Source organism: Piliocolobus tephrosceles, chromosome 1 (genome assembly GCF_002776525.5).
Source record: "Piliocolobus tephrosceles isolate RC106 chromosome 1, ASM277652v3, whole genome shotgun sequence".
Classification (NCBI taxonomy): domain Eukaryota; kingdom Metazoa; phylum Chordata; class Mammalia; order Primates; family Cercopithecidae; genus Piliocolobus; species Piliocolobus tephrosceles.
Window position 1 is genome coordinate 135,786,342 of NC_045434.1, and position 53,853 is coordinate 135,840,194.

General features: G+C 35.2%; 1 protein-coding gene across 4 annotated transcripts; it reads left to right on the plus strand.

Moving 5' to 3' along the window:
* The first annotated feature begins 8,597 nt into the window (after positions 1-8,597).
* On the plus strand, positions 8,598-50,374 carry ODF2L (outer dense fiber of sperm tails 2 like). Of its 4 annotated transcripts, none has more exons than XM_023208349.2 (17): positions 8,600-8,636; positions 10,121-10,292; positions 11,622-11,754; positions 12,392-12,517; positions 13,995-14,057; positions 14,189-14,260; positions 14,860-14,976; positions 20,861-21,046; positions 24,752-24,861; positions 26,142-26,277; positions 38,374-38,484; positions 40,365-40,469; positions 42,366-42,524; positions 44,100-44,185; positions 44,267-44,429; positions 45,964-46,089; positions 47,320-47,378. In XM_023208349.2, exons 2-17 carry the CDS (start codon positions 10,180-10,182, stop codon positions 47,323-47,325), a joined length of 1,812 nt encoding a protein of 603 aa, XP_023064117.2. In that variant the 5' UTR covers positions 8,600-8,636; positions 10,121-10,179; the 3' UTR covers positions 47,326-47,378. The 4 variants fall into 4 exon arrangements, with proteins under 4 accessions (XP_023064124.2, XP_023064117.2, XP_023064108.2 ...); XM_023208340.2 differs by lacking the exon at positions 47,320-47,378 and adding an exon at positions 50,062-50,374 and having other exon boundaries at positions 8,601-8,636; XM_023208356.2 differs by lacking the exons at positions 42,366-42,524; positions 47,320-47,378 and adding an exon at positions 50,062-50,374 and having other exon boundaries at positions 8,598-8,636.
* The last annotated feature ends 3,479 nt before the right edge of the window (positions 50,375-53,853 follow it).

A 53,853-nucleotide genomic window follows, 5' to 3' on the forward strand; every position in this document is an offset into this window, starting at 1 on the left:
TCTTTAGTTTAATTAGATCCCATTTGTCAATTTTGGCTTTTGCTGCCGTTGCTTTTGGTGTTTTAGACATGAAGTCCTTCCCATGCCTATGTCCTGAATGGTACTACTTAGATTTTCTTCTAGGGTTTTTATGGTATTAGGTCTAACATTTAAGTCTCTAATCCATCTTGAATTAATCTTCGTATAAGGAGTAAGGAGAGGATCCAGTTTCAGCTTTCTACTTATGGCTAGCCAATTTTCCCAGCACCATTTATTAAATAGGTAATCCTTTCCCCATTTCTTGTTTTTCTCAGGTTTGTCAAAGATCAGATGGCTGTAGATGTGTGGTATTATTTCTGAGGACTCTGTTCTGTTCCATTGGTCTGTATCTCTGTTTTGGTACCAGTACCATGCTGTTTTGGTTACTGTAGCCTTGTAGTATAGTTTGAAGTCAGGTAGCGTGACGCCTCCAGCTTTGTCCTTTTGACTTAGGATTGTCTTGGCAATGCGGGCTCTTTTTTGGTTCCATATGAACTTTAAAGCCGTTTTTTCCAATTCGGTGAAGAAACTCATTGGTAGCTTGATGGGGATGGCATTGAATCTATAAATAACCTTGGGCAGTATGGCCATTTTCACGATAGTGATTCTTCCTATCCATGAGCATAGTATGTTCTTCCATTTGTTTGTGTCCTCTTTGATTTCACTGAGCAGTGGTTTGTAGTTCTCCTTGAAGAGGTCCTTTACATCCCTTGTAAGTTGGATTCCTAGGTATTTTATTCTCTTTAAAGCAATTGTGAATGGAAGTTCATTCCTGATTTGGCTCTCTGCTTGTCTGTTACTGGTGTATAAGAATGCTTGTGATTTTTGCACATTAATTTTGTATCCTGAGACTTTGCTGAAGTTGCTTATCAGCTTAAGGAGATTTTGGGCTGAGACGATGGGGTTTTCTAAATATACAATCATGTCATCTGCAAACAGGGACAATTTGACTTCTTCTTTTCCTAACTGAATACCCTTGATTTCTTTCTCTTGCCTGATTGCCCCAGCCAGAACTTCCAACACTGTGTTGAATAGGAGTGGTGAGAGAGGGCATCCCTGTCTTGTGCCAGTTTTCAAAGGGAATTTTTCCAGTTTTTGCTCATTCGGTATGATATTGGCTGTGGGTTTGTCATAAATAGCTCTTATTATTTTGAGGTACGTTCCATCAATACCGAATTTATTGAGCGTTTTTAGCATGAAGGGCTGTTGAATTTTGTCAAAAGCCTTTTCTGCATCTATTGAGATAATCATGTGGTTCTTGTCTTTGGTTCTGTTGATATGCTGGATTACGTTTATTGATTTGCGAATGTTGAACCAGCCTTGCCTCCCAGGGATGAAGCCCACTTGATCATGGTGGATAAGCTTTTTGATGTGCTGCTGAATCCGGTTTGCCAGTATTTTTTTGAGGATTTTTGCATCGATGTTCATCAGGGATATTGGTCTAAAATTCTCTTTTTTTGTTGTGTCTCTGCCAGGCTTTGGTATCAGGATGATGTTGGCCTCATAAAATGAGTTAGGGAGGATTCCCTCTTTTTCTATTGATTGGAATAGTTTCAGAAGGAATGGTACCAGCTCCTCCTTGTACCTCTGGTAGAATTCAGCTGTGAATCCATCTGGTCCTGGGCTTTTTTTGGTGGGTAGGCTATTAATTGTTGCCTCAATTTCAGAGCCTGCTATTGGTCTATTCCGGGATTCAACTTCTTCCTGGTTTAGTCTTGGGAGAGTGTAAGTGTCCAGGAAATTATCCATTTCTTCTAGATTTTCTAGTTGATTTGCGTAGAGGTGTTTATAGTATTCTCTGATGGTAGTTTGTATTTCTGTGGGGTCGGTGGTGATATCCCCTTTATCATTTTTTATTGCGTCTATTTGATTCCTCTCTCTTTTCTTCTTTATTAGTCTTGCTAGTGGTCTGTCAATTTTGTTGATCTTTTCAAAAAACCAACTCCTGGATTCATTGATTTTTTGGAGGGTTTTTTGTGTCTCTATCTCCTTCAGTTCTTCTCTGATCTTAGTTATTTCTTGCCTTCTGCTAGCTTTTGAATGTGTTTGCTCTTGCCTCTCTAGTTCTTTTAATTGTGATGTTAGAGTGTCAATTTTAGATCTTTCCTGCTTTCTCTTGTGGGCACTTAGTGCTATAAATTTCCCTCTACACACTGCTTTAAATGTGTCCCAGAGATTCTGGTATGTTGTATCTTTGTTCTCATTGGTTTCAAAGAATATCTTTATTTCTGCTTTCGTTTCGTTATGTACCCAGTAGTCATTCAGGAGCAGGTTGTTCAGTTTCCATGTAGTTGAGTGGTTTTGATTGAGTTTCTTAGTCCTGAGTTCTAGTTTGATTGCACTGTGGTCAGAGAGACAGTTTGTTATAATTTCTGTTCTTTACATTTGCTGAGGAGTGCTTTACTTCCAATTATGTGGTCAGTTTTGGAATAAGTGTGATGTGGTGCTGAGAAGAATGTATATTCTGTTGACTTGGGGTGGAGAGTTCTATAGATGTCTATTAGGTCCGCTTGGTGCAGAGATGAGTTCAATTCCTGGATATCCTTGTTAACTTTCTGTCTCGTTGATCTGTCTAATGTTGACAGTGGAGTGTTGAAGTCTCCCATTATTATTGTATGGGAGTCTAAGTCTCTTTGTAAGTCTCTAAGGACTTGCTTTATGAATCTGGGTGCTCCTGTATTGGGTGCATATATATTTAGGATAGTTAGCTCTTCCTGTTGAATTGATCCCTTTACCATTATGTAATGGCCTTCTTTGTCTCTTTTGATCTTTGATGGTTTAAAGTCTGTTTTATCAGAGACTAGGATTGCAACCCCTGCTTTTTTTTGTTCTCCATTTGCTTGGTAGATCTTCCTCCATCCCTTTATTTTGAGCCTATGTATGTCTCTGCATGTGAGATGGGTCTCCTGAATACAGCAGACTGATGGGTCTTGACTCTTTATCCAGTTTGCCAGTCTGTGTCTTTTAATTGGAGCATTTAGTCCATTAACATTTAAGGTTAATATTGTTATGTATGAACTTGATCCTGCCATTATGATATTAACTGGTTATTTTGCTCATTAGTTGATGCAGTTTCTTCCTAGGCTCGATGGTCTTTACATTTTGGCATGTTTTTGCAATGGCTGGTACCGGTTGTTCCTTTCCATGTTTAGGGCTTCCTTCAGGGTCTCTTGTAAGGCAGGCCTGGTGGTGACAAAATCTCTAAGCCTTTGCTTATCTGTAAAGGATTTTATTTCTCCTTCACTTATGAAACTTAGTTTGGCTGGATATGAAATTCTGGGTTTAAAATTCTTTTCTTTAAGAACGTTGAATATTGGCCCCCACTCTCTTCTGGCTTGTAGAGTTTCTGCCGAGAGATCTGCTGTCAGTCTGATGGGCTTCCCTTTGTGGGTAACCCGACCTTTCTCTCTGGCTGCCCTTAAGATTTTTTCCTTCATTTCAACTTTGGTGAATCTGGCAATTATGTGTCTTGGAGTTGCTCTTCTGGAGGAGTATCTTTGTGGCGTTCTCTGTATTTCCTGAATTTGAATGTTGGCCTGCCCTGCTAGGTTGGGGAAGTTCTCCTGGATGATTTCCTGAAGAGTGTTTTCCAATTTGGTTCCATTTTCCCCCTCACTTTCAGGCACCCCAATCAGATGTAAATTTGGTCTTTTTACATAATCCCATACTTCTTGCAGGCTTTGTTCATTTCTTTTTCTTCTTTTTTCTTTTGGTTTCTCTTCTCGCTTCATTTCATTCATTTGATCCTCAATCGCTGATACTCTTTCTTCCAGTTGATCGAGTCGGTTACTGAAGCTTGTGCATTTGTCACGTATTTCTCGTGTCATGGTTTTCATCTCTGTCATTTCGTTTATGATCTTCTCTGCATTAATTAGTCTAGCTGTCAATTCTTCCATTCTTTTTTCAAGATTTTTAGTTTCTTTGCACTGGGTACGTAATTCCTCCTTTAGCTCCGAGAGGTTTGATGGACTGAAGCCTTCTTCTCTCATCTCGTCAAAGTCATTCTCTGACCAGCTTTGATCCGTTGCTGGCGATGGGCTGTGCTCCTTTGCAGGGGGAGATGCGCTCTTATTTTTTGAATTTCCAGCTTTTCTGCCCTGCTTTTTCCCCATCTTTGTGGTTTTATCTGTCTCCGGTCTTTGATGATGGTGACGTACTGCTGGGGTTTTGGTATAGGTGTCCTTCCTGTTTGATAGTTTTCCTTCTGACAGTCAGGACCCTCAGCTATAGGTCTGTTGGAGATTGCTTGAGGTCCACTCCAGACCCTGTTTGCCTGGGTATCAGCAGCAGAGGTTGCAGAAGATAGAATATTGCTGAACAGCGAGTGCACCTGTCTGATTCTTGCTTTGGAAGCTTCCTCTCAGGGGTGTACTCCACCCTGTGAGGTGTGGGGTGTCAGACTGCCCCTAGTGGGGGATGTCTCCCAGTTAGGCTACTCTGGGGTGAGGGACCCACTTGAGCAGGCAGTCTGCCCCTTCTCAGATCTCAACCTCCGTGTTGGGAGATCCACTGCTCTCTTCAAAGCTGTCAGACAGAGTCGTTTGCGTCTGCACAGGCCTCTGCTGCTTCCCCTGTTATTTTTTAGCTGTGTCCTGTCCCCAGAGGCAGAGTATACAGAGACAGGCAGGTTTCCTTGAGCTGCTGTGAGCTCCACCCAGTTCGAGCTTCCCAGCGGCTTTGTTTACCTACTTAAGCCTCAGCAATGGCGGGCGCCCCTCCCCCAGCCCCGCTGCTGCCTTGCGGTTAGATTGCTGCAGACTGCTGTGTTAGCAAGGAGGGAGGCTCCGTGGGCGTGGGACCCTCCCGGCCAGGTGTGGGATACATTCTTATGGTGTGCCGGTGTGCTTACAGTGCAGTATTGGGGTGGGAGTTACCCGATTTTCCAGGTGTTGTGTGTCTCAGTTTCCCTGGCTAGGAAAAGGGACTCCCTTCCCCCTTGCGCTTCCCAGGTGAGGCGATGCCTCGCCCTGCTTCAGCTCTCGCTGGTCAGGCTGCAGCAGCTGACCAGCACCGATTGTCCGGCACTCCCGAGTGAGATGACCCCAGTACCTCAGTTGAAAATGCAGAAATCACCGGTCTTCTGTGTCGCTGGCGCTGGGAGATGGAGACTGGAGCTGTTCCTATTCGGCCATCTTGCTCCGCCCCTGGGCTATATTCTTTTAAGAATTGTCTATTCATGTCCTTAGCCCACTTTTTGATGGGAGTGTTTTTTTTCTTGCTAATTTGAGTTCATTGTAGGTTTTGGATATTAGTCTTTTGTCAGATGTATAGATTGTGAAGATTTTCTCCCAGTCTGTGGGTTGTCTGTTTACTCTGCTGACTATTCCTTTTGGCATGTAAGAGCTCTTTAGTTTAATTAAGTCTCTGTTATTTATCTTTATTTTTATTTAATTTATTTTTGGGTTCTTGGTCATGAAATTTTTGCCTAAGCCAATACCTAGAAGGGTTTTTCTGATGTTATCTTCCAGAATTTTATAGTTTCAAGTCTTAGATATATATATAGTTTCAGGCCTAGATTTAAGTCTGATCCATCTTGAGTTGATTTTTGTATAAGGTGAGAGATGAGGATCCAATTTCATTCTCCTACATGTGGCTTGCCAGTTATCCCAGCACCATTTGTTGAATAGGGTGTCTTTTCCCCACTTTATGTTTTCGCTTGCTTTGTCAAGTATCAGTTGGCTGTAAGTATTTGGGTTTATATCTGGGTTCTCTATTCTGTTCCATTGGTCTATGGGCCTATTTTTATACCAGTACCATGCTGTTTTGGTGACTGTGGCCTTGTAGTATAGTTTGAAATTGGGTAATGTGATGTCTTTTCGCCTAGTCTTGCTTTGGCTATGTGGGCTCTTTTTTGGTCCCATGTGAATTTCAGGATTGTTTTTTCCAGTTCTGTTAAGAATGATGATGGTATTTTGATGCAAATTACATTTAAATTATAGATTGTTTTTGGCAGTATGGCCCTTTTCACAATGTTGTTTTGACCATGAGCATGGGATGTGTTTCCATTTGTTTTTGTCATCTATGATTTCTTTCAGCAGTGTTTTATAGTTTTCCTTGTACAGATCTTTCACCTCCTTGGTTAGGTATATTCCTAAGTATTTTATTTTATTTTGTTTTGTTTTTGCAGCTATTATAAAAGTGGTTGAGTTCTTGATTTGATTATCAGCTTGGTCACTGTTGGTGTATAGCAGTGCTACTGATTTGTGTACATTAATTTTGTATCCTGAAACTGCTGAATTTATCAGTTCTAGGAGCTTTTTGGAGGAGTCTTTAGGGTTCTCTAGATATACAATCATACCATCAGCAAACAGCAACAGTTTGACTTCCTCTTTACCAATTTGGATGCCCTTTCTTTCTTTCTCTTCTCTGATTGCTCTGGCTAGGACTTCCAGTACTATGTTGAATACAAGTGGTGAGAGTGGGCATCTTTGTCTTGTTTCAGTTCTCAGAGGGAATGCTTTCAACTTTTCCCCATTTAGTATTATGTTGGCTGTGGGTTTGTCATAGATGACTTTTGAGGTATGTCCCTTGTATGCTGATTTTGCTGGGGGGTTTTAATCATAAAGGGATGCTGGATTTTGTCAAATGCTTTTTCTGCATCTATTGAGATGATCATGTGATTTTTGTTTTAATTCTGTTTATGTGGTGTATCACATTTATTGACTTGTGGGTGTTAAACCATCCCTGCATCCCTGGTATGAGATCCACTTGATCATGGTGGATTATCTTTTTGATATGTTGTTGGATTCGGTTAGCTAGTCTTTTGTTAAGGTTTTTTTTTTTTTTTTTTTTTTTGAGATGGAATCTTGCTCTGTTGCCAGCCTGGAGTGCAGTGGCACGATCTTGACCCACTGCAACCTCTGCCTCCCGGGTTCAAGCACTTCTCTGCCTCAGCCTCCCGAATAGCTGGGATTACAGGATGCCCGGCTAATTTTTGTATTTTTAGTAGAGACAGGGTTTCACCATCTTTACCAGACTGGTCTTGAACTCCTGACCTCGTGATCCACCCACCTTGGCCTCCCAAAGTGCTGGAATTACAGGTGTGAGCTACCACGCCCGACCTTTTAAGAATTCTTGCATCTATGTTCATCAGGGATGTTGGTCTGTAGTTTTCTTTTTTGGTTATGTCCTTTCCTGGTGTTGGTATTAGGGTGACACTGGTTTCATAGAATGATTTAGGGAGGATTCTCTCTTTCTGTATCTTGTGGAATAGTGTCAATAGGATTGGTACCAATTCTTCTTTGAATGTCTGGTAGAATTCAGCTGTGAATCTGTCTGGTTCTGGACTTTTTTTTGTTGTTGGTAATTTAAAAAATACTGTTTCAGTCTCACTGCTTGTTATTGGTCTGTTCAGGGTTTCTAATTCTTCCTGATCTAAGCTAGGAGGGTTGTATCCAGGAATTTATCCATCTCCTCTGGGGTTTCTAGTTTATGTGTGTAAAGGTGTTCATAGTAGCCCGAGTGATCTTTTGTATTTCTGTGGTGTCAGTTGTAATATCTCCTGTTTCATTTCTAATTGAGCTTATTTGAATCTTTTCTCTTCTTGATTAATCTTGCTAATGGTCTATCAATTTGATTTATCTTTTCAAAGGACCAGCTTTTTGTTTCATTTATCTTTTGTTTTTTTGTTTCCAGTTTCATTTTGTTCTGCTCTGATCTTGGTTATTTCCTGTCTTCTGTTGGGTTTGAGTTTGTTTTGTTCTTGTTTCTCTAGTTTCTTGAGATATGACCTTACATTTTCTGTTTGTGTTCTTTCAGACTTTTTGATGTAGGCATTTAAGGCTATGAACCTTTCTCTTAGCACCACCTTTGCTGTATCCCAGAGGTTTTGATAGATTGTGTCACTCTTATCGTTCAGTTTGAAGAATTCTTAAGTTATCTTTAAAAGGATTTGATCATTAAACATGTATACAGAATATGTGTCTTTGTTTCACCCACCACTGACAAGTTGTACAAAAGTACAATACATTTGTCAGTTAACAGTATATTCCACATTACTAAAAACATCTTATTGTGAAATATCTGCTTTTCTATACAAGAATACATTTGATCCAATAAAACGATAGCCTTTCTTATAAAGTAGGACTTTTTATGCTAAAGAAAATTACTACATTTTTGTTCAACATATTTTTTGTTATACAGTTATCGCAACACAAAAGCAGTGGAGTGCCTTGGAATCTGAACAATATTTATCCTGGAGAAGATGATTGTTGACAATTTTCATGGAAATACCTGAGACAAATAGTTCTCTTTCTTGTGTGTTGAGAAATCAGTAATGTAGATTCCATTTTAGAATGTTAGGTAGAAAGTCATTTTGAATTCCTATTTTTACAGTGTTGATTTTATTATTTATTTGTTTACCCTTTAAGATAAGTGGCAGTTACCAATTATAGGTGATGAAGCAGAAAAATTTTACGACTTTATTTTATGATAAAAGTTTTAGAAAAGTTGTGTATAAAATACCGATACCAAACTAGTCTTACCTTGTAAAATATTTTTTACAAATTGAAAATTTCTGTCTTCTTAGATTGTTTTTTAAACCTTATTGCAAATACAGGAACCGTTTTTCTTTTAATGATCCCTGAAAAGACAAATCAAGGGGTGAATTTGAAAAAAAGGTAAACAGTCTTTAGTCATTATATTCTTTAAGAGCTCTAAGTCTTATGTGTTTTCCTTCAATTTTTGCTTAGCTTTTACAAGGCTTGTAGGTGCTGAGGATTGAAATATAAAAAAGACATTCTTTCTTGAGATTCCAGTCCACAGAGAGACAAATATGACAAATACTTAAACAAGTGAAGGGTTGGTACCAGTTGCTTTCTGTATGGGATAGCTATTGCAACTGAACGAATTAGTAGATGATGGTTCTCTTGATTGCAGTGACTTATCCCGAGCATATTCTTAACTTTTAGGTTTGGTTTTTTATTTGATTTTGTATACTTGTAATTCTTCTAGTCTATAGATAGCTCAAAATATTGTTATACCCTTGTAATAGATGTTGCATATTTGCAGCATTCAAGGGAATCATCCTAGACTAAGTTGGTTACTTAGCAGTTCCTTTTGGACTTCACTTTCTGGTATTTAAAAAATATGACCTTACTTCATTGGCCTGTTTCCTAAATATTTGTCTCTACAGTATATAGGACATTCAGATAAAATATGTACATTTTATGGACACTTTGGAAGGTTTCTGAATGGCTAATGTAAATAATCTTCAACCTGTAATTTCACTTCTTCTCTGAAGTGTTAAAAATTCTTGAATATAATGTGTTTTGTAATACAGACATACAAAACTAAATTACAAGAGGTAAATATCTGAAAAAAATGTAGAAAACCTTGAATATTACCTTTGATTTTGTGTAAACATAAAATGAAGTCAGGGAACACATTACCATGTATGGTTAGAGTTGGGAAAACAGAGCCTTAATGGTTGCCAAAGCTCTAACTCATTACTTCAATTGGAGTAGTTTTGAGGAAATTCGTAAATACTCACATTTTTAAAGTGACATCTACAGGTGTGAGTAAAAACAATTACATTAGTAAAATTTGGAAGTAATGTCTGTCTGTTCTTTTCATTATCACCAATATTCTAGATTGAGTTGGGAATAGGAGTAAGTGAATTTACTTTTGAAAAGTCTGCTTGCAATTGAATATCCTATCCTTTGTAGCTATTGTTGCCAAGTCTTTGAAAAGTTAAATTTCTACAGATTTAGGCATAAATAACATACATTTCTTATGGCATGGGCCTAATAAGACAGACTATAGGTAACCCATGGTTTTTATATTTGTTTTATAGTCCTGCTGGGTTCAAATATTGTAATACTTCAAGAAATAGACTAGTAAAGATTTTGACACTGTTGTGATTATTTAGGAATTATCAGGCCTTTTGGAAACAGTGTATGGAAATTGGCTATTGTTGAGTGGTTGTGCTATGCAGTTTTGATACAATTTTGAATTAGTATCACAATGAGTAGCAGTTATACTTTTTATTTTGTCTTTGGAATGTTATTCTTTTACACATTCTTATAACCTTTATTTTTTATGAGAGAGTAATGACAAAAAAAATCTCTATTGAGATAAATTTAATAACTAAAATATTTCCTAGGTTTCAGCTTATGTGGAGAAGTTGCTGTGAAGCCACCTGTAAATCCATTTACTGAATTTATGGAGACGGCTATAAATGATGGAAGTCATTCAGAAGAACTCTTTTCCCATCTTAAAACTATATCAGAGAAAGAAGATTTACCACGGTGTACCAGTGAAAGTCATCTCAGCTGGTATTCTCATCAGTATCAGGCGAAATCTACATTTCCGATTTCAGGATTTCCTGTTTTGTTCATAATATAAATTATTTGAATCAAATACAACATTCTTTTAAGAGTATCTTTTTCAAATCTAGTATTTATTTATTAAAATATATTTAATCTGATTACAAAGGTACACATCTAGCAGAATTCAGCTAGTTTTTTTGAATCTTAATGAAAGCAATTAAAAATGAAAACCTGGCTGGGCGCAATGGCTCATACCTATAATCTCAGCACTTTGGGAGGATGAGGCAGGTGGATCACTTGAGGTCAGGAGTTCAAGATCAGCCTGGCCAACATGCTGAAACCCCATCTCTAGTGCAAAAATGCAAAAATTAGCCAGATGTGGTAGCGTGTGCCTGTTGTCCCAGCTACTTGGAAGGCTGCAGTAGAAGAATCACTTGAACCCAGGAGGTGGAGGTTGTGGTTACGGTGAGCTGAGATAGCACCACTACACTCCTGGGTGACAGAGCCTGGGTGACAGAGAGAGACTCCATCTCAAAAAAGAAAAAGAAAAAAAATGAAAACCTCATCTGTTAAGAATTTGTAAAATAAAGCTATTTAAGATAAATGAAAATGTAATAATATGTGATATCAGAAATGTAGTTAATGCTTGTGAAATCACTGTCATTTGTTATATTACTATATAGCAAATACTTGTCATACTTCTTTAGAGTGGGGAATACACTTGTTATTTACATGAAATATTGCCCCCTGCCAAGTGGCAATCTTAGTATACCATTACTGTCAGTATGGATAGCTTAGTCCAGCTTCTGGTTTAACTTGTTATAAATGAAACTAATATTTTATCATCTATAATCATACTTGACTTTCTGCCTGTGGTTTTTAATAAAGGACAGGTGTCGTTTATAGATAGAATGTTCTTAGGCTTCCTACTTTAAGCCAGTTGTACTTAACACATATTTTTGACATAGCCTCTAGGATGCCATCAGTTGTTAATGAGCCGTTATGTTTTACAAAGAAAGAGAAAAGCTGCCAATTAAAGAGTTTCCATATCACTTGGAATTTTATTTATAAATATTGAAAATGCTCCTTCAAACTTAACTATACATGTATCTTTAACCCAAATAACTTTTGTGATTACGTACAAGTAAAATATAAGTAAAATAAGGTATTCTTAAAATTTGCTTACACTCAAAGTCCAAGTTTTGAGCTACTTTTGGACTAAAAGTTGTCCTTGCTAATAAGAGTACTGTATACGTGATATGGCATTCATTTCTAAGGAGCATCTTTAAATGAAGTTGGATTTAACTTAAATTTTGTATGTGCATTTGTAATTAGCCTGAAGCAGGACATCCTAAATGAAAAGACTGAATTGGAAGCGACACTTAAGGAAGCAGAGTTGGTAACTCGTTCTATAGAATTACTTTTGCCACTATTTAAGGACACCATTGAAAAGATTAATTTTGAAAATGTGAGTGACTTATGAATATATAATAAAATGAAAAGCTAGTATATTACTCAGAATGTATTAACTGAGGTCTCATATCTTATGTAGGTATGCTCACATATGAGTATTTAATACCAAAAATGAGGGTTTATCAGAATTCTTTATTCCCGTGTCATTAACTACAATTCTTTTCCTGAAAGATAATCTCAGGCATACTTAAGAGGCTAAGCTAGAAACAATATATTTTGGGTGCTTGAATTAATCGGAGTTGAACTAGAAAATCAGCTTTTCTGAAGAGCGAATTTAAAACTAAAATCTTCTGAGAGGTGAAATGTATCTGTTTTCAATAGTATTATTTGGAATAGAGAACTATTTTTAAGTTCCAGCATATTAAAGTTTAAATTAGGGACAAACAATAGATTATCTTCTATAACTTTTATTTAAAAGCCTAAAATGCTTTTTAGAATATAAGCTCTTATTTTGATTTCATTTTATTTTAATGTACTGTATAACAGATCCAATTTACAAATTTTGTAACATTATTACTATGCACAAAAGAATGATTTTGTTAGGAAAAAATATGTTTGATAGTATCATATTTTAGAGGGTTTTACTTAATGCTGTGTCTTAAAATGTGTATGTGGTTCTTGTAATTTGTCAGGCGAATCTTTCTGCATCGAATTTGAAGATTTCCGAACAGAAGGAAATATTAACAAAAGAATTAGACACTTTCAGAAGTGTAAAACTAACTTTAGAACATCTTCTTAGAGAGCGAGACTACAAACAAGTAAGGGATTAACACTAAGCACTCATTTTAATAGTGATATTTCTCACTTGAAGGATACATTATTTTTAAACTGTAGAAATTATTGGTATATTTAAAATGGAAATAATTCTTTGAATTTTGTCAGTCATGAATCACTACCTTTAATGTTTCATAAGTAGTTCTATATGAAAACTACATTTTTATAGAAAATGTGTTTTTATTTTTCATCTCAAAAACTTTGTTATACTTAATTTAACTGATTCTAATAAAATATACACTTTTTGAGTTTAAACTCTTTGTACATTATATTTATATGTATGTAACGTATCTATATATTCTTCATCTGGTAAAAGCTTTATTGAAATGGAATTCACATACCATACAGTTCTCCCATTTAAATTATAAAATTCAATGGTTTTCATTGTATTCACAGAGTTGTGCAGCCATCACCACAGTCGATTTTAAAGCATTTTTATCACTCCAAAAAGAAAGCTTGTACCCTTTAAATCACCTAAATTATTCTTCTGACTCCCTGTTGACTTTTTCCTATGATAATTTTTTTCAGAATTGTAAAAACTAATATTAGGTAATAGTTTTTGTAATTAAAAAGTTAACATGCTTATAGAAAATTTTGATAAGCAGAGAAATATTCTCTTGATCTCAGCACTTAGTGAAACATCACGATTAAGGACTGTTAATTTTATGTTGTGTATGTTTTGCAGTCTTTTGTTTCTTTACTGTGTATATGTTATGTGTGCATATATATGTGGTGTTTTAGAAAAATGGAGTAAAACTACTCTCTTTGTTTTGTAACTTGACTTTTATACTTAACACTTTATTGTCAGTATTTTCTCATGTATTGAATATTTTTTGAATAGAAAGGAATCTTAACTCGAGTTCTTTGGACCCTTATGGATCCAAGGATGGCCTTTATGAAATCCATAAGCCCTCTGAAATTCCGTGTATAATTTTGTATTATATGTACATATATATGTGGTTTTGGGTGAAAAGAATTGATAACTTTTTCACATTCTAAAGCAGAAGTATGACTTTCAAAAATGAATAAATAGTCTTCTGTGGTCTCATTTAAAATGGCTACATAGAATTCTGTTACTGATTTGCTGTAGTTCTTCAAGAGATTTCTTATTGCTAGAATTTAGATTGTTGATAATTTTTGCTTCTTTGTAAACAGCACTGTGTTGCATTCTATACTCTATAAAACTTCTTTTGTATAGAGAATTTTTGTGATTTTAGTGTCACTAACCTATACTTTCTGAAGCATTCTTTTGAGATCAATTTAGTAAATTAACTAATTTCATAAATTGCAGACCAAAAATAATTTGGAATACTTGAGCAAAAATCTTTTCAATGGTTAACTCTTTTAAAAATCTGAATTAAAAGTCATATTAATTTATTGAGTAATGCTTATTCCACTTCCTACTTTTTTATATAGAGAAATATAATTTGTGATCACTGATTTATAATGTTCTTTTCTCAGACAGGAGACAATTTACCCAGCATGTTGCTAGAAAATTTAACTGATAATGAAAGTGAAAATACTGTAAGTCTTTCCACACTTACTTTTTGTCCATTCTTTCTGTCATTGTTATTTGCATGCTGCTTGGTTTTATAAAATTAGCCAATATTATCCAAGTTGTGAAATTTCTAATTCTTATTTTATATTTGCTTAAGAATCTTAAGAAGAAGGTATTTGAAAAGGAGGCCCATATCCAAGAACTTTCTTGTTTGTTTCAGACTGAAAAGGTAAGCAAAATTTGAGTTTTTGAGCTTAATTCATTATATTAATATTGACTTCTTTTTTTTTTTTTTTTTTTTTTCCCATCCTGGCCCCAACTCCTCAGAAATAAACGCAGAAAAGTGTTTTGAAATTCTAGATTATTTGGATATTTTACAGCTTTTACGTATCAAATATGACATCTTAATTTTATTAAGCTTTTTTTAGAGTTTTATGTTGTTTTGTCAGGATATTTGGCATAAATCACTTCATATAGGAACTGTTTTAAATTTGTATTGTATTTCAGTTGGGTGACAAATTAAGGAATGTTAGTCTTTGTAGGAGCATTTTAGGTATACCCATACTTTTATTTAGAAAGATAGATGGGAATTTTAAAAAAGAGATGATTATCAGGAGCCATTAAATAAAAAAGGTTGGGGGAAAGAACTTAGCCTTGGTTGGGCATGAAAATACTTTTGTAATAGGGGCGGCAGTTTATGTAAAGTAATGCTTTGCTTTTTATCAGCTGTGTAGATTGTTTTTTAAATCAGGGTAAAATTAGAGGTGCTGGGCTGGGGATACAGCAAATAATATGGATTTTTTGGTTTTCTTTTTCTCTTTGTTACAGGCAAATACTTTGAAAGCAAATCGTTTTTCTCAATCAGTAAAAGTAGTACATGAACGACTACAGATCCAAATTCATAAAAAGGAAGCCGAGAATGATAAGTTGAAAGAATACGTAAAGGTATATATATATATAAAAATATATATCCATTTTAATAGCTTAAGTGATAAAATTAATGAAACACTATAAAGCCATTCCTTAGTTCTAGAATTTGGTGGTTTTAAAAAACACAGTTGTTGACATGGGAAATACATATTTAAGATAAATCTTATTATTTGTGGTCTAACTAAAGGTTTGGGTCCAAATTTCAATATAAAAATGCTGTCTCTGTTTAATACCAATCTAGGAAGGATTTATGGGATTGAATTACTTTAAAAATCATTTCCACTTTATAATTAATTTATATTTACTGTGGAAAATTTATAGAAAATAAATTTAAATACACCAAAATCATTGTTAACATTTTGGTATACATTATTTCAGTCTTTTTTCTCCGTCTGTACATACATACATACATACATCATACATACTTTCACATGCTTAACAGTCAATACAAGGTTTATTTTTTGTTACTAATCATAATAATTTTAAAATCAGCCCAACTTTAATGTTCACAAAATTAAGTAATTCCCTTATTAAACAACTTTGTAGGAGTATAATTAAGGGGAATTTTTTGATTTAATTATTCTTTTGGAGTCAAAGTCGCTTTGAGATGAGAATTTGAGGTGGCATAGCATACAATATAAGGTAACTTTTTTTTTTATTTCCACCAAAGGCAAAGAAGCAATATTCCCACCTTGAGAGGTTACAGAGACTCAAACTCCGTTGAGTGTGAGGACTTCTAAATTAGATTTCTGTTCGGTTTTGCAGTCCTGAATCATAGCAGATGTCTGCAGCCTGTAGCATGTTTCAAAACTGTACTCGAATTTGTGTGTGTGTCTGTTTCTTCCTTTAAAGGGACATTAAGTGGGTTTATGGGGCATGTAAATTTTGTATGCTAGGGCACTGCAGATGAACTGGACTTGGTATTGCAGTGGTCTGTCATAGTAAATACAGGAGAGCACATGTGATTGAATACATCTGACGTGTGATTGAACATATTAGGTAACCTATCATCTTTCCCAATTTATCTTAAAGCATAGTGTTTAGTTTTTATAACCATGATAATTTGGAGAAAGAACATAAGGCTAAAATCCTAAAATTTTGCTTTGAAATTCTACTAATAATTTGAATTCAAATTCTTTTACCAAAATGCTACTGTTAAGAAATGATTAAAAGAAACTGAGTTTATGGATTTTTCTACATTTTTTCTCACAGACTTGGATTTAAGGCATTAAGTAATTAAGGGGTTCAGAATTTAGTTCTTTTTGACTTAGGTTTGACAGTGTTTTGTTTTCGTTTTTTTTTTAAGAGTATGAATCCAATGATCTCAATTTGGCAACATCAATCTCAACTTTTTAGTGTTCAGTAATTTGTTGTATTGGGTCTTTTAAAAATTTACATTGTAAATCTCTGGGAACTATCCTGCAGATGCCTTGCATCAGTTTTTCTTTCTAGATCTTTGTGATGTAGCAATTAGAATATTTTCATATTTTCAGAAGAGATTGAGAATAATTGTCTGTATAAAATGTGACATGTATACAGACACTACTTTGGAGATAGAAAAAGATAATCAACTTTATGTGTTCATTCATTTGGCAAATGACTTGAGAGGTTATTTTGAAATTATAAAAATAATTTGTCATTTCAGTATACTCCTTGATAGTGCCTAAGTATGGGGTTTGATAAATCTGGTGAGAAGATCGTGTCTGGAACCGTGTTCAAAAAGAAAATTTACTTTCTATGTTTAAAAGTCTTTTAACCTAAGACAGCAACTATTCATGGTGTGATGATGACACCGTGTGGACTTTTAGAGGAATGACAGCAGTGTTTCCTGTGGGATGTTCCTTTGTCTTATGTCGACTTACTGTACTGCTGCTGTTTTTCCCCAACTAGTTATGTTTTATGGGATTTTGTTTTTTTAAAAACAATTTAAGAATGTATTGCTCCTTCTCTTAGTTTACTTAGTCACTCTTCAAAGAAATCAAATCTAAATCTTAATATATACTTCTTAATCTCAATTTTAGTGGCAGTTAAGAAACTTAGATTTTGGTGATTGTAGAGTTAAGTTGAAAAGTCCTAGGTTTAGCTTTTACTGTGACTCCTTTGCAATTTTTAAAAATTAAAATGACTGTCTAAGGAATGGGAGACTAAAACTTAAATTCTGTATTAATTTTACATTTCAGTATTACACAGGTTTCAAAAATGTAAAAACATTAAAATCATAAGTCTTTAAATGATACTTAATACTCAAATACTTTAAATACAAAGTCTTAAAATAATTTGAAATAAAAACATTTGAGTTTTCACCTTAAATCACATCCCTCATCTACCCAGCCTAATATTCTGTCTCTCATGTTACCAAGAGGTATGCCAAAGAGATAGTCATGCCAATTAGTTACAGTCACATTCAGTGATAGAAACGTGTTCTCAATAATACAAACCTTATGACTCTTATAGTCATTAATTTGTCTAAACCTGTGTTTGGTCTTGGAATAATGACTTCCATAAATTTACTTTATTGGATAAAGTAGTATTTTATTATCTTTAATGTAACTCTAGTGTCAGGACATGCCCCGCAATTCTAGTAAATTAAAATTTGGTAAATAAATCTGTTTATCTCATCTATAGCCTTCTTAAAGATTACAATCATATCTTTAAGATTTTAGCTTTCAAAATGAATAGTCCTAATATATTTGGGGAGCTACCAATTCCTTTGAATATTGGTACATATTTGAATTGTTTCTAGCTCAATTATGTTTTTTTAAACTAGTTTTTGAAACTAGTAAGATGTGTAATATTCTAGATGTGAACTAAAAAAGCTGAGTTAATCACAGAAGTTTTAAGGAAGTTAGTGTTTGTACCATAATCACTAATACTAGTATCTTTAATAATAGTAGCATTAGTTTGATATAGGATTATATGTTTTAAATTTGCATCCTTTAACATTTTATAGAGAAGCATTGGTGAAGTCACCTTTCTTCACTGTTTTGCTTTTTAAATTAATCTTATTAATCATTTTGATAAAACCTGTATAGAGAATTATTGTATTAGGCCATTTTAACATTGTTATGAAGAAATACCTGAGACTGCATAGTTTATAAAGAATAGAAGTTTAATTGGCCCACAGTTCCACAGGCTGCACAGGAAGCATGATTCTGGCATCTGCTCAGCTTCTGGGGAGGCCTCAGGAAACTTAACAGTCATGGTGGAAGACAAACGGGGAGTGAGGCATCTCACATGGTGGGAGCAGAAGCAAGAGAGAGAGCAAGTAGGGAGGTGCTGCACACTTTTAAACATCCCGATTTTGCGAGAACTCACTATCAGGAGAACAGTACCAAGAGGATGCTGTAAACCATTCATAAGAAACAACCCCTGTAATCCAACCACCTCCCACCAGGCCCCAGCACCAACACTGGGGGTTACAGTTTGACATGAAATTTGGGTAGGGACACAGATCCAAACCGATATAGTTTGGCTGTGTCCCCACCCAAATCTCATCTTGAATTCTAATCTTAAGAATCCCCATGTGTTTAGGCAGAGACCTGATGGGAGGTGACTGGATCATGGGAGTGGTTTCCCCCATCCTGTTCTCATGATAGTGAGTGAGATCTGATGGTTTTATAAGAGGCTCTTCCCCCTTGGCTCTTCACTCTTTTCTCTCCTGCTGCCATGTGAAGAAGGTCCCTGCTTCCCCCTCGCCTTCTGCCATGATTGAAGTTTCCTGAGGCCTCCCTAGCCATGTGGAACTGTGAGTCAATTAAAACTTGTCCCTTTGTAAATCACCCAGTCTCAGGTATTTCTTTATAGCAGCATGAGAATGGACTAATACAGTTAATTGGTACTGCAGAGAGTGGGTATTGCTATAAAGATACTCACAAATGTGGAAGTGACTTTGGAACTAAGTAATGGGCAGAGGTTGGAACAGTTTGGATGTCTCAGAAGAAGACAGGAAGATGTGGGAAAGCTTGGAACTTCCTAGAGGCTTGTTGAATGGTGTTGAGCAAAATGCTGATAGTGATATGAACAATGAAGTCCTGGCTGAGGTGGTCTCAGATACAGATGAGGAACTTTTTGGGAACTGGAATAAAGGTGACTCTTGCTATGCTTTAGCAAAGAGACTGACGGTATTTTACCCCTGCCCTAGAGATCTGTGGAACTTTGAATTTGAAAGAGATGATTTAGGGTATCTGGTAGAAGAAATTTCTAAGCAGAAAAACATTCAAGATATGACCTGGTTGATTCTGAAAGCTTTCAGTTTTATGCATTCACAAAGTGATTGTTTGAAATTGGAACATATGTTTAAAAGGGAAACAGAGCGTAAAAATTTGGACAATTTGCAGCCTGACCATGTGATAGAAAAGAAACACCCATTTTCTGGGGAGAAATTCAAGTGGTCTGCAGAAATTTGCATAAATAATGAGAAGTCAAATGTTAATCAATGGGGAAAATGTCTCTGGGGCGTGTCAGAGGTCTTCATGGCAGCCCCTTCCATCACAGACCCAGAGGCCTAGGAGGAAAAAGTGGTTTTGTGAGCTGGGCCTAGAGCCTTGCTGCTTTGTACTGTCTTGAGACTTGGTGTCCTGCGTTCTAGTTGTGGTTAAAAGGGACCAATGTATAGCTCAGGCCATTTTTCAGAGGGTGGATGCCCCAAGCCTTGGCGACTTCCACGTGGTGTTGGACTTGCAGGCACACAGAAGTCAAGAATTGAGGCTTGGGAACCTCAGCCTAGATTTCATGGGATGTGTGGAAGCACCTGGATGTCCAGGCAGAAGTTTGCTGCAGGGGTAGAGTCCTCATGGAGAACCTCTGCTGGGGCAGTGTGGAAGAGAAATGTGGGGTTGGAGCCCCCACATAGAATCCCCATTGGAGCACTGCCTAGTGGAGCTGTGAGAAGAGGGCCACAGTCCTCCAGACCCCAGAATGGTAGATCCACTGACAGCTTGCACCGTGTGCCTGGAAGAGCTCTGGATACTCAATGCCAGCCTGGTAAAGCAGCTAGGAAGGGGGCTGTACCCTGCAGGCTACAGGGCTGGAGCTGCCAAAGACTATGGGAACCCACTCCTTGCATTAGCATGATGTGAAACATGAAGTCAAGGGAGATTATTTAGGAGCCTTAAGATTTAATGACTGCCCTGTTGGATTTTGGACTTGCATGGGTCCTGTAGTCTGCCCTTTTTTGGCCAATTTCTTCCATTTGGTATGGGAACATTTACCCAATACCTGTGCCCCCATTGTTTCTTGGAAGTGATTAACTTGCTTTTTATTTTACAGACTCCTAGGCAGAAGGGACTTGCCTTGTCTCAGATGAGACTTTAGACTTGGACTTTTGGGTTAATGCTGGAATGAATTAAGACTTTGGAGGACTGTTGGAAAGGCATGATTGTGTTTTGAAATGTGAGGACATGAGATTTGGGAGGGGCAAGGGGCAGAATGCTATGGTTTGGCTGTGTCCCCACCCAAATCTCATTTTGAATTATAATCCTTATAATCTCCATGTGTCTAGGGAGAGACCTGGTAGGAGGTGATTGGATCATGGGGGTGGTTTTTCCCATGCTGTTCTCATGATAGCGAGTGAGTTCTTGTGAGACCTGATGGTTTTATAAGAGGCTCTTCCCCCTTTGCTCCTCACTCTTCTCTCTCCTGCCACCATGTGAAGAAGGTCCTTGCTTCCTCTTCACCTTCTGCCATGATCGTAAGTTTCCTGAGATCTTCCCAGCCATGTGGAACTGTGAGTCAATTAAACTTCTTTCCTTTATAAATTACTCAGTCTAGGTTATTTCTTTATGGCAATGTGAGAATGAAGTAATACACAAACCATATCAGTTATGTACATATTTTTACAATGTTTACATAAACATTGGAGTTCTGAAATAATTTAATTGTTGCTAATTTTTTTTTTTAGAGCTTAGAAACCAAGATAGCCAAGTGGAGCCTGCAATTGAGAATGAATAAGAATGAGGCTGTAGTGATGAAAGAAGCAAGTAGGCGAATAGCTGTAGCTTTAAAAAAGGCATCTAAAGTTTACAAACAGAGGCTTGACCATTTTACAGGAGCTATTGAAAAACTTACTTCCCAAATTAGAGATCAGGTATGTAAATTCATTCTTTTTAAAATTAAAAGTTATATTTTATGTACTTAGTTTATATAATTAATGTTGTGATGCTTCATATAGTAATTTTATTCTTCTCTTAATGCTGTTAATACCAGAAAAACTTACACTTTTTGCTTTAAATCTTTTATTTTGAAATATTACATAAAATGTCAGATTTTCATATTGAAATATATCAGCATTTCCTTGGGCACTTTTCTTAAAGGAAATATTAAGTGTGTCCCCCACACACAAACAAAAAGGTTCTGTTGGCCAACTAACTAAGGGTAATATATATTATACACATTTCCTCTTGGGACATTGTGGTCCATGTTAGCAAATTAAAGGCTCTGAGGCAGCTTTCAGAAACAGTGGAACGAAGGGTATTGAACTAAGAGTTTCCCACACTTTTTTAACCACAGAGCTATTCTTTTACCCACAAAGCAACTCTTGGAACTGGTTCTGAGGAACACTAGTTTGAGAAATGCTGATTTATGTTATTAGACCCTATGACTTTATTCAGTAATTAACCTCATTTAATCTCGGTAATACATTTAAAACCATGTGCTGACATAAACACACCATGTAAAATATATCTTTGGGTATAGTACAAATTTGAAAATGGCCTTAGTGCTTTGTTGTTTTCAACAAATTATATTTATTCAATTACTAATTAATAATTTTTTAATAAAGTCTGACTGATATCCTACCTCTTAAGAACTTATGTTACAGCTTATAGAATTATTAGAGCCTTTTAGAAAAGAAAACAGACTTGTATAAAAGCTTATTGCAAACAAAATAGTATTTTGTTAACTTTGTGACTTGAGATAAGGAACTTAACCTCTTTAAGCTTCAATTTCCTCATGTATAAAACAGGAGATCATAATACTCCCTATCTCATGTGTTTGTAGGGAGAGATAAATGAGAAAATATATTTTTGCACTGCCCTCCTTTCTGTTCCTGTAATACATGAAGTTTTTTTCTTTGTTTTGTTGTTTTTCTTGTTTGTTGCTGCATCTGGCTTTAATGTTCTTCCCTGGCTCACAATAGCTCTTTCTTTTTTTAATCATTCAGGTATCTTTTCAATTGACATCTCTTCAGAGAGGCCTTTCTTGACCATTCCTTTTGAAGTAGTCCTAAAACAATCATATCAATGTCTTAATTTTTTTTCATAGCATTCACTATAATCTGAAACTATATAATTTATTTTTTCATTTATCACTGCTGTTGTGTTTTGTTTTATTTTTAACTGTTTCCTTCTACTTGAATATAAGTCTCAGAAGGCAGGAGCTTGCTATCCTATTCACCTAAGGTAAGGGTACCATTATTTAAAACAGTATCTTAAGTCTAAAACATGAACAGTTCAGCAATAAGAGCTAAATAATAGTTTAACAAAATGTCATCACATATCTACACAATGCATAAATTTTACCAAGGACTACAGAGAGAGATCAAGGACAAGGAGGATTTGTAAAGGTCTGTGGTGTTTCATAATTAGAAGGTCACTAGTTACTAATTCAGATGCAGTTTCAGTGCAGTGGAAGGAAAGGTGAAAATGGAGATTTTGCTTTATATCTGCATGTTGTAAGGAGAGATGAAAGAAGAAATGAGGATTTGGAAAGTACTAGAGACAAATGATTCTGACATTTAGTATCCAGGGGCGAGGATGTTAAATGCTCTATAATTCTGCACACTGAAGAATTAACCCATTTCCTTCTTTGAAAATTAGATCCTAATTTTGCTTCTGGTGGCTTAGATGTGCCATTTCTCTAAAGCAAAGAGAAAAGGTAGGCCAACTCAAAAAACTTTCTAGGAAGATAATTCCATCACTGACTAGTGTTGACATCTAGGAATGCCATACTGATGAAGTAGGTAATAATTATATTGCTAACACATAAATTCTTTTCTTACTGATAAAACTTCTGTATATCTTAATTTATATTATAAACTTATACTTCATAATTTATATTAAAGCTTATTTTATACAAAATATGAAAATACTAGTCTTCAATATATCAAAAATATTACTGTGAAAAAATTTAAACAAAAAAGTCTTGCGCATAACACATGCTCAGTAAATACTTGCTCAGTAAATGGATGAATGATGAAAGAAGGAAGTACCCAATAAATGTTAATTGTTGTCATTACTGTTTCTGAGCTTTTTGATTTGTAATTACTGGCATTGTTGCCCTCCAGTGTGTTTTTATGTAGAATGTAGACAGGAGGCACAGTGGCTACAGCTCTTTAGGTGGATCTGCAGTTAATAGATTTGAGCTATTTATTGAGTGTGTGCTGTGCTGCAGGCACTATCAAGGCCCTAGAAATACAGCTATGAACAAAAGCAGATAAAAATCCCTACCTCGTGGGAGTTCACATTCAAAATGGATAAGCCACTACTATCACTTATGTCTCTTTGTGGACAGTAGCAGTGTTTGAAGGCTGATGGGGTGACCTCTATAAAATAGATCTTGGCGTCGTTATAGCAAAGATAAGTAAGGTGCATCACCAAATATTGTGGAGCTTTGGAACTAGGGGTAGTTTCTCTGTGTACCACAGGGGCTTTCTGCTCTGATGCTTATGTGGTTGTTACCATCTTCTGTATATAGAGCATGAAATTAATTCAAGACCAGCCTGGGTAACATAGCAAGATGCTGTCTCTACTCTCTCTCTATATACACATATAAAATATAGTATACACACCATATGTATAAAATATATGTAGACATATATGTATAATATATATATGGTATATACATATATATTTAGATATATTTTACATATGTGTGTGTATATATATATGGTGGCTGTGGTGGCACACGTTTGTAGCCCTAGCTACTAGGGAGGCTGAGGCAGGAGGATCCCTTGCACTCAGGAGTTGGAGGCTGCAGTGAACCATCATGACCGTGCCACTGCACTTCAGCCAGGGCAAAATAAAAAAAAAAGTAAAATGGAAAGTTCAGTAAAAAGAAAAGAACTTATCTTAATTATGAAATATTGTTTAAAAATAGTTGCAACATCTTTTAAAATGTTAAGTTGAAACTTCCACTATGTGTATATAAAATAATAGCAATATAGATATTTACTTTAAAATTTTTCTGTTCAAAGTTGTACACTGACTTTATTTATTTATTTCAATAGTTTTTTGGGGACAGGTTGTTTCTGGTTACCTGGAAAACTTCTTTAGTGGTTATTTCTGACATTTTGGTGCACCAATCAGCCAAGTACTGTACACTGTACCCAGTGTGTAGTCTTTTACCCCTCACCTCCCTCCCTCCCTTCCCCCAAATTCCCAAAGTCCATTATATCGAACTTATGCTTTTGCGTTTTCATAGCTTAGCTCCCACTTATGAGTGAGAACATACGATATTTGGTTTTCCATTCCTGAGTTACTTCACTTAGAATAGTGATCTCCAACTTCATCCAGGTTGCTGCAGATGTTCCTTTTAATGGCTGAGTAGTATTCCATGGTGGTTATATACCATATTTTCTTTATCCACTCATTCGTTGATGGGCATTTAGGCTGGTTCCATATTTTTGCAATTATGAATTGCACTGCTATAAACATGCATGTACAGTTTTCTGTATTTGAAGTTCCATACTTTTTGGAAGATTCCTTCCCAGTTTATAATGTATTTGTGTTTAGAGATCTGAGCAAAACAAAAATGTTTTAAAATTATAGTATGAATACTTTTATGTATTTTTTAGGAAGCCAAGTTATCTGAAACAATTTCAACTTCCAATGCCTGGAAAAGTCATTATGAGAAAATTGTAATAGAAAAAACTGAATTGGAAGTACACATTGAAACAATGAAAAAGTAAGAAAAAATTTAGAATCTTTTGTTATTTAGTAAGAGTTTTCACTTTTTAAAAAATTCTTTGAGTTGTTTGTATTTTGATTTTTTTAGATTACATATGGTAAAGGTGCTACCTATATGATTGGATATTTTTGCATTTATAATTCTGTAAAGTTTTCTTACCTTACTATTAAAAATAATTAAAATGATTGCTCATTAAAAGTGAATTGGTGTTCACATTTTGAATTTTTTTTTTTTTGAGGCAGTGTCTCACTTTGTTGCACAGGCTGAAGTGCAATGGTGCGATCTTGGCTAATTGCAACCTCCGCCTCCCGGGTTCAAGCAGTTCTCCTGTCTCAACCTCCCTAGTAGCTGGGACTTCAGGCACGCACCACCATACCCAGCTATTTTTTTTGTATTTTTAGTAGAGACAGGAGTTCACCATGTTGGTCAGGATGGTCTCGATCTCCTGACCTTGTGATCTGCCCTCCTTGGCCTCCCAAAGTGCTGGATTTACAGGCGTGAGTCACTGCGCCTGGCCCACATTTTGAAATTTTAAACTTGTAGATTATCATTCAGTATTTCAGTATGCCATCTATTATTTGTAGTAAATGTTAATATTTACTTTTTCTTAAATGGAGGTGATGTTTCTCTTTTAAACAAAAATGTATAAAAATATATTTAAAAAGTTTATAATAACTGCTTTGAAAATCCTAAAAATTATTGTTCCTTAATTAAAGTGACTTAAATGCATAACAAAGAAAATGAAAAATAAAAATACATGTATTTTATTATTTGAAATGTATTACTGATAACACTATAATGAACCCTGAATATTTGATTTTTAAGTGTTTTCTGTGTCTTCAGTTTTATCATTGAAAACTACCATATATAATTCATTTCTAAAGTTTAGTTGTTATTGCCTCACTTAATTCTTTTCTTTAACCTTGTCCCTTAAATAGTATATATATATGTGTGCATGTGTATGAATGAGAGGAAGAGAGAGATGTGCATACTTGTGGATAATAGTTTAGAAGTTTTATTGAACAGCAAAGAGCATGTTGGGTAATGTTTTGTTGGTATCATCAGTGGGTAATTGTTTCTAATCATAGTTACTTTGGTTGTACCCTTCTGGATTACTTCTCCCTATTTTTCTTGTTCTATCAGTTCTGTTTATTTTTGTATATTCCCTATTTGAAACATTGCACCCTACCAAAGTGATTTCAGAAACACACTTAAAATGTGTTATTTGAATAAAAATTTTTATGACTTTTATAAAATGTGTCATTCATTTTATAAAGGCAAATCATCAATCTTTTGGAAGCTCTGAAGAAAATGGAAGACGATGGAAAAAATTCATGTGAAGAAATTCTTAGGAAAATTCACTCAATTGAATATGAAAATGAAACTCTGAATCTTGAGAATACAAAATTAAAGGTACTATGTATGAGTGTTTGTACAGGCGTGTATTGTATAATGACCATAGTCTACTTAGTAGAAACAACTTGAAGAAAGAGTATGTTTAAAGCAGTGCTCTTACATAATTTTGTCTTCTGTGCTTGTCAGGATATTATGTTTTCAGCAGTGCTAAGTAATATTTATGAAGTTAACAGTCTCTTTGCCTCAACTTTTAAAATAAACTACTATCCAGTTTTGCAGTTAAATGAATCATCCAAATTACATTAACTTTAGTACATAAGATTATTTCTAGGTGTCATGCTTACAATAGGATATAACCTCAGGCCTGGTCTGTTTGAAACCAGAAAGTATGTTCTTGGCTGCTTCATAATCAGAAAGAATTTTCCAGCTTACTCATATCCAAGAGGTAATTGCTTTCCATAGGTACCAGAGGAGAGACAGGGGAAAAGCTTTCTTTTTTTATTTTTTTTAATGTTTTAATTTTTTAATTTTTTTATTATACTTTAAGTTCTAGGGTACATGTGCATAGCGTGCAGGTTTGTTACATATGTATACTTGTGCCATGTTGGTGTGCTGCACCCATCAACTCGTCAGCACCCATCAATTCATCATTTATATCAGGTATAACTCCCAATGCAATCCCTTCCCCCCTCCCCCCTCCCCATGATAGGCCCCGGTGTGTGATGTTCCCCTTCCCGAGTCCAAGTGATCTCATTGTTCAGTTCCCACCTATGAATGAGAACATGCGGTGTTTGGTTTTCTCTTCTTGTGATAGTTTGCTAAGAATGATGGTTTCCAGCTGCATCCATGTCCCTACAAAGGACGCAAATTCATCCTTTTTTATGTCTGCATAGTATTCCATGGTGTATATGTGCCACATTTTCTTAATCCAGTCTGTCACAGATGGACATTTGGGTTGATTCCAAGTCTTTGCTATTGTGAATAGTGCCGCAGTAAACGTACGTGTGCATGTGTCTTTATAGCAGCATGATTTATAATCCTTTGGGTATATACCCAGTAGTGGGATGGCTGGGTCATATGGTACATCTAGTTCTAGATCCCTGAGGAATTGCCATACTGTTTTCCATAATGGTTGAACTAGTTTACAATCCCACCAACAGTGTAAAAGTGTTCCTATTTCTCCACATCCTCTCCAGCACCTATTGTTTCCTGACTTTTTAATGATTGCCATTCTAACTGGTGTGAGATGGTATCTCATTGTGGTTTTGATTTGCATTTCTCTGATGGCGAGTGATGATGAGCATTTTTTCATGTGTCTGTTGGCTGTATGAATGTCTTCTTTTGCAAAATGTCTGTTCATATCCTTTCCCCACTTTTTGATGGGGTTGTTTGTTTTTTTCTTGTATATTTGTATATTTGTAACATTCGCAAATCAATAAACGTAGTCCAGCATATAAACAGAACCAAAGACAAGAACCACATGATTATCTCGATAGATGCAGAAAAGGCTTTTGACAAAATTCAACAGCCCTTCATGCTAAAAACGCTCAATGAATTCGGTATTGATGGAACGTACCTCAAAATAATAAGAGCTATTTATGACAAACCCACAGCTAATATCATACTGAATGGGCAAAAACTGGAAAAGTTCCCTTTGAAAACTGGCACAAGACAGGGATGCCCTCTCTCACCACTCCTATTCAACATAGTGTTGGAAGTTCTGGCTAGGGCAATCAGGCAAGAGAAATAAAGGGTATCCAGTTAGGAAAAGAAGAAGTCAAATTGTCCCTGTTTGCAGATGACATGATTGTATATTTAGAAAACCCCATTGTCTCAGCCCAAAATCTCCTTAAGCTGATAAGCAACTTCAGCAAAGTCTCAGGATACAAAATTAATGTGCAAAAATCACAAGCATTCTTATACACCAGTAACAGACAAACAGAGAGCCAAATCAGGAATGAACTTCCATTCACAATTGCTTCAAAGAGAATAAAATACCTAGGAATCCAACTTACAAGGGATGTAAAGGACTCTTCAAGGAGAACTACAAACCACTGCTCAGTGAAATCAAAGAGGACACAAACAAATGGAAGAACATACTATGCTCATGGATAGGAAGAATCACTATCGTGAAAATGGCCATACTGCCCAAGGTTATTTATAGATTCATTGCCATCTCCATCAAGCTACAAATGAGTTTCTTCACAGAATTGGAAAAAACGGCTTTAAAGTTCATATGGAACCAAAAAAGAGCCCGCATTGCCAAGACAATCCTAAGTCAAAAGGACAAAGCTGGAGGCGTCACGCTACCTGACTTCAAACTATACTACAAGGCTACAGTAACCAAAACAGCATGGTACTGGTACCAAAACAGAGATATAGACCAATGGAACAGAACAGAGTCCTCAGAAATAATACCACACATCTACAGCCATCTGATCTTTGACAAACCTGAGAGAAACAAGAAATGGGGAAAGGATTCCCTATTTAATAAATGGTGCTGGGAAAATTGGCTAGCCATAAGTAGAAAGCTGAAACTGGATCCTTTCCTTACTCCTTATACGAAGATTAATTCAAGATGGATTACAGACTTAATGTTAGACCTAATACCATAAAAACCCTAGAAGAAAATCAAGGTAGTACCATTCAGGACATAGGCATGGGCAAGGACTTCATGTCTAAAACACCAAAAGCAATGGCAGCAAAAGCCAAAATTGACAAATGGGATCTAATTAAACTAAAGAGCTTCTGCACAGCAAAAGAAACTACCATCAGAGTGAACAGGCAACCTACAGAATGGGAGAAAATTTTTGCAATGTACTCATCTGACAAAGGGCTAATATCCAGAATCTACAAAGAACTCAAACAAATATACGGGAGAAGCTTTTAAATTTTCTGAGAAAAAAAGATATTTGAGTTCTCAGTCAACCCAAGATACATATAACCAGATGGAACTTGAAAGATGATGGCATCATTTTCACTTCCATAATAATACTTTTAGAGGACAGAAAATAGAAGGCAGAAAAGAACCTTTTTAAACCATGAAATAAAGTTTATATGCACGGGATAAATAATATATTAGTAGCATAGAGTACCTTTAGAGAAACTTATAAAATAAGCATCTGACATTGTTTTGTTGTATTTATAGCAGTTTAATTCTATCACTGTATTTAGAATTAACTAAATGATAATACATTTAGTCTATGTATTAAGATGTCCTTAAGACATGTTAAATTCCTAAGAGATATTGCAGATATATTTTGTTGTCCTTGAGAGAAAAGATCTTTAATGTTAAAAGAGAAGTGAAGGTCTAAGGCTTTTTTTTTTTTTTTTTTTTGATTTAAGATTTGTTTTTGTTTGTTTGTTTTGCATTAGAAATGCACTTGTTTCTTGGAAACATAATTACTGGCTGTTTAGAATTATACATTATATACAACTTACAGTGGGGTTTTGAAAATGAGTTTGTTTATGAGAAAAAATATGCACAATTTAAAAATCATCACTAAAGGAAATTATTTTAATAAAATGATAGCATTCCAGGCTTTAAGATTCTGAATTGTTATTTTAAGAGATATTTTTCTGATGGAGATACATCCAAATCTCTTTTACCCTTTCTTAACCCTTCTTTTGCTATACGTCTAAAATGTTGTGTGCTGAGAAGAGAATTTTATCCATTGTAGGTCTTTCTTAGCATTATTTTCTTATGAGCCAATCTGTTTTCTACATACTGATCTGTTTTTGTGGGAGATACATAGTGTTATGCAGTACAATGTATAGTAATTAAAGATTGTTTATTATATATTGCAGAAAGCAACAGATTGCCCAAGCCGAAAAGATTCTTTCCCTTTGTAGGTTTATAAAGTGGGTAACTTTTCTCATCTTGATGTTGAGTTTCAGTCTCCTTTAGACCAATGGGGCAAAGCTAGGCTCACAAATCTCAAGTCTGTTTTGTTCCAGGTGGAAAGACTCGATTAGTTTGGAGTGCAGGACTTGAAATTGCTGGTCCTGTTGACTGTGGTCCTTCAGAGTGAGTGGAGGAAATAGGAATCTAAGTGATGTACATTATAGGAAGTAGCAGTGTCTTCTTTTCTCACCTTTAATGTATTTAGTAATACAATTATTTCAGCTACTTTTTGTTAGGAAAGATTTTTAAAAAAATCAAAATTGCAATGTACCTTAATACCATTTTTTTTTGGCAGTGACATTATGATATTTTGAATTAGAATTTTTTCCTTCAAGAAATTTTGTAAGTCCTTTATAGTCCTTCAAGCAGTATGAACTTCTTATGTTTTCTTAATAAAAAGAAGTTCATTTATTCAGTGAACATAGTTCCTCCAACTTCTGACAATTTATTCAGTATTACCTTTTGAGTGAAGAATATATACTCATTACAGTAAAATTGGAAACTATAGAAATATAGAAAGAACAGAATGATCATTGATCCCACATTCCTTGGAGATAACCGTATTTTGTAATATTTGTTTTTTCACAGTTGTAATTAAAATAATGTCTTGCTTTGTTCACTTTAAAATGGAAACAGATACTGTATGTATATAACATATAAACTCTTTATAAGCATCCTTTTAAATTACTCTGTAATATATATTCAATGTAGAAGTGTTAGGTGATTCCCTATTTGTTGGACATTCACGTTATTCCCAATGTTTTTAACATGTAATAAAATAATGCTCTGATGAACATTTTCATACATAAACTTCTTGTTGTATTGTCTTTAGCTTAAATTTCCATGTAGAATTACTGAGTCAAAGAATATGAGCATTTTGAATGTTCTTGATATGCTTTGCTACATTTCTTCTGAAAAGGCATTTTATTACCCATACTGCCATTAGTTCTCTATACCTCATCAGCACAGGAAATGAAATGTGTGTTTTTATTTGTAGTGTTTGCTAATTTGGCAGGTAAAAATGTTATCTATGGTTTTAATTTGTAACTCTTTGAGGAGCTAGTTTTAAATTTCTAAACAATTTCTATTTTTATTCTTCTCATGGTTATCTGTGTATCAGTAAATTATATATTATACTATTCCTTGGTTTATCACATTTAGTCAATTGTATTAACCTTCTAATTAGTAGAGCATTAACATAATTGATAATATAAATACTAATACAACTAAAAGACATGTTAAATTCCTAATAAATACTATAACAAACATATAACTTATGCTTTCGTAAAAATAAGTGAAGGTAGTTTGATACAGGAAGCTAAAAGAGTTAAGGCTTTAATGGACATAAGATATGAACATAAGGGCAATATTCAATAAGCACTTCCAAGATAGGGCTCAATAACGAAAGAGAAGAAAGAGGAAGAGGAACATGGAGTATATGGGCTTTATGTAGAATGCTGTGTACCTCTGTGGCTTGCTGTGTTCAGCTGTGTTTGTGCGCTTTGTATTCAGCTGATATTTTTTACATGGTTCAGACAATTAATGAGCTAGAAAAAACTGCATCTGAACAAAAGTTACTTCTTTGTTATACATCATTCCCCTGCTTACCAATATTGTAAGATGAGCTTCACTTGACAGAAATGTGAAGCATAGGACAGATTATATATCTTCACCTTTTATTTGGAAAATAAGGATATTTTCCAACTACCTGTTCTCTATCTGTTCTCCCCACGTTCACTTCACCAGTGTTATTAATTGACAATTTGTTCTGTAACCTCAAGTGCTTTTAATAGATTGATTCTAAACATTAATAGCAATGACTTATAATTGTTCTTTCACTACACAGTCAAGTAATATGTTTATACATGTTTTTTTCTTGTACAACTTTAAAATTTTACCTGGAGTTTCCAAAAACTCTTCTTGTTTTACTCTTTGCCCTTATTGTTGTCTTCCCCCCACCCCGTCCCCTTCTTGAAATTCTTCATCCTATCTCTGTTCTCTGAAGAACCTATTTTCCCCAGATTTCTTCTACTTAGGACCTTCTGTCTTCTTGTTTCAGTCTGAATGGGTTGGTCTCTAGGCCTGCTGCCCAGATGCCATGCTGGAATTTTCTTGACTGCTACCCTGGTTCCACTGTTTCCTTGAACCCACATTGTGTTTCTTTTTCTTTTTACTGGAATATATCTGCAAATAATATTCCCTTAAGGAAGAGAAAATTAGAAGTAAACATTAAAATGGTCTCACATGTCTAAAAATGCCTTTATTCTGTCATTTTGATTAATGGTTTCAGCTGGGTGTAGCAACTTCGATTGAAAGTAATTTTTACTGAGATCTTTGAAGGCTTTGCTCCATGGTCTTCCATAAGTCAGAGTTGCTAGTAGAGAAAATCTGCCATCAGTCTGATACTTATTCCTCTGTAGTGACATTTTTTATTTTTCTTGAAAGTTAAGAGATTCCCCTTATCCCTGGTGTTTTGAAACTTCACACACATCTAGTTGTGTCTTCCAGTACTTTGTGCTAAGTACGTTGTAGACTTTGTAAATCCAAAGACTCATGTCCTTTACCTCTGGAAAATTCTGTTATATTATTTCTTTGGTATTGCTCTCTCTCCTGCCCCTTTCCATTTTCTCCAGTCTGTCTGTCTGGATGTACTGCTGATTGTATTGTTGATTTGTTGGACTTCCTAGATTGATAGTCTGTCTTCAATTTCTGGGTTTTGTTCAATTTTGGGGGCAGATTTCTTTGGTCTTTATCTTTTAATCCTTCATTTAAAAGTTTAATTTTCAAGAATTTTAAAAAGTATTCCCCAAGTGTTCCTATCATCAAATATCTGAAAATACCTCTAAAATTTTTTTCTTTTTTTTCTTTTTTAGTGTTTCAATTTATTGTTTCCAACTGGCACTGGTTTTTTTTTTTTTTTTTTTTTTGGAGATGGTTGCTCTGTTGCTGATGCTGGAGTGCAGTGGCACAATCAGAACTCACTGTAGCCTGGACCTCCCAGGCTCAAGCAATCTCCCACCTCAGCCTCACAAGTAGCTGGGACCACAGCACATAGCTAATTTGTGTGTGTGTGTGTGTGTGTGTGTAGTTGGGGTCTCACTGTGCTGCCTAGGCTCCTGAGCTTTTGAACTCCTGGGCTCAAGCAGTCCTCCCACCTTGTCCTCCCAAACTACTGGGATTACAGGTGTGAGCCACTATGCCCAACCCAATTTTTTTCTTCCTTTTTTTTATATATAAAAAACTTTTAGATCTCTCTCATGATACTCTTTTTCCAAAAGTCTGATGACATTTAAGAATTTACAAATGAGACAATAAAAAGACTAATGAAACAGTAGAAAACCAAATGGATATGTGGATGGTTCTTGTCATTTGATTGGTTTCACTTCACTTTTCTCAACTGTTAGGAAACTAGCAGTTTACTGGTGGCCCCTAAAAAATGCCAAAATACATGCGTCTTTGCTCTGGGTCACCAGCACCAGCCCTCTATTGTTCCCAAACAGTTCATTCTATTTCTTTAGAGAAGGACTTTTCTTATCTTTGTTTGTTGGGAAGTAAACTAGTTCCAGGTGTTCTTCCCTTGAGTGTGTGAGTAGGGGGTGGAGGGTAGTGGTAGTCAGCTGTTCTATTCACAGACTTTGAATTAATCCTTTTCAAACCCAGGTCTCACTCTTGCTCTTAGCCCTGTGCCTCTCTAGATTCTTCAGGTAGATGAACTTCCTCCTTGCCTAAATCCATTCCTGATTCATTAGTCAGTCATCAGTTTTCCAGAAGCATTAAAAATATTTTTTTCTTTGATAGCCCCTGGTCTGTTATTTTTATTAAGTTGGCTTATAAACATTCCTTTTGCTTTATATTAGTTTGGTCATTTGGTCTTGGGAATGAATGGAGATTTTAAAATGTGGTTAGTTTTCCAGCAGAAGACTCCTTAAACCTAGGAAATTCTCTGTAATAGGGCACATTACTAATCTTCCCGTTTTTTCACCGTGTTTTATTCTCTCTCTATTAATTTTGCAGGTAGAACTTCATTACACTTACTTGTTTGTACAATTTGTCTCCCTCTGAGGGCTGTTTTTCCCTCCATCCTCCACATACCAGGGCCAGGGATCATTTTATCCTCCCATTACTTCTAGTGCCTAGTACTGTGCCTGGAATACATCAGTCATTTAACAAATGACTCTGGAGAGTAGCAACCATAATGGCTACTATCTATCAATTACCATTAATGTAGGAGGCGCTTGATAAGTACTTTACATTTTTTTTACTTCTAATTCTTATGTCAATGCTATCATAAAGATGCTTTTCTTAATTATGGATGAATACATTGAAACTCAGAGAGATTAAATAACATGCCCAAGATCATACAACTAGTTTACTGGCAGAGCCAGAATAGAATTTGGAAGAAGACAGGAAAAAAATACTAGACACAATCTTGTTCATATTTTATAATTAGAAATTTGATTTGTCTCACATTTTAAGTTATATAAAGTTTGCTAGAAATTGTATTGGAAAATTCCAGAAAACAAAATACACTAGCAACACTAGGGAAGTTTCTTTTATATTTCAGCAAGCCTTATATTAAGATTCAGCTTCACCATATATAACAGAAAATCCAAATTAAATGGCTTAAGTAAGATAGAGATATATGTTTATTATGTAGAAGAAGTACAGAGTTGGCACTTCAAAGCTGATGTGGCTCTTTAGCTGTTTAGCTTTCTGTTCTGCCATCCCTAGGTCATGACCCTCATTCTTTTGATCTAGAATAGAGGCTGGAGCTTCAGCCATTATAGTCAAGTTTCAAGCAACAGGATGGAGGTAAAAAAGATGCATTACCTCCCTTTTTAAAAAATTTCCTCCCCTTTAAGGAGCCTTCTCAAAATTCCCATATGGCTTGATTCTCTTACTTATTTAGGCACATGACCCCCACCTAGCTGCAAGGGAGACTAAGGAATGCAGTCTTCTAGTTATTCTGAGCTCTAGCCAAATATGAATACTCGTTTTATGTTTTCTGCATCTACTCCTATAGTTCTCCTATTCTTACACTTTAGAATGCCATTTTTCTCAGTATCTAAATCCTACCTTTCCTTTAAAGTTTAGCTCAAATGCTACTTCCTCCCAAAGTCTTCTCAATGAATCTCTCCTTGTAAACTCCTATCTTTGTGTACATACAGGTTGCCCAAGGAAGGTGTGACATATACTCTTAATGAATATTTATTGAATGAATGCTTAAATTACTCTATTTGGAAAGAGGAAGCAATTTTATTATGCTTATTTTCTTATTTTCTTGAAATCCTTCATAGAGAAAGGATTAGAAAGGTATTTTAAACTAGTTTTTGATAAAATTATGAATTAATTTTAAATTATATAGACTATAAAAGTCATTGAGTTAAAGTTTGTATTTTAGCATATTCTATTAATAATTAAGAAATGTATTTTTAATGCATTATTTTCTGGATTTTTAAGGAAAACATTTAAATAAGTTTGGCATATGTTATTTGCAGTGTAAATGCAGTTTTTTTGCAGCCTAGATGTTTGTGTTTTATTACTTTTAATTACTTTAGAATAGTTTTGGATTTTAAAGTTGCAAATGAAAAATAAACTGTTAATGCCGCTTCCAAGGCCCAGTAACCTCCTCTATTAGACACAACAGAAAGTTTATTTGGAAGGTTAAAAAGTTGTATTTGTTTCTTATAGAAAGTTAGAAAACCAGAAAGATACAAAGGGAAAAAATTTAAGTCACCTGTAATCTCACAACTGAAAGATAACTGAAGTTAATATTTTAGCATATATATAATTTTTAAATTTTATATGTGATATGTATGCTACTTCCAATAGCTACTTCTAGTTTTTTGCTATTGCAAATAAAAACATAGTTTCGTTGAGTCTTTTTTGCTTATCTGTTTTCTTAGGATATATTTAATTGTATGGTCAAAAGAGAGACTCATTTTTAATATTGTTCTGTATTTCCAAATTACCTATCATAAATGTGTCTACTATAAGTAAAATAGTCCCTATACATTTTCCAGTACTAGGTAATTAAAAGTACTAATTTTAAAACAAATCTCTCCAAATTTTATAAATAATCTCATTTATTTTTGTGGCTTTACATACCATCTATGTGCTCAAGGCTTTCAAATTTATACCTCTAATCTAGACCTTGTCCCTGAATTCCAGACATATATTCTGCTGCCTGATTGACGTCTCCACTTTGATATTTAATAGGTGTCTCAAAGTTGTCATGTCCAAAATGGAGCTCTTGATGTTTCCCAAAATAGTAAATCCTACAGTTTTCCTCATCCCAATTAATAGAAAATCATCGTTTTTCTCATACGCTGCTTCCAGTCTGTCATCAAATCTGCCTCAAGTATATTCAGAATTTGATGACTTCTCACCAGCACCACTGTCATTACCCCGATTCAAGTCTCCATAATCTCTCGTTGTTACTGTGACCTCATGATCATTCTCCTTGCTTCAGCCCTGGCCCCTGCAAGCAGCATTCAGTATAGCAGTAGGCTGTTCCTATAAAAATGTAGTCAGATCATGTCACTGCCCTGCTCCGAAGCCTGCAGAGATATCTTGGTTCATAAATACCTACAAGTCATTATACCATCTCATTTTCTATTACCTCTCTTCTTCTACTGTCATCTCCTTCCACTCTTCCCCTTTCTTCTCTATTTCTACCTCACTGGCTTTCTTGTTGTTTTCCCCTAACTTACTAGGCCTCCGCCCGCTGTTGCCTTTTTCTCTTAAACAGATACACTTTCTATCAGTTTTACTCGAAAGTCTCTTTCTCAGGAGGCCTTCCCCCACATGTCATTCCTAGCTGCTTTTGTGTTTGATTTATTTTACTGATTATTCTTATTTTTGGTCTGTCTGTCCCTCCAGTATGTAAGTTTCATGGAGGAAGAGAATTTCATCTGTTTTGTTCACTAATAGAACCTTCGGTGCCTACAGCATGAAAACTAGTGAACATGCTGGTTCATATATTCATCAGTCATTCACATTTCTGCCTTTTTGAATTACCTGCTCATTATTTTTTATAGTTGTCTTTTGTCCTAAGTAATATATAATAACTGTATATTAAGGATATTAATGTTATATTTGTTTTATTTTTGTAATGGCAAATGTTATTTGACAAGGCATATCAAATTTGTTATTTGCTAATATTTTTTCATATTTTGTTTGCCATTTAAACTGTATTGGAAAGCTATGAAATTTTGGAGAGAGATACATGCGCACACATTTTTTAAAATGGCTTCTCTTGAGAGTGCTCTCACAGCTCTGCACATCTTGTAATCAAAGACATTGTCCCTGTAGACTGTCTTTTCAAGGATGTTTGCATAGTAGATATCCTTGGAATATGATAACTGTGTCTCCCTTAGGAGTATGGGCAGGCATGCTCACTGCCTGCTATAAGAAATTTGGGTTCCCTAAACTCAGGTTTGTTTTTCTGTAATGCATTTGACTGCATATGCAGTTGCCACCTGGCCTCTTTGGGTTGCTCTGTGGGAATTGGGGCTCAGGAAACTGATACAAATGCTGACCGTCTTGCTACTCTTATTGCTATGAGTAATAAGTCCCCTGTCTCTGACCTAGGAATCTTGTACCTTCTGTTATAGCATCCATGAAATTGCAGTAGGCTAACTAGTAAGCTTGCAAGGAAGATAATATCTCAGACTTTTACATTTCTCCATATCTTCTTTTAATTTTATGCTCTTTAGGACTTTTGCTATCCTGAAATGAAATACAGTTTTACCTGAATTGTCTTTGAAAATTTTTAAAGTTTTTATTTAATTCATTTGATACTTCTTTAGTTGGGCTGAGGCAGGTAGTCAACCTATTTTTTTTCCTAAGTTAAACAGTTATTTTATTGCCATTTATTTAGTTGTCCCTGTTTCCTCCATTGATTTAAAAATCTAACCTTTATCATGTACTAAGTATAATTTTTCTGTATTTTTCTTTTCCAGTAACCTCTATATTCTATTGATTTTTCATATCTAGGAACATTTCCAAGTTTTTTTGTCAGTAAATTTAAAAAGTTTTAAAACTCATATGTCCTGTGTAAATCTTAAGAAGGTTATTCATAAGTATTAGTCACTAACTTTGTGAAATTCCTAAATTTTAGATGGTAATTGCATGCAATCAAAAATAATTATTTTATCAACTTTGTTAATACATGAGTTATGTTTTTATAATAATTCTGTAGCACTGAATATTCTAATGACTTATAAAATCTATATCTTTTTTGCTAGACTACACTTGCTGCTTTGAAGGATGAAGTTGTTGCTGTTGAAAATGAACTCTTAGAATTGCAAGAAGTAGAAAAAAAACAGAAAACCCTTGTTGAAATGTATAAAACTCAGGTGACTACTGCATTTATTTTAGTGCTTACTAAAATTGGTAGACAATTTAAAACACTATTTGTTTGCAATCTAAATAAACAGAACTGAAGACAGATGGGGCTATCATTGTGGGTTATAATATGGTATGTCTCAAATATTTCTTAAGGTCCCACACATCTTTGTAAATAGATGATTCTGCCGATTACTGATTCCAACACTGCATATAGATATAGTGGATATTCCTAAAAGTAGATTTAAAATTAATTACATAGGTATAATGTGACCTGTAATGTATTCTTGTTAATCTTGGTTCTATTTGTTTGTCATCGTGTATATTTAATGGTATTGATTTAGATTAATGACTCCCTTCTAGGGTCATTAAAGTTCATTATGCCTCCTTTCTCAGGAAATAAAGTATAATTCAGATTTATTCACATGAAATGCCAAGAAAAGAACATGTGACAATATATATGAAATAGACCATGTGTTCAATGGTAATTTGTAGAAAAACCTTTATTTTTTGGAAATGTAGTATTCAAGAAAACCTTCGTGAGAAAGGTGGGACTTATGCAGGTCCTTGCATGATGGGTAACACACTGGTCAGAGAAAGTGTGAATTAAAGAATAATGAACTGGCTGGGCATAGTAGCTCACACCTGTAATCCACTGGGAGGCTGAGGTGGGCGGATCACTTGAAGTCAGGAGTTTGAGACTAGCCTGACCACTATGATGAAACCCTGTCTCTACTAAAAATACAAAAATTAGGCAGGTGTGGTGACACGCACCTGTAGTCTCAGCTACTCAGGAGGCTGAGGCAGGATAATTGCTTGAATCCAGGAGGTGGAGGTTGCCGTGAGCCGAGACTGCACCAGTGTGCTCCCAGCCTGGGCGACAGAGCAAGACTCCATCTCCAAAATAAAAAAAGAATGAACTAAGGATGAAAGCTTAAGGGGGCAAAGTGTGGGCAGTAGAAAGGGGCTGCATCTCAATGGATTAGATGGGAAAATTAGAGTTGAGACCTCCAGTTAGAGTATTTCAGTCATCCAGGTCTGAGGTAGGAATGAAGATTGTGGTGGACTGTGGGACCTGTTCTTCCTCAGGGTCTTCCAGCTGGTTATTTGTGTTTAATCCCTCAGCAGGAATATTGTTGTTGAGTGACCATATTCTGGGTGCAGGGCCTAGAATCTATTTATTTATTTGAGACGGAGTCTCGCTCTGTCGCCCGTGCTGGAGTGCAGTGGCCGGATCTCAGCTCACTGCAAGCTCCGCCTCCCGGGTTTAGGCCATTCTCCTGCCTCAGCCTCCCGAGTAGCTGGGACTACAGGCGCCCACCGCCTCGCTCGGCTAGTTTTTTTGTTTTTTTGTATTTTTTAGTAGAGACGGGGTTTCACCATGTTAGCCAGGATGGTCTCGATCTCCTGACCTCGTGATCCGCCCGTCTCGGCCTCCCAAAGTGCTAGGATTACAGGCTTGAGCCACTGCGCCCGGCCTATTTATTTATTTATTTTTAAAGCAGATTTTGATTTGGTGGGAAAAATAATTTAAATGGAAGCTAGTTTGGACCAGAGACTGGTTCTTTGAAGTGACATTGATCTGCAAATGAAACTTTTGTAGTCTTCAAAGCTCAACTGGAGAGTTTAGAAGTATTGATGAGAGAAGACAGGTAAATCAGACAAAGATTGTGGGTTAGAGTAGACCACTCAGTGATTCCATATTTAAAGAAGGAATAACATTAGATGAACCAATCGAGGATATTGATAGGAAAATAATGACTTGTTTAAAATCAAATTTTAAATTTTAGATTTTTATCTCGTTATGATTCTAAAAATAATACATTTCTCTAATAACAGACTTTATTTTCAGGTACAAAGTTGTATCTCTAATAATAGACTTTATTTTCAGGTACAAAAGTTGCAAGAAGCAGCTGAAATAGTAAAAAGCAGATGTGAAAATTTGCTACATAAAAATAACCAAATGACAAAAACCAAAAATAAAAATATAGAGAAGGTATGTTTGGAATTTCAAATAAAATATAAACTATATAAAAATTTTATTTGTATATTTTTTACTTTGTGAATAGTATGCAAATTTATTCATTTTGGTCATTTTCTCTAGTTCATACTTAGGAAAGGGCTAGTCTTAACCTCTGTAAGAGTTTGTTTTCCAAGGAAATAATGTTTCTTCCAGGCTGGAAATGTTATTTGTTTATGTGAATTATTTTCACTTTTTTGTTAATATTTGGAAAATAGCATAACATAAATGTTTAATTTTTCTGATGCAAGAACAGACTTTAAATAGCTCAAAAAATGGTTATCAATCATACGTATACAAACCTAAGTACCTCTCATTTTTAATCTCACCCTTTTTTTCTGGTTATAAATCTTTTACGTCTAAAAAAGCAAAGCCAGTATCTGCTAAATGCATTTTTGAAGAAAAATAATATCTTTAAAAAAACCATCATTTCTTTTATTTGTTCTATTGCAACAGAATGAAGGGAAGGCCAGTGTTGGCAAGTTATGATGTTTTTGTGAATATTTTAAAGTTTTTAAATGAAACCGCATCTCTGGGTTTTTGTGTTGTTTTGGTAAAGAAGCAGTGAAAGTTGTAGGATGCTGACTCCTGGCAGCAGAGGTCATGCGATGTTTGTGGTCAGTTCCATCTGAATCTAATAAGGTTACTCTCTCTGGGTTGCTCCCCTATCTTAGGATTGAGGAGTCAGAGCGAGGCAATAATGTGAAGAAGGGGTCAGCCAGAGCAAGCGTCCTCCAGTTATACAGAGATAAAGATAGCCCATTGAATGTGAATGCACAACTTACTGCTTTCATGGAATTACTTTTCACCTATTTTTAGCAGGCCAGCGAAGAAACCATTTTGTGTCTTTTGGTCTCTTTTTCTCATGAAACATACCAGTGCAAATGTCTCCTTTTCTGCTAGGCAGCACTGTAAATAAAAGCATATTTTATAATTCTGTTCAAATGACAGAAAGGGCTGGAGCCTTTTTCAGATACTGTGAGGTCACTATGTTTTCTTTCTAGTATTTTACAAGACAGCTATTTTTTTAATGAAATTTTTCTTTTTCTTACTTCACTGTTTTAAGTCTCCTGGTTTTCTCATGGTCTCTAAGATGTTTTAGGGACACTGAGGGATCCTTTGTTCTGGTTTTATCTTTCATGATCAAGAATGCCAGATACTACACAGAAACTATTAGGTGTTCCCATCTCAGGGAAAGAGTCTGACTATTTTTTGTAATTAGCAGTGCAAACATTTCTTAAGGTTGCCGCTTTTCACATCTCCACAAAAGTGCTGCAGTGAAGAACTGCAGTAGCTAAAACAGATTAATGTAGATGAAATTAGATTTGTTAATAGTAACATTAATGGTCAAATTAAAGGCAAGCGAGAACTGATGATACTAGCTATTTTTAAATAATATACAGTAAACCCTACCAGTTTTGGCTAAGATGAGTGAAGCAAGCTGCTCTAATTTAGGTAAATATCTGAGTTATAAGATTGAATGACTAAAAGTGACATTTCCTTTAGAACCTATAGCTGAACAGTAGACAACTACAGCTTTATTAGTAATGATTATTAGTGATAATCTGTGCTTGAATATAATGTCAGGATTTTAAAAATTTGCTTTTAAAAATTAGTTAAACATCCACCCTGTCAGCTAATTTACCCTATTTATGTGCTCAACAAACTTTTTGAAAACTAAAGTCTACCCCACTTTTTAGTTATACATTCTTATTTAACAGAGTTTAAATTAATATTTATTCAGTTGTGTTCTTATTTAAAGCCATTATACCTAAAATACTTGTGTTACAAGCATATCTAGTATTTAAGATAATAAAAATATTAATGCTGAATGTGTGATCTTGCACTTATTTCCCTACTGCCGCAACTCAGATGAAAGGCCAGATGGAGTGTCATCTGAAGGAGTTAGAGCGTGTCTGCGATTCCTTGATGGCAGCTGAACGGAGGCTTCACGAGTGTCAGGAGAGTCTGCAGTGCTGCAAGGGGAAGTGTGCAGACCAGGAACACACCGTTAGGGAGCTTCAGGGCCAGGTGTCCAGCCATCCTTCTGAGTTTTGCTAAATGCGTTAAAAGAATACTTTGGAATGATTTCACCAGTTGAGGGCACTCATGTCAGAGCTTGATTTTTAAATTCCCATCTACTTAGTTTGTAAAACATAATTTTCATGCAGGTACTATAATACTGTTTTGCAAGCAATTCTTTTAGTATTTTATGGTGAAAAATTGGTAATTAAAATTCCTATTTTGGTTTATTCATGCAAATCTATAGACATTTGAAAACATGGTAATAGAATCAGAGAAGGAGCAAAGTTATACTTACATATATGTTCCTTGATGTCAGAATAAGGTAAATTATTGAAATTTACAAAAATTAGAATTTATTTTAATTAGAATTGTACGTCAAGTTTTTGGGATTTTTTTCAGTCTGGTTTTTTTTTCTGTTTTACTTTTTATACCATCAGAATAGGGATCGTGTGTGTCCTGTTAGTAGTAGCCACATAGCCGTCTCCTAGCTCAATGCCTAGCACATAGTAAGCACTCAATATTTTTTTAATTAATGAAATTTTTTTAAAGGAGCAGTCCAAGGATGGTGACAAGTCTTTTTTCTTTTACTTGCAAGACAGTTTTAGGAAGCATTCACTGTCTATCTTCCAAATATAATCTGGATTTTAATTTTGCAAAAAACCAAATACTGCATTTTCTCACTTAATCAGTGGGAGCCAAATGATAAGAACACGTGGACACATGGAGAAGAATAACACACACTGGGGCCTTTCAGAGAGTGGAGAGTGGGAGGAGGGAGAGGATCAGGAAAAATAACTAATAGGTACTAGGCTTAATACTTGGTTGATGAAATAATCTGTACAACAAACCCCCATGACACAAGTTGACCTGTGTAACAAACCTGCATTTGTACCCCTGAACTTAAAAGTTAGATAAAAATATGCAGACAAAATTTTAGAGTTTAAAGAGATTTTTCTAGTAAAATATCAGACCTAGATTAGCCTAAATTACTAATTGAAATAATGAGAAATTTTTTTTTTCCTTAAATCAAAGCTTCTTACATTATTTAGATCAGATTTTGAAGCAGTGGGAAGAATATTCTGTCTTGGCATGGGCGAGTGTGTCTTTGATTGATTTGTTTACTTCATTTTGCTTCTTAAAAAAACGTATTTTTTACTGACAGTTTCAGCTTCGCAGATATTCAATTATTAATCAGTATTTTTAGGTGAAACAGAAAACCATAAGAGAAACCCTAGGTATCCAAAAATAGGAGATTAACACTGCTTAAAATTTTCGTATTTCAACTTAACAAAATAAATATCTTTCTTCAATAAGGTGTTGTTCAAAATGTTTTAATTGCCATCATCCTGAATTTTTTTCAGTTGATTATTTTCCAACACAGGCAACACATCTTCTTTAAATTTAACCAGGAATTTAAAACTTCCATTTTAACAATATAACGTTTTCTTGGTGTCTTTCTGTGTAAGAGTAGTAACATTTATACCTTCTCATTGCTTGTGGTCTAACAATAAATTGTGTGGATTTCTTTGGAAGTTGATTGTGAAGAAAATGACTAAGAAAACTTTTTTTTTTTTCTTTTAGGTTGATGGAAATCACAGTCTTCTGACAAAGCTTTCTCTGGAAGAGGAAAACTATCTTATTCAGTTGAAGTGTGAAAACCTTCAACAGTAAGTATTAAATTACTTAACATTGCTGCTGCATATTTCTCTGCACACTAAACTTTTGAAATATATGTTTTCTGTAAAAAGAAAATTAGAACAGATGGACACAGAAAATAAAGAGCTTGAGAAGAAGCTGGCAAACCAAGAAGAATGTCTTAAGCACAGCAATCTTAAGTTTAAAGAGAAATCTGCAGAATATACAGCATTGGCCAGACAACTAGAAGCCGCTTTAGAAGAAGGAAGACAAAAGGTATGCATGGCCTTTATTTAGAAACTTTTTAATTCATTTATCAAAGAGTCATCTTTTTAAACATCTTGTCAAACCAGTAGTTATTGTTTTTGTCTTGATGACAGGGTGAAGGGAGCAATTACATTTTTGTTCTTTAACTATCTTCTCTTTCAAGCAAAACAGATACATTGCTGGGCTAGAGTTACTTCACTAGATAAGTGGTAATGTGACTGGGAAAAGGGCAGAGATGGAAAACACTTTGAAGACATAATCTCCTCCCGTACCTTTTTTTTTATATACAACCAAATTGAATGTGCAAATAATTGAACATTTTTCTTTTGATCAGGATTCAGTGAGCTGTAATGTTCAAGTCCCTTTTGACAAATATTGTTGCATAAATAAATACAATATTAAATTTCAGTTACATCCATTAGGTTAGCATTCAATGAATACTTCAGTATCAGGCAATCTGCTAGTGCTTGAGATGCAAAGATGAATGAGACCTGGTCTTAGCTCTCAGCACTCTCATAATCTGGTAGGGTTCAGCCTAAGTGCATTTTGGAAATGCCAGGTATGCTCTCAGATTCCTTCCTGAAAGGAAGAGTTCAGAGTCCCAGAGGTATGTCTGCCCTCTCCTTTCTCTCCTGCTACAATGGAATATAGGGCTATCTGTAGCTTCTGCCCATGTGAGAGTGCCATTACTGCCCTGTTACCATTGCCTACACTGAGGGGATGGTACCAAGGGCATTGTTGTTTGTCCTAAGGGCCTTTTCTCCCATAGCTTCAGATCACACTGGCATCTCTCATGCATAATTGTTCTTGGAATATGTACAGAAGAAATCTTTATAATAACTTAGAACTGAGTTCATAGGAATTAGATTGGAGGACAGTCCTTTCCACTAGCTCCTTGTTCCTGGGTCAATCCCTGCCTCTACTCTCATTCTTGTGGCTTCAACCCAGCATTCTTACAAATAGGCTTCCGCATATCTGATTCCTTAGAAGAACATAACTAAGCTAGACTTCCTGCCAAAATAAGTAATCAGGTAAATGTGAAAATTCAAATTCAGACCAGTTTGGAAGTGAACGAATGAAGAACCAGTCTGTGTGTGTGTGTGTGTGTTTGTAGGAAGTGTGTATACCAATTCCTCCTCCCAGTTCTGTTAATCCAAGTGTGTAATGAGCATTTAACAAGGAATTTCTATGTTCCATCACTGCTCTTAACACCCTGGTGAATATAAATGCTATAAAAATGGTAATTGGTCTCAGTCTGTTTTTGAAATATACTGTTGGAGAAAACACCTACCTAAGTCACAGAGCAGTGAAAATGTATACATCTCTTCCATCTCAAGCCAATTTTGCAGATATTTAATGCTGCAAAGATAAGTATAGTACATACTTACACTATATATGCTTCTTCAAGATAGAACATCTTTAAACTTGGATATAACATACAAGTAATATCTGTTTAGAAAAAAGGTACAATATAACTATGTCAAGGCTTTAAATCATATTTTAAAGAAAGCACTTTATTTTACTCTTTTGATAAAAATTACAGGTTGCTGAAGAAATAGAGAAAATGTCATCTAGAGAGAGAGCTTTACAAATTAAAATATTAGATCTGGAAACTGAGCTTAGAAAGAAAAACGAAGAACAAAATCAACTTGTTTGCAAAATGAACAGTGTAAGTATTAGCATGGCTTAACATATTATAAAAAATAGCATTTAACATTTTTACCATGTAGAAAGTACAAAGCGAGTGAATCAAGGCTATTGTTTTACTGATAATATTAAAAATAGCAAGCAATATAAAACATAAAAAATAAAAATGTTATGATATGCCAAATAATTTATTATTCTGCCTCCTTGGATGGCATGTATTGCATTGCCCTCAAATCTGATAAAATCTCATCAGGACCTTTCCCTACATGTTACTTTTGCAATGACCACTGCTTAATGAAAATTACAGATACAATCTACTTGATTTCATCCTGATATGAATTTTTCATTTTTTAAAGATAAACACGTGAGTTTTATATCTGTCTTGAATAATAAATATTTTATTTTAGAAAGCTATAATTTTGTATTAAACATTCAGTATTGTTAGATATGCATGTGCGATGGATACTTTAGTCCATTCAGCCAAGAAATGAAAATACCAAATTGACTGTGTTTAATTAGTCTTCTGTTTTTTTCCTGAATACGCATGAAATAGTCAATTGGCATAGAATATTCTGAAAGCTAGTATTACTCATGATTAAATTACTTAATAACTATCTACTAGATAATGACATAGAGAATAATGATACTGTATTTTTTCCAGGATCCAGAGAGTCCATTCAATCTATTTTTTTTATTCCTAAGTGTCTAAAAAGTTGAAAACCTAAAAGATTCAAGGGTTAAATGACTTTTGGCATGCACAATTTGATTTTATTGCCATCAAAAGTTTCATGACAACTTAATCAGAACAAAATGTCGATCACCTTTAATTTAGCACAGGCCTTCCATTTATTTCAAAAAAAAATTTTTTTTAACTCACCATTAGAGTTTCTGACATTGTAAAATATGTGTGCTGTTTTTTGTGTAATTGAAGCCTCTGAAAAAATAAATGAGGCGGGTTTTGCTGTAATATCCCTAGTACTTGGCGAAAGTTAATAAAATAAATAGATTCCATTCACAATTGCTACAAAGAGAATAAAATATTTAGGAATACAACTTACAAGGGATGTGAAGGACCTCTTCAAGGAGAACTATAAACCACTGCTGAAGGAAATAAGAGAGGACACAAACAAATGGAAAAACATTCCATGCTCATGAATAAGACAAATCAATATCATGAAAATGGCCATATTCCCCAAAGTAATTTATAGATTCAATGCTATCCCCATCAAGCTACCATTGATTTTCTTTACAGAATTAGAAAAAACTACTTCAAATTTCATTTGGAACCAAAAAAGAGCCCACATAACCAAGACAATCCTAAACAAAAAGAACAAAGCTGGAGGCATCACATTACCTGACTTCAAAGTATACAACAAGGCTATAGTAACCAAAATAGCATGGTACTGGTGCCAAAACAGATACATAGACCAATGGAACAGAACAGAGGCCTCAGAAATAACACCACACATCTACAACCATCTGATCTTTGACAAACCTGACAAAAGCAATGAGGAAAGGAGTCCCTATTTAATAAATGGTGTTGGGAAAACTGGCTAGCCATATGCAGAAAACTGAAACGGGATCCCTTCCTTATACCTTATACAAAAATTAACTCAAGATGGATTAAAGACTTAAATGTAAGACCTAAAACCATAAAAACCCTAGAAGAAAACCTAGGCAATACCATTCAGGACATAGGCATGGACAAAAACTTCATAACTAAAACACCAAAAGTAATGGCAATAAAAGCCAAAATTGACAAATGGGATCCAATTAAACTAAAGAGCTTCTGCACAGCAAAAGAAACTATCATCAGAGTGAACAGGCAACTGACAGAATGGGAGAAAATTTTTGCAATCTATCCATCTGACAAAGGGCCGATATCCAGAATCTACAAAGAACTTAAATTTACAAGAAAAAAAACCCTGTCAAAAAGTGGGCAAAGAATATGAACAGACACGTCTCAAGACATTTAGGCAGCCAAAAAACATATGAAAAAAAGCCCATCATCACTGGTCATTAGATAAATGCAAATCAAAACCACAGTGAGATACCATCTCATGCCAGTTAGAATGACGATCATTATAAAGTCAGGAAGCAACAGATGCTGGAGAGGATGTGGAGAAATAGGAATGCTTTACACTGTTGGTGGGAGTGTAAATTAGTTTAACCACTGTAGAAGACAGTGTGGCGATTCCTCAAGGATCTAGAACCAGAAATACCATTTGACCTGGTCATCCCATTGCTGGGTATATACCCAAGGGGTTATAAATCATTCTACTATAAAGACACATGCACACATATGTTTATTGCAGCACTAGTCACAACAGCAAAGACTTGGAGCCAACCCAAATGCTCATCAGTGATAGACTGAATAAAGAAAATGTGGCACATATACACCATGGAATAATACTATGCAGCCATAAAAAAGGATGAGTTCGTGTCCTTTGCAGGGACATGGATGAAGCTAGAAACCATCATTCTCAGCAAACTAACACAAGAACAGAAAACCAAACACTGCATGTTCTCACTCATAAGTGGGAGTTGAACAATGAGAACACATGGATACAGGGCAGGGAACATCACACACCAGGGTCTGTCGGCATGGGGCGCTAGGGGAAGGATAACAGTAGTAGAAATACCTAATGTAGATGATGGGTTGATGGGTGCAGCATACCACCATGGCATGTGTATACCTATGTAACCAACCTGCATGTTCTGTACATGTATCCTAGAACTTAAAGTATAATAATAATAATAAAAAAATAAAGATCTGATGTTTTGTTAAACCTGATAATTTTTGTACTAGAATTCTAAGCATAGATTTAAACATTGCTGAAAAATTAGTTCGTGTGTTTTATGCCTTCCAGGGGACAGTTAAGTGGGCAGTATTTAATATGCCTGCTTTAGCCCCATTTGAATTGTAAGCACTCTGAGAGCATATCTCATAGTTGCCTTTATCCCTGGTGTCTCCCACAGTGCCCTGCTCACCTGCAGGCCTTTTTGTATTTTCTGTCCAAGTACCCTAATGGGGTGGCGCAGAATGGATGTACAGATCTGAGGATGACCTCAGCAGCTTAATCCAAGGCACCCCTCCTGAAGCCTGAAATGTCTTTGAAGTCTTATGTATTATCCTAAAATCCATTGACATTTTATATCCTACCCTACAAAATAAGTGTGTATTACTATTTTTCTTTCCAAATTGTTGAGTAAAACTCATTGTATTTATCCTGTGACTTTGTAGTGCTAAGCCTATCACATTATTTTTTACCTGCTCCATTTCCTGAGATGGGCATTGCTCAGTTTCAGAAGGTATCAGGTGTCATTGAACACCTGATATGAAGGATGTAAAAGTTCTCTCTTTTCTGTCTAGGTGTCTATATTTTAATTGGAAGCTAGATGATATTTGCAACCTGTGGTTATCTAAAGCATTGTCAGTGAACTCACCTACTTAAGAATTCATACGCACCTTAGTTAAAAAAAAAAATGTATTGCAGTTTTAAATTTTTTCCTCAAAGAACAACTTTAATGTAAGAATTATTTTTATTTTTTCAGGGATTCTAGAAATAAAATGTTCACATTATCAAAACTAGAGTTCTGTCAACTTTTAAGACATTTAATTATTTTGGAATAAAATGTGAATTTTTAGACAGAAAATGGCAAAAACTGGTATGAAAATATAATCATGTTACATGTGAAATTATGACAGTTGTTAAAGAGCCTATTAAGTTAGTTATGTTAAATATGTAATAATTTGGTGCTAAATGAATGTGTATTATAAATTATATCAGTGAAAATCAACCATGTGTGTGCTTTAATTATTAATTTTAAAGAAGAGTGAGCTTTAAGAATGAACACATCAGATGTGAGTATTCTTTTAAAAAATCAAAAAGAATTATCTAGTTATTGTATATATGTTTTTAATATTATGACTCTGGTCCTTTGGAATGAATGCTATTATTGCTTATCTGTATTTTTTTCCTTTTTTCTTTAGAAAGCACAACATCAGGAAGTGTGTTTGAAAGAAGTACAAAATAGTCTTGAGAAGTCAGAAAATCAAAATGAGAGTATTAAGAATTATTTACAGTTTCTTAAAACTTCTTATGTAACAATGTTTGAATAAATTGTCAGATTTATTTTCTCTAAGTAGTAGATTTTTATTATGAGTCTAAGATGTGATTGGGTAAAAAAATAAATATACTATCAGTCATATTTTATGATTTATGGGTGATAGTATTAGAGTTTTTATGTAAAGATTTTTGAAACATAATTTATCTAACTGAAACTTTAAAATAGGATAGTTGTTACTTTTCCTTTTTGCTGGATAATTCTTATTTATCTCTGGTTTAATTTCTTTTAAAAGTAAATTGGTTTTTAGAATTTTTCTCTCACACATACACATAGAAGTCCGATTAATTCTTTGTGATGTTTGTAGCCACCATTCAAGTGAATTTGTAGTAAGTCTTTGCCAATTTGATTTTAAATAATGTATATAATTGATTATATTGTGGTGATATATAAATATAATAAAGTAAAATATTCTTAATTTTAATTTTTAATAATTGTGTAATTACATACTTTCTAAAGCTACTAAATTTTAAGTCACAGCTATTAAATACCAGCTGCTAATGACAGGTGAAAACGTGGTCGTGCATTGTTTCTTTATAAAGAACAGGCATTCAGGCTGTCTTCAATTTGTAGTCTCTTTTATTCATTTTATACTAATGATTATCTGATATTGTTATTATTTAGGCATTCTAAAGCCCCTTAGTTAAATAAAAGATTAAAGGGGAACAACTTATCCCACCCCTCCATGGCCAACTCACATGGAGATGATCAAAATAAGCACTTTTAACATCAAGAAGCTTTAAAATAAGGTCTTTAATATTGTGATGAAGTTGTCCAAGTTGACAAAGAACTTGTTTGCTATAATCTCCCACTGTGTGGGCCAAGGCAGGATACTCTAAAAGGGGATGGACGTGGTTTACAAAGGATCAAGTAATAATGACTCCTCTTGGACAATGACTTTAGAGCTGTTAATTCAAAGGAACACTCAGGTCTTAAAAGATCTCTAAAAAAGGCAGGTTTTGAACTACACAGTTCCAGCCTATGAACAGACATATCTCTTTAAGATGTTTTATGCTCTTTTCTGATCAGAGTTGAGGGCCTGGTCCCCACTGATCCCCTCACTTTTAAGACTGTCATATCATACACAGATGCTTACTTTCTAGTGACCCAATTGCTTCATAGTATTTTTCTTAAAATAGCAAAATACAGAGTGTCAGAACTGGCCACATTTTTTACCCAACAATTGCTAACAAGATTAGTGTCACTTTTTAAAAAAATCATAGTACTCGTGGTACTAAAAACATACCTGACCCTTGCAGCCCTTTCTTTATCTCCTAACACAAAGAGAGCCTCAAGAAATGCCCACATGAAAGGAAAGCAAAGCTCTTGAGTTTTACTCACTAAACTGTAAGCTCCTCAGGGGCTGAAATGTATCTTAGTCATATGAATATCTAGGTACTCAGTTGATGTTTGTGGATAGATGGACAGATGTTGAAAGAAGCAGGTATTCATACTCCTGTTTTAGATATGAAAAATGTAAGCAAAAAGGGTTAACTACCATGGCTGTGGTATGAAACTTAAGTTTAAAGTTGGCATTTAAATTCAAGTCTACAACATTAAAGTTCTATGTACAGTGCTGTTTTCCCACTGTAGCAGCAGCCCAGCAGCAGCGCTGCTATGATTGATTAAGCACTTGCTATGTTGCAGAGTTAATACTTGTGATAATATATTAACTCGTTTAATTTTCAGGAAACTAAGACATGGAAAGGTTAGGTAACTTGCCCAAGGTCGCACAGCTAGTAAGTGGCAGACGTCCAGAGTCTCTGCTCTGCTCTTAACTCTCACCATACTACCTCTGTATCCATTTCATAAATAAAGGTAGTGGTTTCTTTTAACAGTATTGCATTTGTCTTACCCATGCATACCTCCTTTCTCATATTTTTAATTTTTTATTGTTACCAAAATAATTTGTGCTTATGGCATTTAGAAATTGGTGCCTGCAGCTTTAGATAGACTGTGGATGAAAAGACTACCACAGAGTTCCTAAGGTTGGTATTTAGCTCCTAGTGACACAACATGACAAAGGAAAGTTGCTGAATGCTAGAATTTAACAATCTCTGCTTAATACTGTTTCCGTGTGAAGCATTAGGTACACACATTGGGCTTACCTGGTATGTGACATAAATTCAATGTCAGTAAGGTCCTTGAGCCAGAAAGCCCATTTCCCCACAGTACTAAAAGATCTGCAGGATTTTCCCTTTATCTTTGATATTCAGGGCCTCAAGACTTTCTAAGTTGTAAATGTTTTATTCCATTATCTATGTTATTATTACTTCTCATGTTCCTTTCCTCCTCTTTAGTTGGCCTCCTGGATCTGACCTCCATGCAGCTTTGTCTTTTCCCTCAGGTTATCTGCACTGGGTCTCTTATAAGGTATTTCTTCCAGCGATTTTTCTGACCACTAATGTTATCTTCAAAGTCAGTCATTCTCTTTTTCTGTTGGATGTTGAACTTTTAATTAAGAAATCGTGGTGTTTTTTAGTTTCTGAAAATCTTTTCTTTTTTTAATTCTATAATTCCATGATATTTTTCATTAAAATTCTCCTCTGTCTCTTCCATTGGTTCTGCTTCAGTAGACATCTGTCTTATTTCTGTTCCGCCGGTCATCTTTCTTCCCATGCCCCATAAATTAATTTAACTTTTCCTGGCCTACTTAAGCTGTGGTTTCCTCAGCATCTGCCAGCACCTTGTTGTGCACATCTCTTGTTGTAAGAGATGCGGTGGCTTCATTTCTCATGGACTTGTGAGACCTCTTACCATCTGATAACTTTCTATGAGGAGCTGTTTAGCTCCCAGACCTTTTCAGTCTCAAGCAGCAGTTCCTTCCCAACTACAAGATTGGAAAGCCCTTCACTAGAGAGCCCCTTCAAGGTTTTCTGAGGTCAGCATGTCTGTTGCAGCAAATGGCAAGTGAAGTCCTCTTAGGAAGTGAGTCACAGCAGGGTCTGTAGTTGGAAAAACATACGGCAATTTAAAGAATGAATTTGATCTATCTTTGCTGGCTTGCAGTTTATTCGTTGTATTTAGGTGAAAAAAAGTCACAAAATCATGTTTATTTTTGTAATTAAACACCTCTCTGTATATAGGCTCACATATGTTGGTATGCACATGGAGAAAGGAATAGAAACCTACACACCTGATGTGGTTTGATTCTGTGTCCCCAACCAAATCTCATCTCAAATTGTAATCCCCACTTGTTGGAGGAGGGGCCTGGTGGGAGGTGATTGGATCATGGGGGCGCATTTCCCCCTTGCTGTTCTCTGGATAGTGAATGAGTTTTCATGAGATATAATGATTTAAAAGTGTGTGGCAGTTCCCCCCTCACTCTTTCAGTCCTCCTCCTGCTCTGCCATGGTAAGACGTGCTTGCTTCCCCTTTGCCTTCCACCATAATTGTAAGTTTCCTGAGGCCTCCTAGTCATGTTTCCTGTTAAGCCTGTGGAACTGACTCAAACTCAAATCAGCAAGATAAAAATAATCCCATTAAAAAGTGGATAAAGGATATGAATAGACAAATTCTCAAAAGAAGATATACAAATGACCAACAAACATATGAAAAAAATGCTCAACATCACTATTGTCAGGGAAATGCAAATTAAAACCACAATGGTTGGGGGGAAAGGGGGGATAAAAGACTACACAATGGGTATAGTGTAAAC

Bases quoted from the DNA above. Each gene is read 5' to 3' on its own strand.
- ODF2L (XM_023208340.2), top strand. From the start codon at position 10,180: ATGGAGACGGCTATAAATGATGGAAGTCATTCAGAAGAACTCTTTTCC. The intron at 42,525-44,099 runs GTGTCCAGCCAT...TTTTTCTTTTAG, and splicing joins TTAGGGAGCTTCAGGGCCAG to GTTGATGGAAATCACAGTCT. The intron at 44,186-44,266 runs GTAAGTATTAAA...TTCTGTAAAAAG, and splicing joins AAGTGTGAAAACCTTCAACA to AAAATTAGAACAGATGGACA.